The sequence below is a fragment of the Lactuca saligna genome, chromosome 3 (assembly GCF_052625555.1).
Source record: "Lactuca saligna cultivar CGN05327 chromosome 3, ASM5262555v1, whole genome shotgun sequence".
Taxonomy (NCBI): domain Eukaryota; kingdom Viridiplantae; phylum Streptophyta; class Magnoliopsida; order Asterales; family Asteraceae; genus Lactuca; species Lactuca saligna.
In genome coordinates, this window is record NC_136419.1 from 13,412,168 (window position 1) to 13,484,256 (window position 72,089).

The window sequence follows — 72,089 nt, forward strand, 5'->3', positions numbered from 1 at the left end:
ATCTGGTTCATGAAATTATGAACTCCGTCTCCCTTGATATTAAAATTCTTCTCCATTGCTCTTAAGGCTTCATCTGCTACATTTTCCGATTTTAAGGCTTCAAGCTGATTCTCTTTGATTTGTGTGGACAGATAGGAATGGATTGTCATGGTTAGTGCCTTCACCTTAGGACCAGAGTACTCCTTTCGACTATTGGCTTTACCGGGATGATAGCGAATTTCACATTCGTAACATTAAGTAGTTCTACCCATCGTCGTTGTCTCATATTAATTTCTTTTTGATCAAAGATATGTTGAAGGTTTTGTGGTCGGTGAAGATGGTGCACTTGGTATCGTAAAGATAATGCCCCAGATATTTAGTGCAAAACCACTGCTCCTAACTCAAGATCATGAGTAGTTTAATTGACTTCGTTTGACTTAAGCTGTCTCGAGGCATAAGTAATAACTTTTCCTCGTTGCATAAGTACACAACCTAGCCTCTGATAGGATGCATCGCAGTATACAACGAAATTCTCCGTCCCTTTTGGAAGAGACAAGATAGGTGCATTGCATAGGGCTCGCTTCAGCATCTGGAATGTAGTGTCTTGTTTTTCTCCCCAAATAAAAGTTACACCCTTCTGAGTTAGGGTATTAAGCGGTTTAGCGATTTTGGAGAAGTTTTGTATGAATTTGCGATAGTAGCCAGCAAAACCCAAGAATTGATGGATTTCTATGGGCGTTCTTGGTGCTATCCAATTCTCGATTGCCTTTTTTTGAAGGGTGCATGTGTATGCCATATTTTCTAACCACGTGACCAAGGAATGTTACCTTCCTAATCCAAAACTCACACTTTGAGAATTTCACGTATAGCTTCTTCTCCCGTAATGTTTCTAGAACTTGTCTCAAGTGCTGACTATGTTCATCATCACTTCATGAATATATAAGTATATCATCTATGAATACTAGCATGAATTTGTCTAGAAAAGGACGACACACTAGATTCATTAAGTCCATGAACACGACGGTTGCATTTGTCAGACTGAAGGGCATAACTACAAACTCGTAGTAACCATATCGAGTTCGAAATGCTGTCTTGGGAACATCACTCTCCTGAACTCGTAATTGATGGTACCCTGATCTCAGGTATATCTTCAAGAAGTAGCTCGCTCCTTGCAGTTGGTCGAACAGATCATCTATTCTAGGTAGAGGGTAGCGGTTCTTAATGGTAAGCTTGCTGAGTTCGCGGTAGTCTATGCACATTCGGAAATATCCATCCTTCTTTTTCACGAACAAGATCGGTGCTCCCCAGGGTGAGAAGCTTGGTCTAATGAATCCATTACTGAGAAGTTCGTTTAACTAGCTGGATGATTCTTGCATTTCTTCTGGTGCTAGACGATACGGGGATTTGGCTATGGGGGTAGCTCCAGGAAGAAAGTCGATTCGGAACTCGACTTGCCGTTCAGGAGGAACTCCTGGAAGATCTTCGAGGAAAATATAAGGAAAGTTGCAGACTTTGGGGATGATCTCGAGGTCTTTAACTTCTTGTTTTTTGTTAACTACATGAGCTAGGAATGTGTGACACTCCTTTCGCATATATTTTTGGGCTCTTATGCACGAAATGACGCAAAGGTTCGTGTTGAGTTTGTCGCTGTAGATTACGAGGGCTTCGCCATTTGGCAGATTAAGGAAAATGGATTTTTCATAGCAAAGGATATCGGCACGATAAGGACTTAGCCAGTCCATACCGATGATGACATCGAAGCTTTTTATGGAGACTGGCATAAGATTGATAGGAAATGAATAGTCGTTTAGAGTGAGGGTACAACCTATAAACACGTCATTAGTGCTCTCTTTTTTCCTGTTATCCATCTCAAAAGTGAACATTTTGTATAGTGGTTGGGGTTTGTGTTTGACTAAGTGCTTGAATTTATGACTAAACAAACTCCTCTTCGCACTACTATCAAAGAGAATGCATGCATAAGAATTGTCGAGGAGGAACGTACACGTGACTATGGTGGGATCTGCTACTGCCTCCTCCCGCCCATTTCTAGCACTCTCCCCGTGTTTCCATCATTTCTTAGCTTAGGGAAATCCCTCTTGTAATGCCCAGTTTTGTCCACACCCATAACAGGCATGGTGTAAGTCCCTAATTTGCTTGTGTATCAATCAGATCCGTTTGATGGTGCGGAATCTCAATCAAACGGATGATGCCAGATCAAATGAAGAAGAAGTAGTAGAAGAAGATGATGAATATTGTATGATTTGATTAGAATGTAGATCCAAATACAAGATTCACACACAACTTGCACACACTTAAGCTCCTCTCTTCTCTCTCTTAGCCATAAACTCTCACTGTCCATCCATCATTCCTCACCCACCTAACATCTATTTATATGTAAATAGAAAACATGGGTCGTAAATGGGTTTACGACCGTAAACCTGTTTGTGGCCGTAAACACAACCGTAAACATACATACAACCGTAAACACCAAGTTGTTTACGGTCCTAGACTGAAAAATTTATTTTCCTAGAAAAGTAAAGTATAAACCATATTTTTTGACCCAACAATCCCCCTTTGGTTTATAGCTTTGTTTTCTAATTGACCCAACACACCCCCCCCTAAAAAAAGTAGTTGGCTTTTCTTGTTAATCTTCATTTTGAGTTTGGCTTCAGCATTAATCTTCAAATTCTTTACAACTTCAAGATGAACTTGATGAATCTTCAATAAATGACTTCATCTCGAGCAGTTGGGCTTTTCTTCACACTTTATCTTTGAACGCACATTGGGTGAGGAGGCTTCATGTAGAGATTCTTGAAAAATGGCGCTTTCAGCTTGAGAATCTTCAGAGAGAATAATAGAGAGAACTAATCTTCTGGATCACTTTAGCAGGTTCATAGATAGCAGCAGACTGATTGAGGAGGCTTCAATGCAATCTGTCACATAATCTTCAAGAACAACTTCAACTTGCTTCTGGGGTTGAAAGATTGAATGTTGAAAGAATAATCTTTATTTCTTGATCCTTCGAATGAGAATTCTTCGATGCTCACGGATGAAGCCTTGGCTCAGAAATCTCGATGCAGTCTCTATGAGTCTCATCTACACTTGAATTCACTTTTCAAGACAAAACAAAACTAAAAGAAATCTTAGCACACAATATTTTTGGATTTTTTATATTTTCCAAAAAAGATAAAACATAAACAAAAATATTTTTGGATTTTTGATTTTTATGAACAAGAAATAAAACAGAAATAACACTATTTTTGGCTTTTAATTTTCTGATTTTTGTTTGATTTTTGAATTTTTTTTTTTAATTCTCCCCGTTAATTTGTGCATAGAGGAATACTATGAACAAATTTAATAAAAATAAAATACTTGGGATCAAAGTTATTAGGCAATCCGGTATCGTTTATCAGTACACGCCTGCATGTCTGTATCTGGTCAATCACCGATATTGTGATCTACTTAAGCACCAACGATGTTGACAATTTGGACAGATTATAAGTGACAAGTCATTGTGATCTATATTCTTAAATGGACATTTAGCTGACGATGACCAAGGATATTGTTGTCCACTTAAATTAAGCAGCGAGATCTACAGACAACCTATTAAATGGTTCAATTTTAGATGTACCAGAACATGTTTCCCAGTTCCCGACATACCCTGGTAATCAAGAACTTCCACAGAACTCCTTACATTAGGTGAGTATTCAATCATTAAGAAAGAAGTCAGATATAGAAGTGCATATGTTGTATCCCAGGTCGGATGTCTTCCAATCACACATAGCGAACACCATATGACTAACATAGACAGGGGTTAAAGAGGTACTAGAGTGCATATGTTGTGTCCTACGTCGGATCTTCCGATCACGCAGAGGGGAAAACATATGGCTAACAGATAGAAAGAACTTCATAGATATGGATATGTATAGAGATAGAGTTACATATGTTGCATTCTAGGTCGGATATATTCCAATCACGCAAAGGAAGCAACATATGACTGGCAGTTAGAAAGAAAAAAAATAATTTTCTACAGACCTATTTTATCAGAACCCCCAGTTGTCCTATCAATACTGGAATTAAGGACATGAGTCCATACATCAAGGAAATGTTGAGCCAGAGTTCTAGATAATTAAATTTTAGTGTATCTCGCAGGTTCCCATGTTTATCTCACTGCTCAATCTACCCAAGCGTCGTATTGTCAGTCCAAATGAAACTATCTAAGTCCATATTGTCTACTCCTTTCATTTGTCAATCTAAGTCTAGTCCTTTTGGTTCCTTTATGCCTACCAGCACATTGAACACAGTGTCTAAACAATTTGACTTTAGTGCATTACACGAATTTTATGTTGCCCTTTAGCAGTAGACTTCATATCACTTCCCAAATAATACCTACTAACAAAAAACTATAAGAAAATGAAAATTTGTCTTTGAAATGAATCAGTTTAAGATAAACTCGGGAGTAGGGGAAGAAAACTCAAACCGTAAGTCACCGATTGAATTTGCATCCAGAAGGTCTAAGAACAACACACATAATCTCATAATAGATCCGAAAATTCTTCACATCGTTAAGCACAAACCCCATGAGTGATCCCTTCATTTCTTCCTTTCCCATAAAGGACACATACTCTCGAACAAAGTTCTGAGTGTTGCACAGTTGAGAGATGTCCCTTATCAAGTGACCGCGCCATTCTTAAGTTCTGAGCTGTTTAGGGCTTGTATTTGATCATCCCAATCAAATGACTGCGCCACCACAACAAGATTTGCAGTTTGATTGATGGTTGAAGCTCCCTTGTTGTTGCCGACTGACATTATTGTTCTTTCATATTTTCTCTTTGATCTGGCTTTGGGCAGTCTCTGAAAAAATGACCAGGTTCATGACAGTTGTAACAACGGAGCTTAGACTTGCTGAATCCCACTTTCTTCTCTGCATTCATACCCCAGTTATTCTTGCCCGTCTTCTTGGAGAATTGTTTATCACGGAATACCGCCATAGCAATTTGCCAGGTGATATCTATTTCCTCTACATCTTTAGGATGAATTTGATCAAAATCAGCAAAAGACAACTGAGGTGGTAGTTCACTCACCACTAAAGCATTATAACAATTAACCGACCCAATTGCAAGAGCCAAGTTCTCTTCATTTTCTTTGGGGACCGGAACTTGAACAGGATCTGGAACATTTGTCTTTGAAGAAGCAGTTTGGAGGTATGGTTGTGGAGCAGCAAACGAAGGTTGAGCAGCGAGGGATGACTGAGAGTGAGCATAATATGATTGAGGAGCCGTAAAGGGTGGCACTTGAGGATTGGAAAAGGATGAAAAAGAATTATTTGATTGAATCCCAAGATTTGCAGTAGAGTAAGAGTTGATGTGATTGATCTCTCTCTGTTTGTCATCAAGATCACAGGCTTTAATGATGGCCATAATTTCAGCCAAACTAAGTCGATTGAGATCCTTAGTTTTCTTGATGACGACTACATTCATATCCCAAGTTTTTGGAAGAGAGTTGAGTAGCTTCTTGTTCACCTCAGACCTTGAAACGAACACACCAGCTGAGCTCATTTTAGTGGTAAGCGTGATGAAGCATTGAAGCTGAGCTTCTAGAGTTTCTCCCAAGATGTGATTAAACATGTTGAATTTTTGCCTCAGTGAGTCTTGACGGCTTTGTTTCATATCCTCATTTCCTTCATACACCTCTATCAAGGCCTCCTACAAAGCTTTAGTAGATTTGTACTCTCGAAAATACTGGGCAATTTTAGGAGAGAGTGACATAGTAAGGGTAGCTAGTGCTCTTTCTTGCTGTTCAATTTTATCAAACTCTTCATCTGTGTATTCTTCAATAGCTTTATCCACAATTGTTTTGTCCGGAAGTGTGGTGGTGATCCTGATGGGGCCTTTCAAAACACATCTCCAAATTTTAAAGTCTTTTATTTTGATGTATTTCTCCATATGATATTTCCATTCAGGAAACCCCTCAATAGACAGTAGACGGGGTATGCGAGTGGTAGTGCCCATGACAGAGTCAAGCTCATGATGAGAGTTTTGCAAATCCATTTTTTAATTTTTTGATTAATTAAATCAAATTGTGAAATTTAAGAACTAAACACGATCAAGGGTTTACAGTCAAGAGTTTATAGTCAGAAGATTACGGTTGGGAGTTTGTGGCCGGATACACAGTTTACGGCCGAACACTTGGTTTACGACTAGACACTTAATTTACGGTTCAAGTGAGTCTTAATGGACAAAATGGGATGTTGGGCTCCCATAAGGCATGCAAAGGCATAAAGTTGCCAACTTTATGCCCTAGAACCCCTTAAATGATCGAGATCTGGAATTTAGCGAAGTGACTGTAACTTTATGCCCTAGAACCCCTTAAATGACCGAGATCTGGAATTTAGCGAAGTGACTGTACGAATTAAGCACTTAATGGCTAAAAGTGCTTAACAATTTGGTATGCTATGCGTGCTCAGATGTACGTCGTGCGTACTGCCCGAAGACCGAGTATGCTAAGCATACTGATATTACGTTGCGCGTACGCCCAGTGGGTTGTTGGTCAATTTTTGGACTTTTGGGCCTTAGCTAGTTTTGGACCTTGGCCTATATAAGATAGGTGGGCCTAATTTTCTATTGTGGGCCTTACGTGTCATCGTTTGGGCCTTTTGGGCCATAGGGACTGTTATTATGGATGGGCTGAATATGGTTAGGCCCATTAGGGGAAAGGTGAATGGGACATACTCTAGGAGTTGGGCTTGGGGTTTTGGTCCATGTTTTGAGTCTGTGACCTAATTCTGATTAGGATAATTTGTGTTTATTCAATTTGTGATTATCGGATCGGTAGCCGTGCACTTAGCATTTACTAGTAGACCGATGTGAGTCTTCTCATTATATCAATGGGTCAAAGACACCAATGTCGATCCATTACTTGTCATGTGGAACGATCTGTTTATGTGGTTGCTTGTCTGAAAGACCTCGGGGGTAGCCCGTGGCACTTGTATAGAAGACCATGAGGGTAACACATGACATGGAAGACCATGGGGGTAGCCCATGGCATGGAAGACCATGGAGGTAGCCCATAACACTTGAATATCAGATCATGGCGGTAGCCTATGGTTTTTTAGGGAAAAAGACCATGGAGGTAGCCCGTGACAACTGTTTACATGTTATGTGATATTTTTGGAAACCTCACTAAAGCTGTTGCTTACAGTTTGTATTGTGCTTTCAAGTATTTCCGGTTTTAAGGGGAATGGTTCGGTTTGATGGCGCAACATTCACTCCCCATAATTTTGCACATTTATTGTTATAGTCACTCTGATGATTTTATATGATGATGATTATGTAACGGATTTCGGAATCAAACTTATGATTGTAAACATTAATTAAAAATTAAATTTTTTCTCTTGGTTTTGGGCTGTTACAACCACCATTTATAATTTTTATTATTTATATAATATATGTTTAAATATTAGTTATAAAATAAATAAGTTATAAAATAAAGTAAAATTCAAAAATAAAATAAAATAAAATAAAATAAGGACAGTATAATTATATAATAAAAATTAATCATACTTAGGATAATTAATAGTCCCGTCTTACTTTTCTTACAAAAATATTTGAGAAATTAAATATTTTCCTACCTTTTAATTCTACCAATCCTCCTACCCATTTAAATGATAACATGTATCATATTAGTATCCTAAAATATCATTAAATAAACATTAAATATTACCTATATCATAATTTTATATAAAACACAAAAAATAGAAGAATATATAAGAATAAAAAATAGAAGAATATTTTGTTTTTTAAACACGATAGTGATATCTTGTACATCATGTAAATCTAACACCACATACAAACTTATTGGACCGCTATATGGTCAAAGTGAAAGCACCAAACAAGCCTTGGAAATGACAGTAGATGCCATGCTCCATTTCCCCTCCCAACTATAATACTGCCAACTTGTTTACATTTTCTTTAATTTTGTATTTCTAAAAATTCTTTTGTAGTAGTTCTATCTTTTATAATAAAGTTTCTGCCACATCAGGTGGTTATAGTTTTATTTTATTTAATAAGAATAAAAAACAGGAAAATTCAATCTGCCAGCTACAACGATACTGTTTGTTCTATCGACATTTTCTCATCGTATTGGGATGTTATTTATCGCTTCAGGCAGATTCATTGTTATATAGAAACCAAATGCAAAACATATTTAATACAATCACTTTGTTTCACATTATTAATATATTTTCTTTCAATATTTTATAATATAGTTTACTTGTTTATTTATATTTATATATAAAATGACATAAAGAGTGATAATGAACCCATTCCATTTAGTAGGGAGATATTTCTATGGTTCAGCACAGACCAGATGTGTGAGGTAGGTCAATTTAAGACCACTTTGACATAACATTTAAACATTATATTCGAATTTCGTACAGAAAATTATCAATATTAATCAAGTAAAATTAAGTCAAATCGGAGACGAGCTTTTTCTCTTGTCTACGTGTCCCTGCTTTATGGGGGGTAATGCCTACACATGTTTGGTTTCAGGGACAAACTCTTGTCACATGCATGGATAATACAAAAAGTACTAATCACAAGAATTCAATAGAATGAATTTGAAAATATAATTATTTTTGTTTTAGAAACTATAAAATTATAAACATATATAAAACCAAATTTTCATATATAAGTTTACTATAGCTAAAATTATATATTTTTATACATAATGTATACGTGTTTAAAGAGGAAACTTTAATAGCTTAACTTTATATAATTCATTACTTGCAATCCATATTTTGTGTAATCTGTCATTTGTAATATTTTTATTTTGTAAAATGATATTTTTCATCCTTTTATTTTTTAAAATCACTTTCACCCGTTTCACTTTCAACGTTGTAAAATGTTATTTTTACCCTTTCATTTTTCAACTTTTTTGTTTTATTCCTGTCAAGTGGTAATGCATAATGTACAAGCATTTTAATGTGTATAATACAACTTTAATCTCTAAACTTTATATAATCTATCACTTTTAACCTTTCTATTCTTTAAAATGATTTTTTTATTCATTTACTTTTTAGAGTAAATTATTGAAATCGTCTCTGTGATACGGGCCTCGCCCACAGTCCACTCTCGGAGAGATACTGGCCTAGCACACACTCAGCCGCTAATCCATACCATACAAGTATCAAACAGACAACAAGTATAGACAACTCTATCATACTGACATATATCATAATCAATGCAACTAAGAGATACGGGCTCGGCCCACACTAATACTAACGTCTCATCTATACGGGCCGGCCTTGGTGCCTTAGACTTGTTACTACTGGAAGGAAACTCACCTCAAAGTAACTGCCGATCTGTGTGGAAATTGACTGTCTGCTACTACCGCTCCAGAAATCCTCCGGCTATAATTCCCACAAAATACTCAGTCAAATACTGCTAACCACTTTCAGGGTAAATTATCCATTTACCCTTAACAAGTCATGAGTTAAGTCACAGTCAACTGCCAGTTGACCAGACTCACCGAGTTGGCTTGCCAACTCACCGAGTCCCTTTCTCTATACCCAAGGCCAATAGTCCCTCATCCTACTCGCCGAGTTGTATGAACAACTCAACGAGTTGTATGAACAACTTAACGAGTTCACCTTCATCCGAAGAACACTCTAAGCTGTGACTCGCCGAGTTGTATGAACAACTCGCCAAGTTGTTCTTGTCTTAAGAAGATTTCCATGAACTCGCCGAGTCATGGCATTGACTCGCTGAGTGACTTCATGAGTGAGTCTAGCTTCCAACCCACTGAGTCCCACCCAATGACTCATTACTCCCAACCCGCCAATGCGAAAAAGGGGAAACTCGGGGACTCGCGACTCGACTCGCCGAGTCGGCCACATGCAAAAACTATACACGCGATTCTGCTTGGATCCAGCTCATGCCATTCATAGATTTGGGTTTCTAGGGCATGAATAACACGTAAAGTTTCCAACTTTACGTGTAAATAATCACCAATTAAAGGTTTTAGGGCTCAAAATGCACCAAAATCGTAGATCTAGGGCTTTCATGCAATATGGCCCCATAAAGACAAAAGATCTAAGCTCCTGAAGCTCAACCACACCTAGATCTAAAGGCTAACAACTTATTACAACCCATAAAGCACAACAAGCTTGGGGGGAAAAGCTCAAAAAGGACTTCTATGGAGCTAAAAGGGACTATAAGCATGAAAACAGGGGGAAATCGAGTTATACCTTAAGGAACACACTAAGATAGCTCAAAAATGCGTGGCCTCCTCTTTTTCTTCTTGATCTACGTTCCTTCCCACTCCAAATGTAACACCGTAAATTTCAAAACAATTTTTCATTTAAATATAATGGTTTAATTCTTAAAAACACTTTTCTTAAAATCTCATTCATAATCAAATTACAAAACATAACTCCATTTTCACTTGCATAATAAACCAGAATCCTCAAAACATGACTCTTTCGCTGGTGTGTACAATCAAGCCGGTGCCATCCCGTGATCCTGAGAGAAACCTGAAACACATAACACAAAACACTGTAAGCACGAAGCTTAGTGAGTTCCCCAAAATACCACATATAACACATATTAGCCACTTGAGGCTATAACTCTATCGGTCCGTGCACCCAAACTCTGTGAACCCTCAGGTTCTAACTCTGCAAGCATGCACAGCATAAATCACATAGAAGAATGCAGTACAACAAACAATATATATATATATATATATATATATATATATATATATATATATATATATATATATAAAGCACTGCATCACATAACTCTATTTACCTACTCAAGGTAAAGTATAGTGAGAAGACTCACCTCGCGTATCTCGGTAACTTGTAAATCCCTGAAATCACTAGTGCTCGATCTCCCGAGCTATAGTCCTCCTATAACACAATACATCTCTAATTAACACTTCCCAACTAAGGTTGACTAACCCTATCAAGTCAACACCGGTCAACTCTGGTCAATGGTCAACGGTCAACCCCAACTCGCCGAGTCTCTATGGGGACCCGATTCCTCTGAGTCCCTTCCGACTCACCTAGTCACTCACCCAACTCGGTTACTCAACCCCTGGTTCGAAATCCGTGAACAACCCACACCAACTCGTCGAGTCTGCTAATAGACTCGACGAGTGCATTCCATGCACAACCCCAAACGACCTTCTGAAATCAGATATGTTCCACTAACTCATAGATCCAGTCCTTCCAAGCTTATTTATCACATAAAGTTCATGTCTTGGCGCTCATATCACACCTAATGACTCATAAATGGTGTTTTGAAGTCAAGCACAAAGATCCCAAACCAAAACCTCCATGGATTCATTAAAAAAGCTTGGACAAAGGGACACTCTGGACCTCCAAGGGTCCAGATCCAGAACCTAACTCACTTAAGGGATGATGGGAGCACTAGATCTAGCCACAAAAGGGCTCAATAAACCCTAAATCAACATGAACATCACCTTAACAGAAAATGGCTCGAAAATAGTACCTCAAATGTGATGTTCTGGACCTCAAATCTTCAGGATGTTAACCCTCTTGCTTCCTCTTGGCTAAAGCTTCCTTTCCCTTGCTAGACAACACCTCCAAGGTTGATAATGGCTCCTTCTCTCACTCCAAACACTCAAGTGCACTAGGGTTTCGCTCTGGGGGCTGGTGAGCACAAATGACAGCCATAAGGCCCTTTAAATAAGCCCCAAACCCGAGAAATTAGGGTTTCATTAAACAGCGCGGACTCGCCGAGTCCACCAATGCAACTCGTCGAGTCCAGTCATTAATCCGGATGAGAAATCGCGTCTCTACTCGGCGAGTCTACGCACCAACTCGCCGAGTTCTTCCTCAAAACTCAAAATAAAATGAATAAATATAATTCCTGAAATTCTGGATGTTACAATTCTCCCCCACTTGAATCTGACTTCGCCCTCGAAGTCTCATCCGTGAAATAGCTCCGGATTGTAACGCCCGCGTTTCCAGGCTAGGCATTATCATTGATGTAATAGTCTAGGTTAACCCTTGTAACTCTTTTTGAAGTATTAATGATGAAATATTTGAGTATTATGTGAATTATGTGTTTATTTTCTTAATTATTATAATTTAATGAATTAAGAATAAAATAAGCATCAAATTTGAAGTGTGGGATAATCCCAATATCTTTGCATAAAGATTTATTGGTCGAAACAAGGATTCCAGAGATATAAGGAATGCCAAAATCCGAGTTATAACGAAGAAGTTATGACCTGTTGAAGTTTCGCGACAGAACCGACAACGCTGAATGATGTAAAAAGTGAAATTTACGTTAGAGCAATATTTAGCCTTAGTGATCTAAACGAAAGTCGTAGAGTTTGTTAAACCGAGAGCGTGCATAAAAAGAACGCCAAAATCTGACTTCGTATGAGGAAGTTATGATTTTTCGAAGTTTCGACTTAGCGGTATGCAGCCCGAATACTCGATTTGAGACCGAGTGGTTTTTAGCCGAAACAATCTAAATGAGAATCTAAGATCTCATTAATTGTAGTAAAACGATAAAAAGATAGGCGAAAACGAACGTCGGATGAAGAAGTTATGATTTTATAACAGAGTTTTCCTGTCCCGGCCTACTAAAAATAAATAATAAAAATAAAGTCAAAATTAGCCGACGGAGTCTAAACGAAAGTTGTAGACCGTAGTCTCACCTAGGGGTGTGCGCGGTGCGGTTTGGTGCGGTTTCGAGTCCAAACCGCAAACCACACCGTCAATGCGGTTTGAATATTTTAGAAACCGCAAACCGCACCATAGATGTTCAAAACCGCATGATGTGGTGCGGTTTGATGCGGGTGGTTTATGCGGTTTAGTTGCAGTTTGTGCGGTTTACTGAGTTGTTCAACATTAAATATATCAAAAAACCAAAAACCTGACCGGGTTAAAAAAAATTGATTGTTTTCATTTTATAAAAACAAATGCAATTTTCGAGTTAAATCGATTTTAATAAATTGTGACTCATGCTACTATAGTTTTGTAGTATCATTGTTATTGCTTTATATTGCCATTATAGTTGCTATATTCTTGTAAACCATGTGATCTTGATCTAATAGTGATTTAATGTTACGTTATAGATATTTGGTTATTGTAAGAAATATATTTATATACATCATTTCTAAATCGTGATTTGAAGTTATAACAAAGTAAAGAAAAAAAGTATATATATATATATATATATATATATATATATATATATATATATATATATATATATATATATATATATATATATAACATGCAGTGCGGTGCGGTTTCAACCGCAGTTTCATAACTACAAACCGCAAACCACACAACATAGTGCAGTTTAATAAAATGATGAACCGCAAACTGCCCCACGAAATTCTAAACCGCATTATGCGGTGTGGTTTGGTGTGGTGCGGGCGTTTGTGCGGTTTTTTGCACAACCCTCCTCCTGAATCGAATCACTCATTTCCAAGGAGATACCTTCAGGAGAACATAGTCACCGACCTGGAACTCAAGCTCGAATCGTCGTCTATTCGCATAACTCTTCAGGTGGCTCTAAGCGGTCAACAATCTCTGTCTGACCCGTTGTATCTACTCTGTCGTTTACAGCACAATCTCTGTACTTCCCATCACACGCTGCCCTACTTCTCCCCAGAAAATGGGGTCCGATATCTCCTCCCCTACAACACCTCAAAGGGTGGCATACTGATGCACTAATGATGGCTGTTGTTGTAGGAAAACTCTGCCAAGGGCAAATACGGGCCACAATCCCCCCCCCCCCCCCCCCCCCCGAAATCTAATACACATGCCCGAAGCATATCCTCAAGCGTCTGAATCGTTCGCTCCCTCCGAAGTGTCCACAGACGTCACCTATGGCAACTCTAGCTCATTTCTCATATTCATCTCCGATACTGAGCACCAGGTCAGCTTTTAGCCCCACAACTGAACCCCCAAAGGTCACTCATAACATAATCCAAAATGTCTCACTAACTTCCCTCCTGTGATCACTATCATGGCCCAGTGACACGCAAGTCATGAAATTCTCTTTCCCTCATAAAAATACAATCCAATAGAAGATCGACTCAGCTCCAACCTCTGGCATCTGCTGCGTCTATTCTCCCGCGCTCCTCGTTGATCCTCCCGACAGACACGGAGACCCCAGTCTCGCCCCAGTTTAACCACTAGCCTCCATAAACTCAACACTAGGGTACTCAAGCCTAGAACTCTTCTGCATCATGCACTTATCGAAGAACACTCCATCATCATACTCTCTTGCCGTCTAGTGGGTACTATGGCTTCCCGCATCATTACGACAACCTCTGACTAGTGATAATATGGCTCCCAGTAGTATCACAACGCCAACTAACTAGTGAGTACTACGGATCCCCGTAGTACCACGACTCCCTCCCTCTGACTTGTGAGTTCTACGGCTCCCCGTAGCATCACAACGCCCTATGACTGGTGAATACTACGGCTCCCCGTAGCATCACGACTCTCTCTCTCTCTCTCTCTCTCTCTCTCTGTCTCTCTCTCTCTCTGACTTGTGAGTACTACAGCTCCCCGTAACATCACAACTCCCTCTGACTGGTGAATACTACGGCTCCCCATAGCTTCACCCTATACTCTCATTCTCATTACAACGCCACACTATGTTCACTACTCCTGCACCGAAGACTATCATAGATAGTTACAACTTGTCGCACCGGTGGTATTCCCAGAAGGTCTTATGAGAATACATCGGGAAAGCTACAAGCTTCAGGAATATCCTTGATATACTTTACTTCCTTCTTCTTGTCAACAACATGTGCTAGGAGTGTGTGGCACTTCTTCCGCAGGTGGGTCTGAGCCTTAATGCAAGAGATGATTTTTATACTTGTGCTAGGTTTATCACCAAAGACGAAGTGGGTTTCGTTATTTGGTAAGTTGAGTCGGATGACTTTTTCATTACATAAGATATCGACGTGATGAGGACTTAACCAATCCATACCAACGATAACATCGAAATTCCTTATTGTAACCGCCATTAAATCGATTTTAAATGAATGATTGTTTAGAGTTAGAGTGCACCCTATATACACGTCTTTAGTGCTTTCAGTTTTACCATTTTCCATTTCTACTATGAATATTTCGTTGACTGATTGTAGTTTTTGGTTGAGTATGTGGTTAAACTTATGACTCACGAAACTTCTCTCCGCCCCACTATCGAAAAGTATGCATGCATATGATTTATTGAGAAGGAACGTACCATAATCACCGTGGGATCCTTCAGGGCTTCCTCGAGCCCTAATGTCAGAATCCTTCCTGTACCCCAACATTCTTGTTGTTGGCTTTTGGGCACTCCCTCTTGAAATCCCTCGTTTCCCCGCACTCGTAGCATGTTCGGCTTACTCTTGTATTTGTGGTTGGGATAGCCTGTTGGGCTGGCTCCTTACAGAAATAGACAGTGTGTCCTTTCTTATTGCAATTTGTGCAATGCATTTCCCAACAAGCTCCTACATGGTGGAAGTTTCACTTGTTGCATTTGGGTAGGGTTCTAGCATATTGTTTTGTTGGTGCTGGGACGGCCGGGACAGTGACAATGTGGGCTACCCTTACTCTTGTTCTAGAGTCTTCTTTTGTTGTCACTCCCTTTTTCTTGTTCGTGAATGGCTATCATAAAGCCCTGGCGGACTCCATGATCCAAAAGCGTTCGTGCCAAGCGTTTGGTACTATCAAAGGTGGAAGGGTTTGAAGATACCACGTTTCCTTGAATCTAGGGGATAGTCCCCAAATGTAACGCTCCACCTTTTTTCTTTCTGGGGTGACCATCCTGAGACAAAGCACCACCAAGTCACTGAACCTGGTGGTATATGTTGTTATATAAGAACCCTCCATTGTGAGGTTCAAGAGTTCTTTCTCCAGTTTTTGAACTTCGCCCCTTGGGCAATACTCTGCTAGCATCATGAAATTTAGTTCCTCTAAGCTCAAAGCATTGGTAACGGGGAGTGTTAATGATTTGACCTGGCTGTTCCACCAGGAGAGGTCCCCATCGGTGAAAGTACAGGTTGCGAATTTAACCATACTCTGTTCGGGGCAGGCACATATTTCAAACACTGACTCAGTCTTCTCGAACAACCTTGTCAGGGCAATGACGTATCCGTCGCCATCGAATATTTTGGGTTTGAAGTTCGAGAAGTCCTTGTAGGAGCATCCTCTTGATCGACCATGGATGTCTCCTTGGTTAGAACTATTAGTATCAATTCCAGCCCAATTGGTATTGTTGGAACTAATTTGTGCTATGGCAGTGGTTACAACGGCTGTCACCGCAGCTTGAAAGACTGCAGTATCCATTGGTGGTGGCGGCGGTGCTGCTGGTGTGTTGTTGTAACAGCTGTTAGATTTGTGAGGTGCCATTTTTCTTCCATAAAGTTTAAAGATGAAACAATGATGAGTTTTCAATAGTGGTTACAAGTCGGGTTTTATCGGACTAGATTATTTTAGTTCTTTGCGTTTTATGTTCTAACTTTACTGTATTTTGTAAGAGATTCATGATGGAAATATACTATATTTAATTAAACGATTACAATCAATTTATGAATTTTAATATTGGCAATCCAATAAAATAAAATGCATGCCAATTTCATTGATATATTTTAGTATATAGTATTGGGAAAATTTGACCTTTTAAGCAGGCCTACAATACATCAATGTAAGGCAGACTTTTGACAGCATATTGACTCCCTTGAATAGTGTAATCACTTATTTGTAGGGTCGAACCTACATACAGGAAAGAGTAGCACTGACGCTTACTCAAAATCACCTAATCTATAACAAAACATGAGTAGTATAGGAACTACTCATGGTACATGGTTTCTTGTAAGCACTGGAATGAAGTCATAAAGGTCTGCATCTCCTTCACTCGATGCCCAGCCTCAATAACACGCCTCTCCATTATGGCCTGGCGTTCCCGATATTCTCTCATCTACGCTAGAGTCATGGTAACCTCCTTCTGAAGGGCCTCAGTGTGATCCCGTGTTCAATCATGATCTTCGTCCAGACGACGAAGACGAACTGCAGTAACTTCGGTGGTAGCACTAACCTCCATGATCTGGTTAGTGGATGCTCTTGCTTGCTCACCATGTCGTGCGATGCGATGAACCATGACAGGGAGATCCCTGTCTTCTGAACCCCCTCTATCGAGGTTGTAGAAACCTCATCCTATACCAAAGGGTGGGCGTTGGCCATGCTCTTGGCTCCAACTCTTCAAATCTACTGCCTATCAGGGTGTCGGGCCCTGGAAGTTCCGTCTAGGATTTTGGGTGACGTGTGGTGGAATTTAAACTACGGGTTCTTAGTCTGTGTCTTCCTCGACTTCTTCTTCGTCCTCTTCTTCTTCTGAATTTTCTTTAGGGTCCTCCTCTAGATCCTCCTCTATCCAGCCGCAGTTTCCCTAGTTAGTGAAATAGGGATCTATGGGTAGGTGGAAGCCTGCCATAGAGTCTATTCTCATAGTTCACCACGACCATTCCTTGGCATACGTTAGTTACGTCCTGGATAAATATAGTTGATCAGGCTATATTCATCTCGTATCTGGTTACATATCCCGAGGCCTACTCGTAGTGTTCAACTTATCTTAATATATTTTTTTTATCTTGTTATCGTTATGACACTGAACTAGTAAGTATGAATGTACTTATACTTTTATACAAATATCATAATATTTTAAAGTATACTTGTATGAAAATGTTACATCAGAGAGTTTTAGTCCCATTGTATTTATATTTTTTATATCTCATGTGGTTTGATATACTTAGTTCACTATAAACAATACTCCGATACCAATCTGTCACAACCCCAAACCAACGTGGCGGAAACGTCCGGGGTGGATGACTTTCATGTACAATATCATAACAATCGAATATAAATGATCAAAGTGAACACAAACATCATAAATATAATTGATAAAGTTACATCATTTGTAAGTGTTACATGTTTCAAAAATCAATTACATTATAATGATAAAAGATTATGTGACGTCATAACGTCCCATCCATAAATGCTGGTAGTTACCTGTTTTAGTGATTCCATGAGAATACAAGTTGTTTCAAAAAGTGTCAACAATAAATCTGGTGAGTTCATAAGAGTTTGTATGAGTAATTGTAAACCTTTCCATGTAAAGTAATCGTGTTTGTTTCCAGAAAATTCGATATTTTCCATAAAAATGAGTTGTAGTCTTAAACGTTCCAAGACCAAAATGTACCAGTATTTTCTATACTTAAATTAGTAATATGTAGCTTTATTCATGTGTAAAACTGTTTGAAGAAATGTGATTTCGGGTAAAATAAACGTATTGTTGTTTCCCCCATGTGAGTTCTCATAACCGCGCTAAAGATGAAGTTGCCTATCGTGACGTTCTTCAGGCATTGAAATGTTTATGACATTTGTCACCCATAACATGCTGGTCTCTGTAGCTAACAATTAGGATGTGGGATCATCAGTCTTGTATAGATCTATACACAAGTATCACGCTCTCCTAACAGGATACGCTGGTCACAAAACATGACTTTCGAGTATACCTCGGTAGGTACGATGAAGACAATGTCTCACAAATTTATTCAACGAGTTGACGTGTTTTTATAATGAAAATGTTTGTATAAGTAATTATCCCCTTTTTCCAGGATAATAAAGAAAATGGCGTAAAATAATACTATATGTATCTTATATAATTATATCCTTTGCTCAATGGGTTACAAAGGTGGTAAAGTGTTGTACTATACTTATATAGTTTATTTTAGTAAGTAATTTGTATCCATATATATATATATATATATATATATATATATATATATATATATATATATATATATATATATATTGTAATAATAATGTAGCGTATTTTGTACTCGTTTTTCATAGCATTATGTTTTAATCAAAACTTTGCATGTAAAAGATCACGAGTTTGGTGGTAAAGGCATTTCATGTATCTAACACTTTTTCGCAAAATAGTAAGTAAATGTATTTAAACGCTTATATTTAAACGTAAGTTTTCTTGTGTTTACTTGTGTCCCCCCCCCCCCCTCCTCCCTAAAAACATGGAAAAATTCTTGAAAAATGTAGGATGGTATTATGTTAGTGACCTGGTTAAAGTCGGTATCCTGGTATATAGGGTAATGATATGTAGTGACCGGTTAGGTCGGTATCCTGGTTAGGATGTTGTTATGATGTATGATCTGATTGAACCGTTTGTTTGGCTGAGGATTGTTATGTGATTAACTGTTTTATGTCCACATGGTTGTTTGACTGGGGTTGGGTTGAGGCGGGTCCTGCTTTGTGCTGTAGGCTAACATACCCAGGACGGACCGGACAAACCGTAAGCCCAGTGAGCGGTCCGGATAGGCTGAAGGCCCCAAGAGGGCAGTTCAGACATGTCGAGGCTCGGAGAGTGGACCAGACCGACTGAGGGCCCGGTGCGGGCGGACCAGTCATACTGTAGACTCAGTGTAACGCCCGTAGATTCGGGCTAGTTAATTTAGAGGTAATAGGGGTCGAAAATGACTTTTTGACAAAAGGATTATTTAGAATAAATAATCTTAACCAAGTTGTAGAATATGTCACAAGGTTTCCGTACATATAAAGAGCGTCGAAATCGGAGTTATAACGAAGAAGTTATGACCCGTCGAAGTTTCTAGACGGAACCGACACGACACCGGGAAGCGTAAATAGTGATTTTACGATGGAGGAATTTTTAGCCTTAGTGATCTAAATGAAAGTCGTAGAATATGTTAAACCGAGAAAATCCATAAAAAGAACGCCCAAATCTGACTTCGTATGAAGAAGTTATGATTTTTCTAAGATTCGGCTTAGCAGTGCACGACCCGAAACTCGAATTTTAGTTCGAGCGGTTTTTGGCTTACGTGAATTAAATGAGAGTTGAAGATCTCATTAATAGGAACTTAACGTAAAACGACAGACGAAAATAGAGTCCGTATGAAGGAGTTACGAATTCTTCGCGGTCATTTAATAGTCTAAACGCCTCGTATTGTTAAATTTAAGATCAGTCGAGAATTAGCCAACAGAGTCAAAATGAAAGTTGTAGATATTATTTTTACCTACGCGTGGATATAAAGAACGTAAAAACGGAGGTCGTATGTGAAAGTTACGGATTTTAGAAGTCGGAAGTGTGTTGTACGAAAATGGGTGATGTGGCACAATCTTGGCCATTGCTTTCTCCCAAAGTCTTGCCACTAGATGGTGACATGTGACACCAATTTCAGCCATTTTCACCCTATAAATAGAACCTCTCCCACCCTCATTTTCTTCACACCTTTCCCATTCTTTCTTCTTTTTACTCTCTCTCTATCTCTCTAGAACCTCTCTCTAGCCCCGAAACCCCCCGAAAAGCCTAGGGAACCTCTCTAGCACGAGGCGGAAGCCCTGGAGTGCTCGACGGCTCCGAGAAGAAGAGCTTTTCGGCTCGTGAACGCTGCTCCAAGCAAGTCCTAGTTTTATGTAAAACCCATTGTAAGTGAGCTACGCCTACGCTATTTTTAATATAGCTTTTATTTAATTATAGTAACGTTATTAAGAACTTATAATAAATACTTGGGCTATTATTATGGGTTATATAAGTATTTTTTTAACGCTTATATAATAGTAATAATAGCTAGACTATTAATTAGTCTCAGCGAATAATAGACAAAACTCTAGTGGTAATAATACTAGGTTTCGTCGAAGGAAATTATTTTAAGAATCGAAGCGCTGTCTGGTTTCGGAATCACCACCTTTTCAGGTGAGTGCATAGTTACTTTCATCTTACACATAGATATGAAGTATTTTATATAAACTACGTGCTATGTGTGCATATTATCTGTATACTTGCTGTCTGTGTTGGATGAACGTTTTTATACATGTTTTAGATGATTTAAACTGTATACGTATTTTATATACACGAATATGTTGGGTATGATACGGGTAGATGAATGATGAGAGATAAAAGATGATGCGAGTAAACATTGGCAGCTATAGACTTAGTGCCTAACTAATAAACATTGGCAGCTATGGACTTAGTGCCTATTGGACAAACACCGGTAGCTATGGATTTAGTACCTGTTAAGGAATTGGTAGCTATGGACTTAGTACATATTAGATAAACACTGGTAGCTATGGACTTAGTACCCGGTGAATAGACTATAGCAGCTATGGAATTAGTGCTTTATGAACGAACATTGGCAGCTATAGATTTAGTGCCAGTGCTATAACCCTGGAAGTAAGGGACTTCGGAATAAACGAATGCAGAATAGATGACTCTTAGGATAAATCCTTAAGAGTAAAGAAGATAATGGGGATGTGTAATTGGGTTGATTGTTTGATTGTTTAAACATAATAATTATATTATTGTGGGTTGAAAACCCTATGTACTCACCAGGCTTCCCAACCTGACCCACTCAGTTTATTTATATCACAGGTGTTGATATGAAGTCACATTACACTGAGAGATTAAAGAGATGTAGATCACTAGTGTAAATAAATGTAATTTCCGTTTATGCTTATGTTCCTGTATTGACGATGACATCCCAAACGTTTTAAAATGAATAAAATACGTTTCTTCGAAAATGTTTTAATAACGTATTTATCGTGTTTTTTTGGGAACGAATTCCGCAACATTTTTATTAAAAGAAGAACTCTAATTTTTATAAAGCATAAACAAAATCGGTCTTTTCTGGCCGTGAAAATGGGGATGTCACAGTTGGTATCAGAGCATTAGTTTAAGCGAACTAGGAATATTGATTTATTTCTAGACTTAAACTTAGAATGATAAGCGATGATTGTGAGGTGTGAGTACTAGCTTAATTTAGGAATGATGCCTAAATTGCTTTTATGTGCTAAATGATTTGTTATGCTATAATTTGATCAGATCTATGGTCTGTTGCCGACCGGATCTGGAAACCTTATGTGTTTAGGATTCTAAACGTACGGATACGATATTAGAACTAGCATATAAACGTTTCGGAGTGATAAGGATGATTTAAACGTCAATCCTAAATAAATATCTAGATTCACCTTATTCGGTATATAGATCAAGATGGCAAGGACCCGTAGTGGAAACGTAAACGCAAATGGAAATAGGAACCAACCCCCTCAAACCCAAGTGGTTCAGCAAATACCTGTTGTAGAAGAAGTTGCACTTGAGCCAGTCACCATGGCTGGAGTTCAAGTCATGATTCGGGCTATGCTAGCTGAACAAAGGGAAGAAATGAGACAGATGTTCCATGAAAATAGGGACGAACCTACCATACATGTTGAGCCGACCAAGCCAATTCCCGAACAATCTGAGGAAGGGAACTACAACCGCGAAGCGAGTCAAGTGGGGACTCAAGGCGAACGAAGGGAAGGCCCGGAGGGGAGAAACGACAAGGATGGGCGAATGTACAAGCATTTCCTGGGTGTGAAACCACCGAGTCTCTCAGGAAGCCCAAAGCTGGTTAAGATTATGGATTGGATCTCCGAGATGGAGATGGTGTTTGAGAGCTGCGACTGTAGCGAGAAAAAGAAAACCGTCTTCGTTGTACGACAACTAAAAACTAGAGTCTTGAGTCGGTGGAAGCTATTGGCAGATACGATGCCACGAAGAGAAGCCTTAAGGATGTCATGGGAAGAGTTCTTGGAACAGTTGAAAATGCAGTACTGCTCGGAGATAGATCTGATAGACCTAAACAACGAGTTTCAGAACCTGAAGAAAGGGAAGACGAGTGTTGATGAGTATGCCACCGCATTCACCGAGAGGATGAAGCTATTCCCCTACTTGGTGCCTACTGAACTCTCCAAGATTGATAGGTTTGCTAATGGATTACCCACAGACTTTGGCCCAATGGTCAAAATGACAACTACCTTGAAAACAACTGTTAGGGCAGCTAAGAACGTAGAGGCCCAGATAAGAGAAAAGGGTCTAGAAAAAGATAAGGTAGGAGAGAAGCGGAAGTTTGAAGGACCTTTAAGGTCCAACAAGGAAACCAAATTCTCAAAGCTTGGAGGAGGAAATGGAGGTGAAGCAAAATGGTGTGATAAATGCAAGAAGAAGCATTATGGTAAGTGCAACGAAGAAGTGACTTGTTACAAGTGTGGAAGGACTGGTCACTATTCCAAGGATTGCACACATAATGATAAATTATGCTACGGATGTGGAGGCAAGGGGCACATGTCCAGAGATTGCCCGAGGAAAAATAAAGCAGCAAGACCAAAAACGCCACCAAGGCCAAGGGCATTCCACATGATCCTTGACGAAGCGGAAAACAACGCGAGAAACCAAGGATAAGGAATCTATACCCGAAGATCGAGTTACGAGGTATCCTAATAGATAAAACCACATGATGTTGCCTCTTAGAGGCATAGTCTAGGGTGAACTTGAACACCTATGTAATAGTTTCGAGAAATAATAAAGCCCTTGTTTTGTTATCTGATGTGTTAAACTGTTATGTGATTTTTCCTGTATGGTGACTTGGAAAACTGCGAGACAATACTTGGGACGAGTATGAGTAGGTGTGAAAGCTAGTAGATGCATATACTATCGGAAGCACATGACTCACGCTTGGATCAGGGAAAGTCACAAGGTTACCAAGAAGCCAATAATTGAGTCTGTTTTATTCAAGCATGTAGTTACCATCGTTTCGGTAATGACTAAGAAGATTGATGTTATTCTGACCCTAGTGGTCATATCAAATTGAGTCCGAATATGATGAGTATGTTACGTGGTTCAGAGAACCAAGTTCGATGTAGCATCTAACTTAAACCAAATGATTGAAATGAAAGCTAACTCAGGGCGATCAGTAGAAGTATCGCGATGATTGTTAAAGAAGTTGGTAGCTATAAATGCTACATATTAAAATGTGATTGTATCACATTAGAACATGAAGGAAGGTATACTTTGTTTTGGAGTTTGACTCTAAGAGACCTAAGTCTAAAGCGTTGCAACATACGATGATAGGTCATTAGAATATGACACATAGATCCATAGTAGCAATAAAAGAACTTATCTCAAGTTCGTATCCAGTAAGGATCGAGATTGTGACTTGAAGGTCATAATTTGGAGTCTAGCCTGAGGTAGACAGCAGGTGCACGATCGAGTACTGCTTACAGTCAATGAGTCTAAGAGATAGACTTGAAGGAATACAGAAGTTACAATTATTACCTAGTATGAAGAGATGACATATGGAGTCATTATATGAACCCTATTTCGTTGATGATTCCGGGACGTAATCATCCTAAAGGGGAGATAACTGTAACGCCCGTAGATCCGGTCTAGTCAATTTAGAGGTAATAAGGGTCGAAAATGACTTTTCAACAAAAGGATTATTTAGAATAAATAATCTTAACCAAGTTGTAGAATACATCACAAGGTTTCCGTACATATAAAGAGCGTCGAAATCAGAGTTATAATGAAGAAGTTATGACCCGTCGAAGTTTCGAGACGGAACCGACACGACACCCGGAAGCGTAAATAGTGATTTTATGATGGAGGACTTTTTAGCGTTATTTATCTAAACGAAAGTCGTAGAATATGTTAAACCGAGAAAATCCATAAAAAGAACGCCTAAATCGGACTTCGTATGAAGAAGTTATGATTTTTCTAAGATTCGGCTTAGCAGTGCACGACCCGAAACTTGAATTTTAGTTCAACCAAGAAAATCTCATTAATAGGAACTTAACAGTAAAAAGACAGACGAAAACAGAGTCCGTATGATGGAGTTACGAATTCTTCGCGGTCATTTAACAGTCTAAACGCCTCGTACTGTTAAATTTAAGATCGGTCGAGAATTAGCCGACGGAGTCAAAATGAAAGTTGTAGATATTATTTTTACCTACGCGTGGATATAAATAACGTCAAAAACGGAGGTCGTATGTGAAAGTTACAGATTTTAGAAGTCAGAAGTGTGCTGTTCGAAAATAGGTGATGTAGCACAATCTTGGCCATCGCTTTCTCCCAAAGTCTTGCCACTAGATGGTGACATGTGACACCAATTTCAACCATTTTCACCCTATAAATAGAACCTCTCCCACCCTCATTTTTTTCACACATTTCCCATTCTTTCTTCTTTTTACTCTCTCTCTAGAACCTCTCTCTAGCCCCGAAACCCCCCCCCCCCCCCGAATAGCCTAGGGAACCTCCCTAGCACGAGGCGGAAGCCCCGGAGTGCTCGACGGCTTCGAGAAGAAGAGCTTTTCGGCTCGTGAACGCTGCTCCAAGCAATCCTGGTTTTATATAAAACCCATTGTAAGTGAGCTACGCCTACGCTATTTTTAATATAGCTTTTATTTAATTATAGTAACGTTATTAAGAACTTATAATAAATACTTGGGCTATTATTATGGGTTATATAAGTATTTTTTTAACGCTTATATAATAGTAATAATAGCTAGACTATTAATTAGTCTCAGCGAATAATAGACAAAACTCTAGTGGTAATAATACTAGGTTTCGTCGAAGGAAATTATTTTAAGAATCGAAGCGCTATCTGATTTCGGAATCACCACCTTTTCAGGTGAGTGCATAGTTACTTTCATCTTACACATAGATATGAAGTATTTTATATAAACTACGTGCTATGTGTGCATATTATCTGTATACTTGCTGTCTGTGTTGGATGAACGTTTTTATACATGTTTTAGATGATTTAAACTGTATACGTATTTTATATACACGAATATGTTGGGTATGATACGGGTAGATGAATGATGAGAGATAAAAGATGATGCGAGTAAACATTGGCAGCTATAGACTTAGTGCCTAACTAATAAACATTGGCAGCTATGGACTTAGTGCCTATTGGACAAACACCGGTAGCTATGGATTTAGTACCTGTTAAGGAATTGGTAGCTATGGACTTAGTACATATTAGATAAACACTGGTAGCTATGGACTTAGTACCCGGTGAATAGACTATAGCAGCTATGGAATTAGTGCTTTATGAACGAACATTGGCAGCTATAGATTTAGTGCCAGTGCTATAACCCTGGAAGTAAGGGACTTCGGAATAAACGAATCCTTAAGAGTAAAGAAGATAATGGGGATGTGTAATTGGGTTGATTGTTTGATTGTTTAAACATAATAATTATATTATTGTGGGTTGAAAACCCTATGTACTCACCAGGCTTCCCAACCTGACCCACTCAGTTTATTTATATCACAGGTGTTGATATGAAGTCACATTACACTGAGAGATTAAAGAGATGTAGATCACTAGTGTAAATAAATGTAATTTCCGTTTATGCTTATGTTCCTGTATTGACGATGACATCCCAAACGTTTTAAAATGAATAAAATACGTTTCTTCGAACATGTTTTAATAACGTATTTATCGTGTTTTTCTGGGAACGAATTCCGCAACATTTTTATTAAAAGAAGAACTCTGATTTTTATAAAGCATAAACAAAATCGGTCTTTTCTGACCGTGAAAATGGGGATGTCACACTCAGAGAGTGGATCAGGTGGATTGAAGGCCCGGTGTGGGCTGACCAATCACACTGTAGACTCGATATGCATGGTTGATCTGTATTGTGATATGTTATGAGCATGGTTATATGTGGTTGGTATTTTGGGGGTAACTCACTAAGCTTCCGGGCTTACAGTTTTAGTGTTCTGTTTCAGGTACTTCAGGAGATCGTGGCAAGGTGAATGCGTGATCGTATTGCTCCTCATTTTTACAATGATATTTCTAGGGTACTCTGATAATAAACAAACTGAAAACCTTTTTGTAATAATTAATGGATTTGGGTTGTTTTTGAAAAGTTTAAATTGGTTGGAAAATCATAGTCGCTACGCCATTCATTGAATATACAAATTATAACTAAAAATCTACGTTTCTACAACTTTAACTAAAAAATGCAGGGTTTCAAAGAGGGGAAAGAGATGGTGGACTTACCTGAGTTCCATAGCCATATCCTAACGTGTCTCTGTTTACTTGCGGCAGCTTCTGCGATCGCCTCACCGCGTTGATCGATTTGGATTTCCAATTGATTCGAGATTTCTGTAGAAATCCGTTTCCTCCACAAAGCACCGATGTCGAATCCGCAAATCTGCTCCCTTTTCGTTTTTTTCCATGTAATTTTACAATCATACCCCTAAAACGTCATTCCTCACAAAAATTGTCCTTCCGCAGCGACTAAACGACTTCCACATAAAAGGTTTTTGCGGAAATCCTGATCATTAAATGAAAGTTAAATTTCTTTGGTATTTTTTTCAACCAAACCTCATTTTTAGGTTATTCATGAATTTTCCTATAAATTTATTAAATTTATTAGTATTTTTGTTTTTACTGTTTAGTTTATCAAGTGGGGCAGGCCACGCCTCCCCTTAAAGTTAAAACACACAGCCAAACATCAATTTTTTTTGAACCAAAGTTGCATGAGAATTGATAAAATTGGTTTTCTAAGATAGAAACTTTCCATAAAAGGAAAGTTCTTTAAAAGAAAAAGATTAAATATATATTTTGAAAATTCGAGGCATCTTTGTTTATTCATACTACATGAATTACGCAAGTTGTTGGCCAATTCATTATTAGATAGCGTTAGTGATTTATATTTATGTGTTATATTACTTATTGGAAAGGCCAAGGCCCGTCCAAGAAGTACAGTCTGAAAAGTGAAAATTCCATGTATTTTGTATTTTTGTTCTTTTTCATTCCAAAAAGCTTATGAAAAAAAAAAAAACCCTATTATAATAGTTTTGCTTTATAATTTACAAGCTATTGGCGTTTTATCAATAATTTGGTGGTGTGGTCCCATAACTATTTTACCGATTACAAATTAACAATTAGACAAATTAAGCTTTTATATTTTTAATTTGGAAATCCAAATGTCTTTTTTTCTGATAAGATATAAAGTTAGTGTGAAATAAAGTAAGTCCAGTCCAAATATTCAATTTTAGACAAGGTGGTATTTTTGAAAAGTTGGGATAAATTACCATTTATGATGGTAATTTCAAATTTGTGTGAATATTCCTTTTTCTTTTATTAAAACATTAACCAATTGAAAGATATATATATATATATATATATATATATATATATATATATATATATATATATATATATAGGGGAGGGTTCATGCGAAAATGCAAATAATTTGCGAAAACGTGAAAACAAGAAAAAACTATGATATTGTGTCACCTCAACTTTATATTTTGGACAATAATCCATCCAAACTTTGAACTACATGATGATAATCGATTATACATAAGAAATTGTTTCATATTAGCGAAGCATGATATTTGACATTTTTATTATAAAACATGAATTTAAAAGTGGTCAAGGATATGAAAAAACAAATAGTTGATAAAACCGTCTTTAAATCTATATTATCATAACACAATCAAATGTAAACTTATTATATTTAATTTATTGCTAATAAATTTAATTTTTATAGTACTTGTGTTTGGTTTTTATAAGATAAAATCTGTTTTCGCGTTTTCGCAAGATATTTATGTTTTTGCATGATCCTACTTGTATATATATATATATATATATATATATATATATATATATATATATATATATATATATATATATATATATATATCTTATCATAATTACCTTATAAAGCATTTTTGATCAAATGCTGAATTTTAAGTCGTACAAACATACGATGATTTTGTACAATCAATTTATGCATTACAAAAACAGTAGAATACATATAGTCAACAGTTGAAAATGTCAAATCTCTTATCCCCTATTCTTAGGTTATTTTGATCCGGTTCATTCCTTATCTCCGTATTTCCCCAAATCTTGCAATTTCTGTTCACAAATCTTGGATATATATCGTTGACGTTTCCATTTCTAGGGTTTAATTCATCTTTCAGCATTCAACCACCATTGTCACACCCGTCGCTTGACGCGAGTAAACGGCTAGTGTGTGTGTATATATATATATATATATATATATATATATATATATATAATAATAATAATAATAATAATAATAATAATAATAATAATAATAAATAGATATTATGAAGAAAAAAAAGTTCACAAGTAGCACATGGATCTGTTTCATGATTTCAATTCTAAACTTCGATGTTGTTATGTCGAGCACATCCATTTTCTTCTTGTGATTTTGCAACTCATAAACAAGAAACAATCTATAAGAAAAATACAAGACTTAACAGCTAATTAAAAAAAAAAAAAAAAAGATAAACACACGCAAACCAATAACTCTACTGGTGATTTGTTTGGAATTTGCGTGGGTACTCATGCGATAAAAATCACTACTATAGCATTACATTCGATAAACATGATTTCTCCGGATTACGTAGCTGATTTGGATGATATTTTGCTCTCTATATAATGATTTCATTGTGATTTTGATGGGTTAATTTTTTTTTTTAAACGGCAAATCTAATCTACTCATAAACTAACCTTAAATCCACTTATATCTCCAACGGGATTTGAACCCTTAACTTTAAGGAGGAAAGGTAACACCGGATACCGCTGAGCTAGAAGCCCTTTGATTTTGATGGTTTTAATGTAGGATAAAATAGATAGTTGTAATTCATTAAGGAAAGTAATAAAAAAGGAAAACTGATTCGTACACAACAAATTTTTGTTATCCAGAACAAATTATGCATTAAATTATTGTATTGTACAATCTATAAAGCATGCATTGTTGTGTATGGATAAAAATTATTGTGTACGAATCACTTAATATGATGTTGGCAAGAATGCGAAACCAAAGGTTTTAAAATAATGAGATCCCTTATTGTTAAATGTACCTTTCTATTCAATCATCAATTTTATTTTTATTTTTTTTATTTTTTTTTATTTTTATTTTTTTTGTTGTTGTTGTGATTATAGGCAAAAAAAAAAAAAAAAAAAATTGTAATTTTCCCTTAAAACAAGAGAATAAAAATTAATTAACTTATGTCTTTAAATATTAAATAACGTGAATCTACGTAAAACCGTGAATAGTCATTACTATTAATGATAATATAGTAATCTATTTACCCAAAATTCATATTATATGTTTTGCAAGATTTTATATTTTAATATCGAACATCAAATATATTAAAAGCCATACTAATCTATCGTTACCCAAAATTGGGATGAGTCATGAGTGTATACCCCCGAAACACAAAACACATGGAGACGACATTCGATTCTCTATATAAATCCATGGATAACCCCTGCGAATGCTTCGCATTACACATACAGAATCCTTTCCCTTCTGATCATCACGAGCTCTGAAAGTAAAACATAGGGTTCTGGATTCTACCAAATCTAATCGATTGCTCGCAGGTAAAGCCTACAATTCTCTATCTATTTTTTTTTTTCAGTATTCCATGGATTTAAGTTCATCTGTAACGACGTTTGGTTATTTTTATAACTCCATTCGTGATTCGAATATCCTTTCTTTGTTTTCTAATTGTATTATTGGGAGCCACACCTTTTGGAATCTTCGTACCTTACTTTTTGGACCATTGTTATCTCTTATTCCCATTATTGGTTTGTGCTGTTTAAAAGATTCATACCACATAGAATAATCGTCAACTGGCATACGCCTTCGTAAACTCCTTGTTCATAGACCCCGTTCTTCTGTACGTGTATGTGTGATCCTTCAAATGCCTGATTAATGGTCGTTTGTTTATATTTTTTCGTTTGTAAACTGATCTACCTTACATCAGGTCCTTAAGATGGTTTTTTTCTACTGTTTTTCTGCATTTAGCTTTGTCAGTCTATTTCTACTTTTTTTCTACATTAATTTTCAAAGTCTAACCCAATCTAAAGGTTCTTCTTCTTATAAATTCAAAAACCCGGTGTTAATGTGCTACAGATTTCCTTTGCTGTGTTTTGTTGTTACTTTTTTCAAGTTGATCTGATTTATTGTTAATCAATTGTTGACAAAATTGTACGAGCTAATGTAAACCCTAACTTGATTGGCAATGGCCAAATGTGTGATGTTTCTACCATTTGTCCTACATATACTGACAGTTTTATATATGTATTGATGATTTGATGTTATCTTATTACAGATGGAATCCGAGAACCATGAACATGGACACACTGTTGACATATCTGCAGCTCTTCCATCTGAAGAGAACAACAGGCAAACTGTAAGCAAGGTTTGTGGTGGAGCACCATGTGGATTCTCAGACTCAAAAACCACCTCCAGGGAGGCAAAAGAAAGATCAGCATCAATGTGGAAGCTCTGGTGCGGAGTGATCCTGTGTGTGATATTTATGAGTGTGGAAGTTGTAGGTGGAATCAAAGCAAACAGTCTTGCAATTCTTACAGATGCAGCCCATCTGTTATCAGATGTTGCAGCTTTTGCAATCTCTCTGTTCTCTGTTTGGGCTTCTGGATGGGAAGCCACACCCAGGCAATCTTACGGGTTTTTCAGGATTGAAATCCTTGGGACTTTAGTTTCGATCCAAATCATTTGGTTGTTAACTGGAATCCTTGTTTATGAAGCCATTGATCGTCTCCTTCATGGCACTGTTGATGTCGAAGGCAGTCTAATGTTTGGCATCGCGTCATTTGGCTTGATTGTCAACATTCTCATGATGTTCATACTAGGCCATGATCATGGCCATAGCCATGGACATGGACATAGCCATGGACATGGACATGATCATGATCATGATCATGGCGAAGATGATATACATATCCATGGAGTTAGTGTCACAACCCACGAACATCATGGTCATGGTCATGGTCATGGTCATGATCATGGTCATGGTCATGGTCATGGTCATGAACATGATCATGATGAAGGACATAATGAGCCTCTATTGAAAACCTACTCATCAAAAGAAACGAAGAAAAGGGGGAATATAAATGTGCAAGGTGCGTATCTTCATGTTTTAGGGGATTTAATACAGAGTATCGGGGTAATGATAGGGGCAGGGGTAATATGGTACAAACCAAGCTTAAAAGTAATAGATCCGATATGTACTTTGCTGTTTTCGGTGATTGTTCTGTATACAACAATCAATATGCTTCGGGACATATTGGAGGTGTTAATGGAGAGCACACCAAGAGAAATCGATGCAACAAGTCTTGAAAGAGGGCTTTGTGAAATAGAAGAAGTGGTTGCGATTCATGAGTTGCATATTTGGGCAATTACTGTTGGGAAAGTGTTGTTGGCATGCCACGTCAGGATTAGGCCTGAAGCTGATGCTGATATGGTTCTTGATAAGGTCGTGGATTATATCAAAAGAGAGTATAACATCAGCCATGTCACCATTCAGATTGAAAGAGAATAAATAAATCAGTTTTAAAAAATTTTGGGCGACTTGATTCTTTTAGGGTTTTTTAGTTGTGGGTCAGGTTTATGTGCAGGGATTATGGTTTTAAGATTTTTTTTTTTTTTTTTGTCATCGTATTTGGGTTTGTATCTTACTTATTGATGCCATAAAAAAATAAAAAAATAAAAAAATAAAAAAAAAACATTTGTGTGGGGAATCTTTATTTGTTAGAAATATGAATTTAGATTTTCCCACTTTATGGAATGTTTTTAATTATCTTATTATAACAGAGATTATTTATTGCTTTGTGTGTGTTGAAGTGGTCAGAAGAGTGTATAGGCTGGCTGGAAAAAGCGATTAAAAAACTTTAAATTTTTTGTTGTCTGGTTGTAACAAGTGTGAAAGCACGTTTGGTATCAACCATACACGTTCATATGATGTTACGTTTGGGAAATATTTAGCCATTTAGGTGGATTTTCTTTCCTTTTCTTCGAGACACAAAGAATCTTGCACGTTTTTAAATCATTACTACTTATAACTTAATTATATAATCTACAAATAAAATATGACAACGACACCGGCAGACTAAGCTCTATGAATCCACTACATCCAAACAAATATCTCCTTCATAGTAAGTGTTTTACAGCCGATAGTTTGTCAATAATTCCAAACTAAAGTGGTAGTTTCATCCACCATCCACATCCAACCAAATAACATCCGGAATCCATCCCGAAACATTCACAACAAAAATTATCACAAAAACTACCAAATTTTAGCCAAAATCAATACACAAACAATTAAATTTCAATGGTAAACAAATGAGCTACTACAATAAAATGTTAACTAAATCATCTTAATTTGTTCGATAACTCACCAAAGAGGGTGGAGATGTAAGCACATATTTCCACCGAAGATGGTTACCGTAGGATGTGATTAAATGCACACTAAAATCACGACACTAAACAACTAAACATTGCTTAATTAATTTATGCTCAAGAAATTTGGAACTGATAGCGAGTGATATCCCTTGTTCTTTAGCGGAAACAAACTAAACTAAACTAAACTTCTTAAGATTGTAAAAGAAACTTGGAGCTTATAGTGAGCTTTATTTCTTGTTTGCTCATATCTTTTCTCGCAAAGTTTATGTTGAGAGGGCCTTTAGACGAGCAAACTCACAATTGGAACCGAAACAGAACTTGAACCCACTTTCACAACCACTAAACCATTGAACCATTGAACAAGCAAAAAATTGAAAACTAACTTGTTTCCACATCTTGCCCATTTGCATTTTGAAGACAATCTAATCGAAAATTAACTAAAAGATAACCTTAAAGAAGGCCGATAAAGCTTATTAAATATTGTCTCTATCTGAGAGTACAACTGATCTCAAATTATCCCACTTGATGGATATCTTTAACACCAAAAAAACAAACAATTAATTTCATAAAAAAAACATTAGTAATGATAGTTATCAAGGTTGTAAAAGGCGTAAGGTGTGGTGTGACAAGGTCAAACATCAAGTTTTACTAGCAATGACAAGCCGTGACGTTTTTCAAGTCGTGATGTAAGGCGGCGATTTTGTATTAATTTATAATTATATTTGCCAGATGAATATAGATTCTTATCAGATATAACCAATTTTAAAAATGATATATCAACAACTATTAACAAAAAAACTCAATAGTTGTATGCCCGGTCAGAAAAGACATAAAAAAGAGCTAAAAACGTGTATCAAACAAAAAAAAATTGCATCATAACATGCCATGTGTCACGCCTAATAACAACGCCATGTGATTATTCTTAACGATAGAGTCATGCCTCACGTCATGATGTGCCTTTTATAACATTGATGATTATATATTAACTACATGATACCTGTTTAATATATCACATGTGGATACCAAAGCCAAATACTCGTCTTTCCAGGTTGACGTGCCACCTGACCATTGAAACCCTTCTCTAACAGATATCAAGAAAGACATGGGTCACATCCTCGTCTAATAACTGATGAAGCGATCTTTCAAACACATCAATGACATGTTGCAATTTTACGAACTCAGTCTTCTTAACGATAAGAAAGACACGTGATTGGAAGGTAGGACCGGGATCCAAGGCACCAAAATATTCACCAAACTGGAAGTCGATGACAAGAAAAAATTCCCTATTCTCGATTGTTAGCTTGTACTCCTCGATCTCAAACCATTTTCTCTACTTCGCTTTGATGGATTGTCATAACTTCTTTACAGAACATGTGATGTAAAAGTAAAGGACCCCCATTTATCCCAATAGAAATATCTAACCATCTACCAAAACATAACTTTCAGAACATAGCCTCGGTCGGTCTCTGAGTTTCGTAAGAATATCCGCTGCAATGGCGGGTTTGCAAGATAGTGTAATAAAAGCATCAAAAAAGTTTGTTGGGCACAAAAAAATATTTATAATTTAGGAGTCTAAATGGTGGTCCTGAACGAACTGTGATGAGCATTCTAGACTTGTTCTTTGCATTTTGGACATGCGTTTGTGTGTGTTAGAATACCAAAATTTGATGTACAATAACGTAAGACACTAAATAAACTATTTTTAGGTTGATCCTAACACCGAATTACTACCTACTCAAGAGATTATACGAACATGATCTTCACGTTCCGAACATGATCTTTGTGTTCCGGATTACCTATTTTACAATAATAATCATAAAATAAAAAAGTAAAACTCAAGGAGTCAAGAACTCACCTGTAAAACCTCCTCCAACTCATCGAAATTAGATGTCATATCTTTTTTGCCTTTTTAATCTGAAATATTTAGATATTCCAATGTGCATTCCTGAATTTCATTTTGAACATATTGGAATGGGTCGAGCTCGATCAACTAAGTCCGAAATGGTCTCCGGAATAGGTCATTTTGGACATGGTGGTTATTTTTCAAAATACATTATTTTTGTAAAACCAAGATTAATATTTGATATATTTTTTTAAATATAATATTTACTAACATTTTATTCATCAAATAATGATACTTAGAGTTAATTTTTATTTCAAAATCACTGTACAATGTGATAGTAATAAAAATCTTAGTATGTTCATGTTATAACTTCAATTTAAAAATCATTAGGATAAATACACGGGAAGGCGGAAAATGAAGGTAACCTTTTTATATGTATCTCATATTTTCATATTCAAGTTTTTATGTGCTTACTAATAAAATATTTATATGTTCGTATCTTGTTAAAAGATACACTAACACGATAAAGAAGCTTTGTTTGTGTTATCCTTAAGGCCATATCACAAGAGCCTTTTTCATGAAAAGGCTTTTGGGCTTGAGATGGGCACAAAATGATCGAGATTCTTCATTTACTTAAAATGGGCATGAAAATATTAGATCAAAATTAAAAGGACACTTTTTAGTTTTTACCTGCTAACTCTTGTAACGATCAAATGAGGAAAATGTTAGAAGCATATGTGAGTTGTTTGTTTTTTGAACATTCATATATGATTTTTTAGACATCCATATATGCGAGTTATTTTTCGTTTTCAGACATTCATTAATATCCCAATTCTAGCAAAGAAAAAAACATAATTGAGGCTGCAGAATTTTCGGCCTTCTTGACTTTTGACCTCTCTTCTCCCTTCATAAAAAATATCTTATCAGAAAGTTCAATTTGCACCGATGCTATATATCTTCTATCGTGTGCAGGACCCAATTCTTGCTCAATTCTGCCAGAAAAAAAAAACACTAAAATTAAACGGATTTTACAATTAATTCGGTTTCCATCTTCAATTAATCTCACATGATCTAGTTTAGTAATAAAAGCAAAATATTAACATACCTATAAGTCGCTTTTGGCCACCTTCTCCTGATACAAAGTTCATGTATTTTTCGTTTAGCACCTTTAATCTCAGTGACTTCACCAGAATTACCCTTCATTTGCAAACTTATTGCATCAGTAGTTCTTTTTAGCCTTGTTAACTTAGAAAGAGCAACCTCAGCCGCATGAAGCTTAGCATTCTCTTTGTTCTCTGAAGAACCAGAGGCAATAAACTTTCCATCTACATAAACGCTTGCAATGTTTCTTTCACCTGAAAAAAAAAAGGTATATAATATTAGTTTTAAATGTCAAGAATTCTGCATTTTAGAAATAAGTTCTAACCTTGCCTCGAGTTCTTTATCTCAACACATTTCCCCTCTTTTTGACATGCCTCGTATAGCATGGTAATAGGCTGTGGCCGTTTCTCAAGAACATTTAGCATAACCATCGGTTCAAGCAGCTCTCTAATTACCTGAAAAAAAAAGTCAAAAGAAATTGATCACTCCAATATCTAATTAGTCAAAAGTTATTTGCAATCATTATTCACAACCATTCACCTCCCATAGAATTTGGAAATTGAAATCACAATCTTGAAATACAGCTCCAGTAATCGATTCAACAATATCCGCAAGCACCTTCGGAGCTTTCATCTGTCCACCATGCACCACCATCTCATCTTCTTCTTCTTCTTCTTCAACCGAAATCACAAATTCCCTAACCTAATTACAAATAAACAATGGGTAACTACGTAAATGCATAAATATATGAATATTTTTTAAATAAAGAAACAGAGTGTGTACATAATTATAGATAGCAATACCTTGTCATTAAGAACTTTGGTTTTGTGGCGGACATATTTGTAAAGGCCGTTGCGGACCGCCACGCGTGCGAGTTTTTCAGTACTGATATTGGCGGCTCGGAGGAGCGAGATTTGACCAGGGTCAAGTTCAGGGTAAGCCAAGTAGACAAATTTAGTGATGAGGAATCCCAGAACAGAATCCCCCAGGATTTCCAGACGTTGGTAGGATTGAGACTCGGTGTAGGAAGAATGTGTTAAGGCTTCTTCTAACAGTTTTTTGTTCTTGAAAGTGTATTTCAATATGGATTCAACAGCTGAAATGGAATCATCCATGTTTCTAATGTATTGACTGGAACTGGATGATTGAGTTTCTTGTGGGGCCATGTCGATGTTGTATGTGTACACAATCTTCTCCTCCGATTCTACATCCGGGACCATTTTTCTCTTTTTTGATTGAGAATTTGAAATCGACATGTCTAGCTATAAACTAGGATGTTATAATAGGAACTTACAAAAAGAGAATTTTATATATAATAAAGAAAAATCTTGTTTTCTTGGAGTTTATATATACTTGTATGGCCTTACCTGATGTGCATGCAATCCAAGGAAGGCCGAGGTCCAATAGTGTAGCGCGAGAATCTATTATAGTTTTTGATCTAAATAAAAGTATTACCTATTTTGTGTGTATTCTATAATTCTCTTATGACATCACATACGTACTTGGCGGAATCTTTAGGAAATCTATGTGTTACATAATGGTAGATCCCCAAAAGATTATAAATGATATTATCAACTCCCCCTTTCTTTCTCATATGGAATTCCCAGTAAAAGACGTAGAAAATGGGTAATACAGTTATTTAGACTAAAATAGTTTCTCGTGGTACATTATTGGACCTCGGCATCCCATGGATACGACACATATATAATTGTGTCACCTATGAATATACTCCGGATGTTAATGTCATATTATGTAACTTAAGAAAGAATAATCATGTTAGTGTATGTATGAGAATAGTATAGGTGTAGTCTAGATCCAAGTTTCATTGGGTCCATGATCACTCTTCAGTACCCAACTAGACTTGATTTTAACTACAAAACTGAAAAATTATTTTATTGACTTCAAATTTTCATTTCAGTCAAGTCAAAAATAAAATATTTCAACTCTGTTAAGTCTTAATCAAAAGAACAAGTGTTCAATCACATAAAGCATACATGAAAAGGTTACCTTTAAATTCGAAAGTATAAAATCCCGGCTCACAGAAATCGATCAAAAAGAGTAAAAGTGTTAGATATACCAGAAAAATCACAATCTCAGTTTTGAATGATTTATAATGGGAAAAAAAAGTTTAATTTATTTCAACGTAGCTCAATATGGATCATTTTGTCATGAAAAGAATAAATGGCGGATGGTGAATAAAGAAACGAAGTTGAAGGACTAAGCTTGTAGAAATGGATAAAGCATTAGTTTTTTTTTTTTTCTAAATCTTTTTGCTCAAAAGTTTTTCCATCTCATCTAGCTTTTATTTTGATTGTAAAATAGCTTTATGAAATAGCGACAGTTTAAAGAAACGAATCAATTATGCTTCATTAAATATCATTCCTGAAGGTTTTCAATATATTTTGAGCTACAAAAAGTCATGAAATTGCACAAACTAGCAATTACTCAAGTTATCTTCAACAAAAAAAAAATGATAAACTATTCACATGGACAAAAACGTTTATAAAATCTCCAACGAACTAGTTATTCTAATCCGAATCCAACATTGTCTACAGAGCACACAATCAAAACGATGGATAAAGTGAAAATTAGGGTTACCTTGGAGCAAAGAATGCTGCGGCGACTGGAGAGTGAGGATTGAGGAAGGGATGAGGATAATGAGAAAAGAAGTTAGGGTTTCTGTTCTTATAGATACCCAGAATGCATTTCCTAGGAGTATAAATTCCAGCTTTATTTTTGCCATTTTGGTAAAGCATTTCAAAGTGTATTCAGGATCAATTGCAGCTTTATGAATTGCCATTTTGGTGATATGATTCGTACAACACCTTTAACGCATTTTCTCAGTACTCGTTATGCGAAACAAGAAATTAACTCACAGAAAGCTTCAACGACGACTGATAACTTTTCCGTTTAATCATAACGATCACAGAACACAAATCAATAAATAACTCAACGTATTCGTATATAAAAGTTTTTCTTCATAAGAGTTGTATAATATAATCTTTTAAACCATAAATGGTTGTATAATATAATATTTTAAACAATGGTTCCTATATAAAGAATTTCATTATGTTATTTTTCAACCTGTAAACTATTAGTATTTTGAGTAAATTAGGTACCTATGGTTTGTGGTAATTTTCACGTTTAGTTCCTAACTTATTTTTTTAACTCAAAAGATCTCTACTGTTTGTTTTTGTTACGCGTTTGGTCCTTACTATTTGTTTTTGTTACACGTTTGGTCTCTATCTTACCTAAAAAGACTATTATTTACATAGGAAAAAATAGTAGGGTAAATAAGGTAAGGTGAAGGAGGTGGGATTGAGGGTGTGTTAATTTAAATAAATCAAAAAATCAATGGCAAAATAGTATTTTTAGGTAAGTTAGGGACCAAGCGAGTAATAAAAACAAACAATAAGGATCTTCCGAGTTAAAAAAATAAGTTAGGGACCAAACGTGTAAATTACCCTAAACCATAGGGACTATTCGTGTAATTTACTCTAGTATTTTTTTTTTGTTATATTAATAGTTTATTGTTAGAAAAGTTTTATTATTTTGTCTTTGTTTATAATAAAATTTCAACTTTTATTTTTAAATAGAAAATTTGCGATTATCTAATATTTTGTTAAAATTAATGGAAGATTTCCAATGAAAATTATGTTTTTTCATAAATTATAACAAAATAATAAGATTTTTCTAACAATAATCCTATTAATATTTCACACTCCAACAACCTACATGAAATTATAAAGATTATATGTCATTGTTTATTTAAACTTATAAAGTAAAGAACAATTATAATTTCTACAAAAATAATAGTGTTACATATTAAAAAAATGATAGCAATTTATAGAATATCAATAATGTTTATGAAAATTAATAGCAGCACGTAATCAATTTAGTTCCTACGATCGGTTTTCTTAGATTAACGATTGCAAAACATTAATTTAATTAAAATAAAAAAAATATAATAGTTTGAATAAATACTATTTTTTGGCATGGTAATAACAACGGGAAACATTAACTATGGGTGTGTATGGTACGTTTCAACACTGAATATAATAATAAAACACAAATGTGGTTATTCCAACAACGAAATCAAATGATGCGATTATTTTAGAAGTGTGTTTTTGTGGTTTCATGCCTTCACTTTTTAACAATTTTTTGTGTGGTTTTAAACTACAATTAAACACATTAGATTTCAAATAACTTTGGGCATTTGAGAATTTTTTTCCCGCATTTTAAGAGTTCTTAGACTTAATTGTAATATAAAAAAACAATAAGATAGTAACTTAAAAAAACTACCAATTGATTTAATATTAACCATGAGACCATGAGAGATTGAGAGTTGAAGTGTGAGAATAAGGGGTTGCACGAAAGGCTAGAGCATAACTTTGAGTTATGGTGCGATGATCAATTGATTTAATACCTCGTTCAAAATTTCACTCTCGAATCCTCTTTTTAATACATAATATATTAATAATTAAGTAGCAAATAATTAAATAGTGTATAACGTTATGTAGTTTATTGTATATATCGATGCAATTCGTTTTTTTATTCGGTTTGTCGTTCGATTATTCTTTGCAAAACTAAAAACCTCATAGTACTTAAATTTTTTACTTTTTATATAACTCAAAACCATACCAATAGGTTTTTGTTTCGATTTTTTTCAGTTTTAGTTTGTGCGGTTTTTCCAGGGTTTTCTATTTGCGGGTTTGAGTTTTTTCACCAATTGTTGGTGATCTTAGTGTCACAATGTCATTTTAGTATAACATGATTTATAAATTACCAGTAGTAATTCAATTCTTGATTTTATTACAAGTTAAAAGGTATAAGGTGTACGCTTGTATAAAATGAGTTTGATATAAGTTCAACCAAATGACAGTGATCAAGGGGGTTGAGTTGCCCCCTTGCGGGGTCCTAGGGACAACGTTCCTCGCATGGTCCAAGGGGATGCTGCCCTAGTGGAGGTCCCTGAAAAATGTTGTGCAAAATCTTAATTTTGGAATATATTGTCTATAATTATTTTTGAAACCACATCCCTTATTTATGGGATAAAATCGACATTTAATGTTTATTGATAAATATCTTGGTAATCAAAAGAATTTGAATCCTATATAAACCCTAGTTTGTGACCTCATAATAATGCTTTGATTTTAGATTGTTCCTTGAAAGATTATCCCCAAAATCTAGATTTCGTGTAACCCAGACTATGGTCAAAATATAAGATTCAAAAAGTGTTTACATGATCTTTCAAGAAGATCCAAGTTGTCATCGATTTTATAAACCCTATTCTCCTCCCAACCCAACACCTGTACCATTAAGAACGACATTAATAGCTTCAATATACGTATTAGCAACGAAGCATTAGTATGAACATAATAGTAACGACATGTCGCCACTAAAGACAATACCATTGATTTCAGATAGTATTAGTAACGACATATCGCCTTTGTTGCTTTTAAATCTTGTAGTTTAATAGCATATTTCTTGATGCATTATAATTAATTTTGGTTCCTAATTTAGTAGAGCCACGTTGAACCATTGAGAAAGCTCAGTGTCACGTGGGAAGGGCCATATAAAGTCATAGAAGCACATAAAAATGGTGCTTATGTCCTAAAAGCTCAAGACAGGCGTGTCATTCCAAGAACGTGGAACGCGCAGAGCCTATGCCACTTTTACTCTTAAAACGGGTGTTATAGGTAGCACCAGTGATAGTTAATGCATTGTGTGTTCATTTTAGTATGTAAATATAATCAGCATAGATTACTTTACTATTTTCAGTCATATTTTGCTCTAAGTAAAGCTGGAGTAAATAAAAAAAGGGCAATTTAGATGCTCTTTATATCCAAATCTAAAGAGGTTGTGTCCATTTACTGTAACATCCCAAGCCCTAGGTATATTATTTAATTAATATTCTTTCATTTTGGCAGGGAAACTTGGGGGCACCAACTCGCCGAGTAGAGAGCGTAATGGTCATGGGATTTTAGAGTCTACTCGACGAGTCAGAGTACCCCGGCTCGACGAGTAGGAGCTGGGTGAGAAAACCCTAATTTTCAGGGTTTGTGTCCTATTTAAAGGACCTTAAGCCCTCATTTCTGCCTCCCTTATCATTCTAACCCTCTGTGAGAAACCCTAATCGTGTGTATCCATTTATAAGAGAGGGAGGAGATAACTTTGGGTGTTTTAGTGCACAATTGGAAGAAGAGTGAAGAGCATCAAGCTTTAGGTTGAGAAGAGGCTTGTGGATCAAGTGTTTCTCTGTGTTGGCTTCAGTTTGGAGGTAAAAAGCTAACTTTTTGAGCATTTCTCTTAATAGATCTCTTTCTATAGGGTTTTAGGGCTTTCCCCCCTTATCTTGTGGTTCCTGAGTTGCTGGAGCTTGTCATCGAGTTGAGACTCTAGATCTGGACAAATGGAGGTCCCATGAGCCCAAAGATCCAAGCTTTATCAAGCTTTGGGCAAGTCTCCGTGCATGAAACCCTTTATGGAGCTTATTTTGGCATTTTGAGCCCTAGATGCCATGCATGAACATAAAGCTTGCAGCTTTACACAATAAGTGAGCCTTAGAAGGCTAGATCCAGAGTATGAGACATCATTTCCACCAAAAAACGTTTGAATGAGAAAATGGTAGGGGTGAGCATAATAACCGAAAAACCGAACCATAACCAAATTAACCGATATAACCGAACCATAATAATCGAACTGTTTTAAAAACCGTTGGTTCGGTTTCTAATTTTTGTTAACCGATAACAAACGGTTCGATTATGGTTTTATAGGTTAGCCAAATCATTATTAACCGAACCGCTAACTTTATATTTTAATGCATAAAAGTTATGGATTATATATAAAATAATATAGTCAAATTTATTTAAGACCCATTAAATTTCCAAAATATAATTCATTAATCCTCACTTATCAGGAGATGAACATGCAATCAAAATCACGTAGATTATGCAAACACACACAATTTTCCAATCATGCATTGAGTTATATTATTGATTAATGTTGTAATTCCTAATCGGCGAATTCTATAATTTGTACACATTATTCACAATTAGTTTAATCTTGACACTCATAATCCTAATCGGAGGCTTCTCACACCGTTAATCCTAATCAAATATTGTTTTAACTTTATAGTTCTATTCGAAGGGTTTTTTTTTTTTAATTTATAATCAAAACTTCTAGGTAAGTTAAGTTAACTTATAATAAAAAATTTGTTTTTTTATTTACTGTTTTTACTTAATCACACTGAATATATAAGAGTGATTGTTTTTTTGTCCATATCACATAATATAAATGTTTATCTATTTTATTTTATACTTTTTGATTTAATCGCATTGAACATGTATGAGTGTTTGACTTTATTTTAATGTTAATATCAATAATCAATATATGAAGTTATTAATGTCATTTTTTTTAATTTTTTATACTTTTTATTGAATTTTTTTTATTTTAAATGTGACTATCTGTTATCTCACTCTGAGTATCAAATGTACACATTTTATTCTATTACTATAAGCTAGATTACAAACATTGGTGTCAAGGACTTTTTGTATTCTCTTTTCATTTTTTATGTCACTATACTTTCACCATTTATATTATTTTGAACATTATGGTTAACCAATATTAACCATTAACCAAAACCGTTAACCGACAAAAACCATTAACCATAACCAATATTAACCATATTCAATGGCTACCAAAATGCATTAACCAATCATAATGGTTATGGTTCGGTTTTGACCAATAACCGAACCAAACCGCCCCATACATACCCCTAGAAAATGGACTGAAGAGATTCAACGAGTCGATAAGCGGACTCGACGAGTCGATTAGGGTTTTCCCCGACGAGTCTGGACATGTTTAAATCGGGGAGTTGATGAGACAACTCGACGAGTTAAGTTGGATTTTTCATGACATTTCTGAGGAAACGAGGGAACTCGATGAGTTACATAGATGCACTCGATGAGTTGGGTCAACAGGGACTGTTGACTCCTGTTGACTTTTATGGTTTGGTCAAGACATGGATTAGAGACCATGGAGGGGTAAAATGGTATTTTACCCTTCCCAAGGGTTAGAGAAAGAGGTTAGCTTAACTTACATAGGTTGAGGTGATAAGTGTTAATTAGAGATGATTATGACGCGTAGGCGAGGATCAGACCGTTCGAGGGTTACGTGGATTACTTGCTTACTTACGAGGTAAGTCTTCTCACTATACTTACCATGAGTGGTATCATTATGTGACTGATGGGTCTTGTATGCTTATATTGATAAGTGTGATATCATGCATTATGTCTTTGTGATTTATGTTGTGTATTATCCTGAGCTTTATTGAGTTAGGACCAGAGGGTCCAACCCGAGTTGTAGGACTGGAGGGTTCCCACTGAGACACATTGACCTGAGGGTCTCTATCAAGATATAGTCATGAGAGGCTAATGTGATGTGTTTGGTATTTTAGGGAGCTCACTAAGGTTTGTGCTTACTGTTGGATTAGTTTCTAAGTCCATAACTATATTTGGTATGTACTTGACCCGGTTGTAGCATGGTCCTTTTGGTTGCCTTCATCGGAGCAACTTGATTGGATGATTAGTGGAGAAAGAGGATATTATGGTTTATTAATATATTATATGAATAATATATTAAAATAGAAATCATATTGGTTAATTAATATTGGTCAAGAATTAATTAAGAGATTAATTTTGTGATCAAAAGATGTTAATTAAACCTAAGGGGCTAGAACTGCAATTATAAGATAATTGGATTTTAGGCTGAGGATCCCTTAGAAGGAGGTGAACGAAATCAAGGTGGAAGCCCACATAGATTTCATCCAGGCCTTGTTTTGGACCGCTTAAGGCTTAATCTATCCAATTAAGGTTTTGACTGAAACCCTAGCAGCTCCATTATATAAAGACCCTTAGGGCTTCAAAAATCGGCAACCAGAAACCCTAAGAAGTATTAGAGCCAATTTCAAGTCTTCCCTCTCTCATGATTATCTTCCAACTTGCTTTGGTGTTTGTGATCTATTAGAGGCACAACATTTGAGGTGCAAAGGTTCTCAAAAGCTCAATATCTTCAATCTACAATCAAGGTAATCATAAAACTTGTTTTATTTGATATTTACGGATTTTGTATGCTAGATCTAGGGTTTGTAAGCTTTGGATAATTTACATGTATGGATAGGAAATCAAGTGTAAGTATGCTCGAACGATTCTATGATGATTTTCGTTTTGTGTTTCAGAGACATCATGGTGGGTACACGCCACGACCCTGAGAGCAGCAGTGTCAGTGACGAGGAGATCCACAGGATCATTCATGAGGATGTGGCCGCAGCTATCCGAGAGGCCATAACAGAGAGATTCGGGTCTATTAAGACCATGATGATTGAGACATTCGACGAGCAATACGATGCCATTACGGTGGTTGCTGCTGCAGCCACCGTAGCCGTAGCTGCTGCTAGGCCACAGGGAGGTGACTTGTTGTTTTTCCAAGAGTTCAGCAACACGAAGCCACCGGAGTTTGATGGGATATAGGATCCGATTGCTGCCATGAGATGGATCTATGACATTGAGGGATGTTTCTGTTGGATTAATGTCTAAGTCCGTAACTATATTTGGTATGTACTTGACCCGACCCGACATGGTCCATTTGGGTTGCACTTCGCCAACACAATTTATATGGATAGTCTTTTGAGAATAATATATTTATGATTAATATTAATATATTATAAGTTCTAATATATTAATATGGAATCATATTATTTAATTAGTATTGATCAACAATTAATTTAGAATTAATTAAGTGATCAAAACGAACTAATTAAATATGGACTCTTATATATATGGAATGGGCCAAGTTCATTTGGTTTGGGCTAAGATTTCATGGATAGTCCATGGAGTGTTTAACCCATGGATCATATGAAATGAAAGGTCATGGGTTTAACCCTAGTCTCCATACTATATAAAGATGTCATTGGTTGGTGAAATTGGCACTAGTGTGGTACACTAAGAAGGGATAGCCGATTTCACTAGAGAGAACCAAGTATCCATATTCTCTAAAGTCTTCCAAGGTGTTTTTGGTGATTTGTGATTCCACTTGAGGCTTCCAAACTATTGGGGCTAAGCTCTTAAAGCTTGAAGACATCAAGCTACATCAAAAGGTATGTCATCTAACTAGTACTTTGTAGTATAAGAACTTCATAATATGCTAGTTAGGATTAAAGCCTTAGAAAGTTCTTATTTGCATGTATAATAGATAAAACATAGATCCAAGGTTTATAGGGTTGCATGTACACCATGAGAGTGTTAGAATGCTCAAAACCCAACAGTTTCTACACGTGTTCATGCCCAGATCACCTGGGAGTTCGGTTTGCGCTGAACCAGCTTCGCTTGGGAGTGAAGGACTGGTGGAAGTTCGTGACTACTAGTTTTACTCCTGCAGACCATGCTGCAGTGACATAGGAGAGGTTTACATAGTTCTTCCGAGACGAGTATGTTCCCCCGGTAGAGAAGGAACGGCTAGCCTAGAAGTTTCTATCTCTCAAGCAGAACACAGAAGTTGTGATTGAGATCACGAGGATGCTCCATGAGAGGGTGTTGTTTTGCGCTGAGCATACTGAGGAGGGATATACGGGAGTTCGTGGCGAAATCGTTATACCGGACATTGGCTGAGCTTCAGACCAATGCCAGGAGGAGGGAGATTGAGCTAGCATTGCATACTAGAGAGGAGGAGGAGTCTTAAGGTAGAGTCAGGAGACTAGTACAGTCACAGTCGGTGACGAAGTGGGCAAAGCCTGCTGATATGAGAGTTGGAGGCTAGAAGGGCCGCACTTGTGGCAAGTGTGACAAGAGTCATGAGGGATCATGTCGGGCAGATATTTGCAACAAATGTGGCAAAGAGGGACATATGGCGAAGGACTGTCCTAAGGGATTCACAGTTTGCTTTTACTCAACCAGACCGACCATTAGAAGGCCAAGTGCACTCAGCTCACCTAGTGATCAGCCTAGACTTCTACTCCTGCTGTCTTGCACGGTACTGATAGTTGGTCGGTAAAGGCCGAGGCTCCGAGGGCTCGTCAGAGAGGTTTCCAGTTAACAACGGAGGAGGTCCACGTAACACCTGATGTCGTGGCTAGTGTGTATTCTCTTATTCATGTTATTTTAAGATTTGTTTATGCTTATACTGGGTTGTATATATGTACTTTTCTTGTGAGCTCTGTGCCTGCTTTGGTGTTATTTGACTCAGGTGCGAGTCGATTTTTTGTGTCCTTATCCTTTAGCCGTCACATTAGTATCAGACGTGAGCTTTGAGTCGACCAGTAAGGGTTTCTATAGCCGATGAGCATGCGGTTTTTGCCACCGAGGTATTCTAGGGGCGTGTATTAGATATTTTTGGTGTTGATTTCCCAATAGATCTGGTACCGATAATGATGGGTGATGTTTGTGTCATAGTGGGCATGTACTTGTTGAGTCGGTTTGGAGCTTTGATTGATTATGAGTATCAGATGGTGGCCATATGAGACCCTAGTGGAGGAGTGCTTACTGTGTATAGTGAGGGGACCAGATCAGGATCAACTTTTTGTTCTGCTTCTAGGGCGAGACAGAGTTTACAACAAAGATGTATGGGTTATCTAGCATATGTGATGGATGTGAGGGTTGCCACTGAAAGGCCAAATTCTATCTCTGATGTTCCGATTATGTGTGAGTTCCCTAATGTTTCCCCTGATGATTTACCGGGTGTGCCTCCCGAGAGGCAGGTGGAGTTTTGGATCGATTTGGTTTCAGGTGCGGCGCCTATTGCTAAGGCACCTTATCACCTTGTGCCACCCTAGATGCATGAGTTATCCTCCCAGCTCTAGGAGCTACTGGGGAAGGGTTTTATTAGACCGAGTAGCTTACCGTGGGGAGCACCGATCCTTTTTGTCAAGAAGAAGGATGGTTCACACCGGATGTGTATTGACTATCGGTAGTTGAACAAACTGACGGTCAAGAACCGTTATCCACTACCGAGGATCGACGATTTATTCGATCAATTGTAGGGAGCGTCTTGGTTTTTCAACATTGATTTGAGATCTAGATATCATCAGACGAGAGTTTGTGAGGAGGATATCCCGAAGGCGGCCTTTAGGATTCGTTATGGGCACTACAAGTTTGTGGTGATGCCTTTCGGACTCACCAACGCACCGATAACGTTCATGGATCTCATGAACCGGGTGTACAGGCCCATGTTGGATAGGTCGGTGATCGTTTTCATCGACGACATCTTGGTGTACTCGAGGTCTAGAGAGCAGCACGAGAAGCATCTTCGGGAGATTCTTGGGGTATTGAGGGCGTAGAGGCTTTATGCCAAATTCTCCAAGTGTGATTTTTGGTTATGAGAGGTCCAGTTCCTAGGGCACCTCGTTAATTAGAATGAGATTTTGGTCGACCCGGCCATATTTGAGGCAGTTATGCGATGAGAGGTGCCAAGGTCCCCATCTGAGATCAGGATTTTCCTTGGCCTGGTAGGCTACCACCGGAGATGTATCAGAGATTTCTCCAAGATTGCGGTTCCTCTTACCAGATTAACCAGGAAGGGTGTTACTTTTAACTGGGGGCCCGAGCAACAGGCCTCATTCGAGACTCTTCGCCAGAGATTGTACGAAGCTCCAATGTTAGCCCTTCCCGAGGGAGTGGAGAACTTCGTAGTTTATTGTGATGCATCTATATATCAGGGATGGGTGCGGTGTTAATGCAGAGGGGGCATGTGATAGCATATGCATCAAGGCAGTTGAAGCCTCACGAGACGAGGTATCCCACCCACAATTTGGAGTTGGGGACGGTGGTGTTCGCCCTCAAGATCTTGCGCCACTATCTCTATGGTGTCCGGTGTACCATATATATGAACCATAAGAGCCTGAATTACCTTACGGACTACAACTGTTGTGTAGTGTAGTGAAAGACTACAACTGTAAGATCTTGTATCACCCTGGCTAGGCTAATGTGGTAACCGATGCCCTGAGTCGTAAAGCGGTGAGTGCTTCGATCCGAGACGTATGCATGAGGATGAAGGTGATGGATCTAGTCTTAGATACTATCCGAGAGGCCCAGATGGTGGCAATGAAACCAGAGAACCGTAAGAGAGAGAAGGTGATCAGACAGATTTCCGAGTTTGGAATGGATAGTCAGGGGCTTATGGCTGTCCATGGGCGGATTTGGGTTCCTTATACAGGCAAAGCTCGACATATTTTGATGGAGGAGGCTCATTGGTCGAGATTCTCGATCCATCCGGGGGACACCAATATGTATTTGGATTTGAAGAGGGATTATTGGTGCCCCTGCATGAAGAGAGATATGGCGTGGGTAGTTGAGAGGTGCTTGACTTGTCATCAGGTTAAGGCGGAGCATCAATGTCCACATGGCCCATTGCAGCTTTTAGAGATTCCTGAATGGAAGTGGGAACAGGTTTCCATGGATTGTATCACCAAATTAACGAGGACTACGTGAGGTGTCGACACGATATGGGTGATTGTGGACCGGTTGACGAAGAGTGCTCACTTTTTGGCTATCAATGATAGCTCTTTCGCAAAGAAATTGGCCGAGATTTATGTGAGAGAGGTGGTGGCACGACATCGGGTGCTGATATCGATAGTTTCAGATCGAGATGTGCGCTTTACTTCTAGGTTCTGGAAGAAGCTTCATGAGGAGTTGGGTACCCGGTTACACTTTAGTACCGCATATCACCCACAGACAGATGGCCAGATCGAGCTGACGATTCAGACGCTCGAGGACATGCTACGTGCATGTGTTATGGACTTCGGTGGGAGTTGGGACACTTATTTGCCCTTGGATGAGTTTTCATACAACAACATCCATCATTTTAGTATTGGTATGCCTCCCTTTGAGCTCTTATATGGGAGGAGGTGTCGGACTCCCATCTGTTGGGGAGAGATAGGGCAGAGAGTGATAGGGGGCACTGAGATAGTGCTCAAGGTGACAGAGCAGATCCAACAGGTCAAACAAAGGTTACTGACGGCCCAGAGTCGTCAAAAGAGTAACGCCAACCGGTGTTTTAGGTCGGAGATTTTGTCCTCCTAAAGGTATCCCCATGGAAGGGGTGATTCGATTAAGGAAACGGGGCAAGCTGGGCCCTAGATATATTGGTCATTTCAGAGTGATAACTTGAGTGTATCACAAACCTGCTCTAATACCAAATGAAGGTTTGTGATGATCGGATAAACTTCAATTATAAATAAGAAACATAAAACTAATCTAAGAAAAATAATCAACAGAAAGTAAATAACATAGAAGCTCTCCAAATTGTTCATTTCACTAAAAAAAGAGGTTTTTTTCTTCACCAAGAAGATAGGTTTGTCACAAAGACGATTGACACAAATCTGTGTTCCACAACATTTAGGATTTTCCCTAATGTTGTATATATACTAATTTATACATGTATATCCCATGATTGACGGGATTGTATCTAATCTATACTAAGAACCAGTCTTATCATAAAGATACCAGATCTGTGATCTATTCTATACTTATCTATATCATTAACTAATGTACAAAGATTACACAGAATAACTATAATAAGTGTTGACGCTGGTAAACTTGATACGTTGGCATTGTCGACGTGTAGAAGCTTATGCTGATAGATCAGTGTGTCATGTGTTTGACTCATCAGATCATAATGTGTGACCTTACAATTTTCTTTACAACTAAGAACTCACTAAGCCATATGCTTACTCAGTTGTTAGAACTTTAAAGGTGCACTAACATACTTTAAATGATTGATTTATATGCTATTATGTGCTAGCTGGTTGATTATATTTTCTTACGTGATATATATTAAGAGTTTTTGCATTAGTATTAGTACATTAGGGGTAATAATTGCTGACAGTTTACCAAAGAATGCCATAAGTGGTTTGTGTTGGACCGGCCCCCTGCAACCCCTGGACAAAATAAAAAGGACAACAACGAAGTGTTCCCTGTTGTTGTTGCACACGAGAAGAAAAGGAGAAAGCAGATGGAGATGTTACTTTAATATTGACTCAACTGCACTATATTAATCAAAAGCAAGTGGCTATAAATAGCCAACAAAAAACTAACGGGAATAAACAACCTAAAGCCTAAAAACTAGCCATTACTCTTAAAGAAAAGCACCCTACAGTGACCAAGTATACATCACATTTTCTCTACTTGAACTTGGTCAAAGTCCTTTATTCAAATATTAAATAAACAATCAAATACTACCCATACCCATAACTTCAATAAACCTATGACCCATGTTAAGATTACCCAACAATGAATCCCTTAATCTTGACATGAATTTGATTCTTCAAAGTAGTGCTGGCTCATCATCATCTTGAATCATATTAGCTTCTTCTTCTTTTATTTCTTTCTTAGGACACTCAGCTGCATAATGTCCATATTCTTGACAATTATAGCATTTAATATGTCTCTTGTCTCGATACATACCTTGTTCCCTTCGATCTTCATAACTTTGGAACCGACCATCTCGACCTTTACCACGACCTCTTCCTTGTCCAGATTGATCTTGATTGAAGTTACCACGTTTGGTTCTCTCTTCCCATTCCTCTTTTGACAGTAAAAGTTTGTTTTGATTTTGATCACTCTCATCTTCATCAAGAACCTTGATTCACTTTTCATATGCTTTCAACCTCCCCACAGCTTCCTCAAGTGACATGTCCTCTATCTCTGAATATTGCTCGATAGATGCAACAATCTGTAAAAATTTCTTAGGAACTGAATTTAGAAGTTTTCTTACCATTATCTCATCCTTCAAGCTAGACCCAAGACTCTTGAATTTGGATGCAATCTTCTTAAGTTTTCCCAAAAATTCATCAATCGTGTCACCCTCTTTCATCTTCAACATCTCTAGCTCGGTTCTAAGTGTTTGTAGTCTCGCTTTTTGAACTCTTTCGGCTCCCAAATACCGCACACGAAGTGCTTCCCACACATCTTTTGCATCCTTATGCTTAGCCACTTGAAGCAATATATCTTCAGGTAGAGTTTGAAACACAAATGCTCTTGCCATCAAGTTTTTCTTTGCCTCAATCGCTTTTCCAGTTTCCGGATTAACCGCTTCCCATAAGTCGTACGCTTGTAAGATCGACTCCACCATAATTGACCAACTTGTATAATTTGTAGTTGTTAACTTGGGGCATTGCAGTGGGATACTTTGGCTGGTCACGGGTACAACCTAACTTGATCCTCCCGGGTTTTGTTGCTGGCATCTTCCCTAACTTGACCTTTCTTCTTGTACAGAACCAACCAATTCAGATCACACACACAGATCACACATATCTGATTTATTTTCGATCCTTTTTCTTTCTTCAAACCACCCACACACACTTGCAGGTGCACCGGAAATATTGTTTTCTGATCTTCTTTCTCACTTTGACTAGCTTCTTCACATAGATTGGTGTCACCGCACAGGTTCCTGTCTTCTTTGTTCACCCAGAACTTGAATTGAGCACACAACACTTTCTCAATACACACTACTTTCTTGGCACACAGCTTTTTCTTCACACGGGTCAAAAGAAAAACCAATCACACAGATTTTGTTTTGGAACTCAACTCACACAACCTTTTGGCTCACACAGAACTACAAAAGCAACAGGTTCACATAGAACCTCTTCAAAGATCCCACATGTTGAGCCTAGGGCTCTAATACCAAATGTTGGACCAGCCCCCTGCTGCCCCTGGACAAAATAAAAAGGACAACAAGGAAGTGTTCCATGTTGTTGTTGCACACGAGAAGAAAAGGAGAAAGCAGATGGAGATGTTACTTTAATCTTGACTCAACTGCACTATATTAATCAAAAGCAAGTGGCTATAAATAGCCTACAAAAAACTAACGGGAATAAACAACCTAAAGCCTAAAAACTATTCATTACTCCTAAAGAAAAGCACCCTACAGTGACCAAGTATACATCACGTTTTCTCTACTTGAACTTGGTCAAAGTCCTTTATTCAAATATTAAATAAACAATCAAATACTACCCATACCCATAACTTCAATAAACCCATGACCCATGTCAAGATTACCCAACAACTTGAGGTAACAAGAGTGGAGCGAATGCTCCCAACTTCAACTACTGATTTAGATCTCTGAAACAATGATATTACATGAACAACTTTAAACAAGTTGGATGGTCCAATGTGAAAAAATGAAAATTGGCTAGATGAGAACAGAACTAATAGTTCATTATCCTCCCAAGTGATTGTCTTTGCCGCATATACACCAAGTAAGTTGTAATTTTCTACATTCGATCATAATGACTGTATGTGAACAACCCCAATAAGTTTTTTTTGCCTATATGTGTACAAAAAAGAAGTTACCCGAATGTAAACACTTCTAATAAGTTATATATACGCAACACGTGGAAGTTCGCCTAGTGAGGAGCTAAAAGCAATAGTGTAAAACTTGGGATGGAAAGAGTTTTATTTCTGGGACCAAAACGGCCGTTATGGAAAACTGTAGGGGCTAGACTGTAAAATCCGAGAACACTCCATATCATTGACGGGAACATGTATGGGTTTTTTTTCTTGCTGCCTACTCGTCCTTTTTAATACATATATAAGCCTTTAGTTAACCCTAATCCTCCCCTATTGTGATACTTGCGAAGTAATTGAACCACCGATCGAGAGAGATAGAAAGAGAACGACGGGAAGAAAGGGAGACGAGGAGAACGATTGCCGAATTCTACTGCCGGAGTAAGAAGAGGAGGAAGACGGTGGAGACTATTTTATACGATCATTCTGTTGTAAGTATTCATCTCCCTCTTCATCTTCTTTTCCTTCTCTTTCTACCACCGAACACCATCTTGCACCATTATCACCGGTGTATGCCACTCCTGCCACCACAGACCACCGTGCAAGGATGGATGTGTGCTGTGATTTAAGCAGCCCCTTTGATCACCGATTTTGTTGTGTTGTGCGTGCGTGTTGTATTAAAAATGATCACCACCTCGTCACCGCCGGTGTTCCTCCCAGGCTCACCAGAGGCCACCGTGCAACAGCGGCTGTGGGATGTGTTGCTGCAACCTCTTCAGAGTAAGGGTTAAGGTTGTCAAGATCACCACCATGTGACATGGTGGTTGTCAAGATGTTTCTTTTTAAAAGCCTTTTTATAGCATTAAACTTTTCTTGGTGGTTTAACCACCATGTCACCACCGTGGACCTCCAACATCACCACCGAACCACCATGAGGTGGGTGGTTCTGATTATTCCTTATTCCAGACTTAATGATTAGATTTAGAGCTTAATGGGTTAAGTTGCACACTTAACCCTAAGTGATGGTTATGATTTTATATATGTAATAAAAGTCCTTAGTTTTAAGCCCTCAAGCTCTTAATCCATTAAGCTACTCTCGTTAGGCTATAAAAGTACCCACTTAGGAGAAAAGGCTACAATGATTATGCAACATGAAACGTTCGGTGAATGAACTCAAACAATAACTACTAATGTATTAAACGCTTCTTTGTTTCTGGAATTTTTTGGAGCATGTAAGGGTATTTTGGAATATGCTTTGGGAAACTTTCTTACTGAATATATATATATATATATATATATATATATATATATATATATATATATATATATATATATATATATATATATATATATATATATATATATATATATATATTCGAACAAGATTGAAAGTGATATTGGAATGTTTTGGAGCATAAGGGTATTTTGGTCCAACATAAAAAGGTTATAATCTTTTTTTTGAAACTTTTTTTTAATAAATGAGTAACATATGATTGTTTGTTTGTTTTTGTTTTTGTTTTTGTATTTTTTTTTCGAAAATTGAACTCTTACATTGCTGATGTATGTATGTTGTGTTAATGTATATTTGGTCATTTACTAAAATTTGTTATTTTTTTGATATTTTTTTAAATGAAAGCTTTACTCACATCAGTGACATATTTCTATGCGGGTCTTAGCAAAAAAAGATTAGGTTATTTGGGTAAATATATTCAACCAACTCCAATTCTTTTACCTATTAACATCTTAGAAGATTTCACAAAGCCTCTATCACTTAGTTTTCGACATTTTGGAAATATATTAGCTGATGGATTAGTAGTTGTTTTTGTTTCTTTAGTACCTTCAGTGGTTCCTATCCCTGTCATGTTCCTTGGATTATTTACAAGTGATATTCAAGCTCTTATTTTTGCAACTTTAGCTGCAATTATATAGGTGAATCCATGGAGGACCAACATTGACTAGTTTTCTAAATAGTTTTTTTTTTTTAGTTTAACCTGAGGCAATGTTGTGTGGCTAAAAAAAATTGATTTAGGGAATGAAATACCCAACTACACTATATATGATCTAGTGTAACAAGGATGGTTCCTTTATTTTTTTTCCATGTAATTTTAATTTTTAAAACTTTTTTTTTCATTAAAAGAGTAACAGTAGTTATAAAAGGCATGGTGTTCCTATCGTCGATGGCATCCAAGAAGTCCAAAAGTGAAGAATATCCTGCATTCACGGTTAGTTCCTTCTAAAATATATATCGAAAGTGCCTCTTGTGTGTGTGTAAAGCCAATCATATATGATATATATGATCTTGAAATCTGTTTTGTTACTATTATTGCATATACAGAACTTCACCATTAAAGTGGACGTTGAAGGTTCCTGGGCCAAGACAGTCAAAAAGGTATTGAACAGTGTTCAAGGTATGTATGTTGTTTTCTACTTCTTCATTCTAGAACACAATTAGTTATTAATTAATCATGTTTTTCTCCTTAAAGATTGTTGATTGATAGTTTGTTGTTGGTGGTTGTGAAATTAAGGGGTAACTAATTTCAGAATGGAGAACAACGGGAAGGTTAACATTTCAGGATACATCGATCCAGTCTTACTTCTGAAATGTCTGGAGAAAGCAGGAAAAACGGCAGAGATAGTACATTGGCAATATGGAGAATGTTCAAAGAACCTGTTTGAGAAGACAAAATCGCCCTCCCCCTCGGTTAATAACAACAACTTATATCCACCAGGTTACGAAGGCTATAATAACAATGGGTATTATGGTTATAATTATAATAACGGGTATGGGTATGGGTGTGGGTATGGGTATGGGTATGGGTATGGGTATGGGTATGGTTATCCCCCCAATTACAGGAGGAGCAACTATGTCTTCAACCATCTAGAATGTTCAGGGAATGCTTCTGATTGTTCTGGACATCATTTACGAAAGCCAAACACTCCCAATAAATCATCATCTTCTTCTAAAACTCAGTTCCAAAAGCTTGCAAACCATGATCCCACATGCTGCAGTTTGATGTGAAGAATTTATTGAATATATGTTTGTGTACTTAATATTTGAATGTGATTAGGGTTTGGTGTGGTGTAGTGGGGTTATATTTTTTTTACCGAAATTTTCATTTTCAACTGTTGACAACAGGAGGAAATGTTTTAAGGTGGATGTTTGCAAATTGGTTTTTAAGGTAAACGACCTGTGAGTATTTGTGGTCTTGGAATATATTTTGAGGACGTTGCCAAGCTTTGTGAGGTGAAAGCTTTCTTTTTTCCGGATTTTTTAAAAGGAATAATGTGATCAAGAACTTCATATGTATATGATAACCAAAATGAAAATGATTACCTACAGTTTAGTCGGAATTTGAAGAGATTAATCCATTTGAATTCATTTTCTTTATTTCTTCACTTTAAAACATAAAAATATTTAACCACCTTCATGATAATATACAATAAAATAAGAACAAACACCCACCAAAAAGCATGTCAATTACTTTGTCCACCTGTGTTTTCCTTCAACACCCACCTATAAAGCATGTCAATCAAAAATAAGTTACTCAAGAATTAATGTTGTAATGGGAAATTTGTAAGCAAACAGGTTCATTTGCATACCTCTAAGACACGAATAAAGCTTCTTATCACGGTGTATTCTCCTCTATGAAGAACCTCTTGTGTGTTTAACATGCTATCAATAGCATTCGAGCCACAGATAGAAATGATTCCAATTCAATTTGTTGCTGGGATACCTAATAATCAGATATTTTAAAAGAATGCAATGATAAAATAAAGTTGACAAAAAATATATAAATATATCAAATACTTAGAAAAATAGTTAATAAAGATATAATGATAATATAAAAAATTATAAAATATGAAATACTTTAATAAAAAATATTCGATACAGAAAATGATGAGACATTCGTAAAGATTTGGTAAAATCAATGACAATAAATGTTGGCAAACTCTACGTTTTTGTTACATCTTAGAAGGAAAAAGTCAAAAAACTCGAGTTGTTGCAATAACAAGTGTATGGATTTGAGCGAGGATAAGCACAAATGTGGAGAATGCAAGCACACATGCAAGTTTACGAGCTCCTGTTGTAAAGGGGAGTGAGTGAATTGGGTTTATGACAAGCGGCATTGTGGTTATTACATATACGAGCTTAATTTGCAATTATGCCTAATAATCAAAATGCATTATTTAATTAATCGTATGTAACTCATCATGTGTTTGAGAGGTTCTTCGGTGCTCGATCGACGAAACACGAATTAATTGCTCATAGGCAGGCATGACCGTGTTCAGCCTAGTTACATATATACACATTTATAATCTAAATTTTATGTTGTAGTATAAGCTAATTAATTTCCCCAACATTAATTTCTCAACGTTGACAAAAATTTTTAGCTTAACAAATTATTCGTGAAAACTAAGAACATGCGGTGTGGGCGACGAGAGGAGTCGTCAACACACATATAACATGGGTAACAATGCCCCCTTTCTCGTTAAGGGGTGTAAGATTGGTTTTTGATTTTTTTTTAACTACCGAATGATTTTATAAAAAAAATTAATTAGTGGGTGATAACATGAAACCATTTCCTAGAATGATGCTATAACATCATGGGTCCCATGATGTCACACCTCTTTGATCTTTGATGTTATAATATGTTGTCTTTAAAAATAATAGGAGTTCTCAAGTTGTTGTCTAGATCATTAAAAGATATGTTTCAAGTAATATTGTAACCTCATGTAATTTCGAGGTATATATACATTGTCCGGGTAAGTTAACAAAAGTCCATTGTTACATGCACTAACGGGTTTAAGTTCATTCTTGCTGATGATATTGTTCACAAAATCCGGTTCTCATGTTTCATCGATTTAGATTATGCTCGGACAAAGGTTCGTTTAATTTCATTTGGTAAAAGTAATATTCGATCTACATCTTTTTAATAAGCCAAAATCGTGGCCTTCAAACTTGTTGATCATCGTGGCAGTCATAAATATGATGTCGGTTATTAGGTTCTCGAATAACAAACACAAAATTAAAGATGTGAACAAAACTAAAGATGATTGAATGGAGTTACATTTATATCAAGATTCTATATATAGAGTTAGAAATGTGATTTTGACCCTAAAACTGTCAAGCATTTGAATTCAACTCTAAAACTGCATATAAAGCCAAGTTCGATAAATATGAGTCAAGTCCAAAACATACTCAACAATCTTCGACTTTGAGACTAAAAGTCGAAAAACAATTAGTCTCTACATCTTAACAAGTTGATCTAATGTTTTCACACATACACACACAAAAAAAACATATTTACACAGTAATATAATTTTTAAAGGCAAATCTATACTTGAAACCTCAACTTTAATTAAGAAGTGAAAGACACTTTGAGCTAAAAGTTCTTTGGTACACAAGAATCTATGAACATATAAATGATGATTACATGCAATTAGTTAAATATCCATCAAAATGACATAATGTTTTTATTAGGCGTAATTGCAGAGTCCATATATGCAATAACCACCCGGCATGCACTTGTTACCACACGACCCACAATTCCGCTTGTCATAAGCCAAATTCACGCACTCTCCTCCGCAACACGAGCTGGTAAACTTGCACTTATTCTTGCATGCTCCACAGTTGTGTTTGTCCTCGCTCATGTCCATACACTTGTTGTTGCAGCAAGTCGAGTTTTTGCCTTCTAAGATGTAGCAAATCTCATCATCTTTCTTGCAGTGGTCTGCAGCTCTAGGGTTGTTTTCAGCTAGGAAGCGACTTACCCTTTTCGGAAACGGTTTCACGTGCATTGATTTGCTGGGAAGTGAGGTTTTGTGGTTGTCACCGACAGAGGCAATAGTGATGAGGACGATGGTTATGGCGATGGAAACGACCACCATGAAGAGTACTCTGACGATTTTCGACATTGTTGTGAATGTTATAATAGGAGACTGGAATCCGTTTTAGATTTCTGTAAGAATTAACATGGAGCTTTTGGACGTTATATAGGGTGCATCTCTGTGTGTATGTGTTGCGGGGGAGGGGGTTGACCCATGGAATCAGGTGCGATCATGCACTCTTTCAAAAAGTTAGCTTAATTCCGCGGGTGCATGCATGTGTGTGTTGATTACTGCACACTCTAATCTAGCTAGTCGTCGATGACCTACGCGGTGGTGAATTCTTTTGGCTTAAAAAGTCAACTTATATTTTCTGCTTTAAGAGACGTCATATACATAACTTCAACATAAGGTTTTCTTTGATTAACAAAATGATATTTAAACTCATAATTTTAAAGGTTTGTTCAGGAATAATTATATGGGATTTGAAAAAGAAGAATCAAATAAAATGTCGCTATTAAATCTAGAACATAATAGTGTTTTGATATAATTTTGTTTGATTAAAGTGACAACTTACATTTCGTTTCACCTAAAACACTACAAACATAACGACGTATTTGGGATGAGAAATCAAATTTTACGTGACATGAGCCAAACAATTGTTTATATGAATAACAAAATCTCATAATAATATTAAATAATAAGGAAATATGAGGAATTTTACCATGTCGATAATTAAGGGCGCATACAACCGAGTTTAGTAGAATTGGAAAAGATGGTGATTATGATTGAATATGAATTGAATGAAGTATCGGTGACAGGGCCGGCTCGGAGATTTTAAGTGCTCTGTGCTAAAAAGAAAAATAGGGCTCTAAATAAAACTTTTTAATACATAAGGAAAACAAACTTAAGACGATGAATTGTCGTTACGGAAAACTTAAAAGTAAATAAATTAATTAAAAAGGGACATATGGAATTTTATAAAAAGTTCAAGGGTTAATTATGTAACGTCTGAAAACTTATTTGTTAAATATAATGGGAAGAAGGGGTCGATTATGAAAGATTTAGTATAAAGTAATGGTCAAATCACCCACACTTAGATTCAAAATAGAGGATCACACTTAGATTCAAAATAAAGGATCACACTTAGATTCAAAATAGAGGATCACACTTAGATTCAAAATAGAGGATCAGAGGCTACCTATCACTACAAGAAAAATCCTTATTAGTGACTATTTTTTAGTGACGATCTAAAATTTGGTCACTGAAAGCATCTATTAGTCACTAGAAATTAAGTGGTCACTAAATTTTGGTAATCCTACAAATTTAATGACGAATTATATGTGGTGGTCACTAACTCAGTCACTAAAATGCAAAAAAATTAAATTGTTTTTGCTTCATATCATAACAATTATTTAGTGACTAAAAATAATGGTCACTATGTTAACTAATAGTGATTAAGAACAATGGTCAATATGTTAGAAATTTAGTGACAAAAAAGTGATCACTGTATTGAAGTTTTAGTGACCAAAAATAATGGTCACTGCTACTCTTGTTCAAAACTATACGCTGCTCTTTAAAGTAAATGTAATGTAGAAAAATAATTAATGACCACTCAATAGTGGTCACTGATGAATTATAAGAAAAAAACAATTAGTGACCAATAAGTAGTCGTTACTGACTATATATATTTGAAAAAAAATTAAAAACAAAAAACACATTAGAAAAAGTACTAGTTGTATTTATATTTTGATTAAATAAGGAGACTACCGCACTACGAAAACGTCAATAACATATACTGTATGTCACAATCTAAAAAAACAGAACAAAATTGGTATTCTTGCAATAAATGGTTTCTAGATTAATTGGTAAATGAAATTACAATTAAAATGAAAATCAAAAGAATATTATCGTAAATTGATGATAAAATTGCTAAGGCTTCTCAAAGCCATGATATGGAACTTCAAAATCAGGTCCAAAATTGAATCATCAAAATATATATAATAAAAAAATTGTATGCTGGAAATTGTCGGGAGCTTACCTCAAAATGAAGAAAAAATAATACCATATCGACTAAAATACCTGATTTAGAAAAAATTGTCTAATTTTGTCGGAAGTTTACCTTAACAGTTAGAAAAAATTGTATGTTGAAAAATAAGTTTACAAATTGACTTGACTAATTTTGACTGACTAATTTGACCAAATTAGTTATACATATAAAGAGGATAAACAAGCTGACTAATTTTGACTACCGATAAAGGGTACTTTGCCCTAAATCGACTCAACACATTTTTTTTGCCCGGAATCGATACACATCTTCAGTCCATCGCTGCCAATCCATCGTCGCCGATCCATCGCCTCCATTCCATTGTCGCTCCACACCATCCCATTGATGCACCTCTGTTCTCCACTCGAAGCCAAACAGGTACTCCATACTCGCATGATCAGATAAATCAATCGATTGAGTGACTATCAACTTCTTTTTCTAGGTCGGCGGTCCATCGTCCTCCACGCCCTCCCATTGACTCACCTCTGTTCTCTACTCGGAGTCAAAGTCGAAGCCAAACAGGTACTCCATACTCGCATGATTAGATAAGTCAATCGATTGAGTGACTATCAACTTCTTTTTGTAGGCTTAACTGAGTTTTACAATCACATTGAATCAAATTGAATCACCTTCTCATATATACACTTGTATGCCATGATTTGTGCTATTTGACTAAGTTACTAACCTTCCTTTCCCATGAATTTTCCACCAGCCCTACAATATGATGTGATGCCATATTTTTCCTACTATTTCTTGTTCTTGTGTTACATTTTTGGATATTATAATAATATGGAATCAATTCGGTTTTCTTGATAAATTGAGATTTTCTGCTTTTGGACCATATTAGTGAAGGCTTTGGCTTTTGTTTCTCCCTTTCTATTAGAGCTTCCCTCTTGTTAAGCTCTTTACTCAATGATTTAAACAGTTTATATTTTGTTTCTTTTTCAAATTTTCACTCTGAGCTTGAAATGAATCTTTCACATTTGTAAGACCCTTTATGCTAAACTCTCCTCCTAAAACATTCAACTCTTGTAACTCGCTTACTTGGACTCCCTAGCCCATAAGAAACGTGTTGAGTCTTCTTAGGTGGCTTAACTGTCCCATGCCAAGTGGCATATGATAAAAAGAGCAACACCTATGGATATTCAAATGTCTAAGATTTCTCATGTACCTGATTTCTTCAGGTAACTCAAACAGATATCTCATGTACCTGATTCCTAAATGCAAAACTCTGAGATACCTCTGTTCGATTATGTAATCAGGGGTAGGAATTCTTGAAAAGCCTTCAAATGTAATGAGTGAATGTAAGGATTTTGCTTTTGCCATTACTTCATTTGATAGATATATGATGCCATTAGAAGATAAATGAAGAACTTCTTCAGCGAATTTTAGTATTTCACCAGACATTATGCTTGAACATTCGTACTTCATAACAAAAAGTGTAGTTTTTCTATTATCTTCATACTTTGAGCTTAAGTAACTACATAACAATCCAACAAAAGGGTCTAACAATGACAACACTTCCTCTTCGTTTTCTTTAAGTTTCATTTTCTTGATTCGTTTTCTTTAAGTTTCATTTCCTTTTTTGGTTTTCAAGTTGTTGGGGGTCCGATTTTTCATCCTGGTGGAGTGCTTTTAGAATTGTGTCTGCACAACGGTTTTAGAATTGTGCCATAATCTGTGTAGGCTCTGTAGTTGTACCCTTTGTTCCCTGGCCGTGTGATTTGGATGTTTGTCTGTCTTTTCCACACATCCACTTGTTTTGTAGGGTATATATCACATGGAATATAACAAACTTTAAACCATTCTTGATGAAATTTATTTTTTGAAATCTATGGGTAAAATAGTCATTTAGTTGCATTAGAAAAGAAACATATGTATTGTGACTTGTATATATCACAGGGAATAGAACAAACTTTAAACCATTCTCTATGAAATTCTATAAGTGAACTGTTTGATGTAGACAGGAGGTCTTGATATTTTTCCCGCAACCAAAATTAGAAATATTTTTAAAAAAAAAAAACAAGAAACTAAGGACCAGAGGAGCATAAAAGGGAAGTAATAATAACAAATGATAAAAAAAATTCAAACCTGATCAGTTGGTGGGATTATCCTTCACATATAATGTTTAATAGCATTCTTCTTTGATTCTCTTTGATTCAAGTTTAGTAAATGTTGGAATTCGGTTTCCTGCATTCTTCTTTAAAACTTAAATCTTTCATTGCATTGTCAAAATTTTCTTCCTCTAGTTCAACTTTGTTATATATATATATATATATATATATATATATATATATATATATATATATATATATATATATATATATATATATATATATATATATTGACAAACTTATGGTAAGCAACCTTTTGAAAACAGAAAAAGAAAGAAGGAGAAGAAGTATCATTCATTGAACGTTACAAGATTGGACATTTTTCGAAAAAAAAAATCAAATGATCAATGAGAAGGCCGGAGAAATTTGGGTACTTTTAATATCTAGACATATTTATGAATAATTTTTGTTTTACTTTTAATCTAAATTGTTTTATTATGCATAATGAATTGCTAAATGAGGAAGCTTCTTCTTCTTGTTCGCCGGAAATATGTATGAAAAAACTACATCGTATACCGGGATATATAAAAGGGCGTTCTATTTCGACAAAACAAGTTTTAGGCACAGAAAAGTTACAAATGGAACTGGAAAAGTTACAAATGGAACTGGAATTGGAAAAGGAAAAATCAAGAGCCTTGGATGAGGAAATTTGTGTAATTAAAGAAGCGCAACTACAATTTCAAGAAGATCAGATCAAATATCGAGAGGAGCAAAATAAGAAAATGGAATTTATGATGAGTGAGCTTTCACGTTTATCTCAATTGCATTGATCAATTGAACTTCCTTTTCTTATTAAATGAGCTTTATATGTTCGTTGTTTGAAATATTGGATAAAATGTATAGATTTTTTTTAATTGACATTTAATTTTCATATTATAAATGTGAAAGATTATTTGGTTATTGTTGTATTTTAAAAAAATTTAGGATTGCTTTTTCATTTGTCTAATTGGATAATGTTATATTTCATATTAAAAATGATATTTAATATTGAAATAATTTCTTAATTATTGACCCCTTTTTGTGTCTAATAGGATAAATCAGTGATAACCTGGTATAGTCATTAATCAGATTAAACAGTGACCACTTTTTATGGTCACTAATCGGATTATAAACAGTGACCACTTTCTATGGTCACTAATCAGATTAAACAGTGATCATTTTCTATGGTCACTAATCGGATTAAATAGTGACGACTTTTATTGGTCACTAAGTAGATAAAATAGTGACAACTTTAATTGATTAGTGACAATATTTAGTGACGAAATGGGTTGTCATAGATTTAGTGACAAGTATATTTTAGTCACTATTTAGTGACCGTATTTATATTTGGTCACTAAATCGGTTTTGTGACGGACCTATAGTGACGAAAAGTGATGACCGGAATTTTCGTCACTAAATCATTTAGTGACGATTCATTCTATTGTTAGTGACCATATCGTTTTGGTCACTAATTGACATTTTTTTTGTAGTGTATACTTTATGCAAACCCTTGAATAAATTTGTATATATTTAATTATTAAATATATAATTTAATTACAACTTGGACCCTATCAAAATGTGTGTTTTAAATTTCATAATTCTTAATTATTATACTTTAGTATTGTATTTTTATAACTATTGTATCTTTTATTTTAAATTAACAAAATTTCATTATTAATTAATCAAGAAAAAAATAAAAGCGATTTTTAAATTACTTAGATGATTACAAAATTATCTCCCTGATTGGATCAAACGCCATTGATCGCCGCTCATTATCTCTAATGATCTCACATGGTTGGCCTTCTTCTTCTTCGTTGACCGTGGATATAAGGTATGGCTTGGAATCAAGACGAGTTCCAATTGATGAAGATGGATGAATCAAGAATCGGAAACCACACATTAAAGCTAAGGTCCCAAGGATTGATTCTAAACAATTTCTTGTCAAACTAAGTTCTTATATTCAATCTTTTTACGTCACTAATTTCCCAAAATCAGTTAGAAGAACTGAGGGTTTGTGGAGAGTATATGCTCGGCTAGGAAAAGTTGTTATGTCTTTATATCGAACAAGAAGTCTCGTATGGATAAATGATTTGGGTTTGTTAGGTTCTTGGGAGTTTGTAACGTCGATCATATGGTTAAACAACTATGTGATGTGTTGTGACATCCCCATTTTCACGGCCAGAAAAAACCGAATTGTTTATGTTTCGTTTGAAAGTTAGAGTAGCCTTTTAAAGAAAAGTGTTGCGTAATTTGTTCCCAAAAGATAAATGTGATAAAGATTTATCAAAACATTTCTGAAGAAATGTATTTCATTATATTAAAACCTCGGGTTGTCATGTTCAATACAGATCAGAGCATAAACAGAACAACATAGACCTTAGAACATTTATTTATATCTACTGACATATAATCTATAATCCCTCGTCAAGTCATCCAACTATACTCTTGTGCCACGACCTTAAATACAAGAAACAGAGTGGGTCAGGCTTAGGAGCCTGGTGAGAACATAGGGTTTTCAACCCACGATAAATAAATTATTAATTTCATCAATCAACAACCCGATTACCATTCTCGTTATCCTCACTTTATGTCCCTAAAATATCTATCTTAAGGGACGTATCCTAAGGATTTTCATCGTGATGGACACTGTTAAAGGGTTTCCTCAACAATAATTATCCGCAAGGCAACCATGAGGGGGATGGAGTACACCGGTGAACACATCGTTCACAAACACCTACAACTTGCGTGCCTGCTAGCGTTCCACTAGACTGTCTAGAATAGTTTGTGGGCGTCGTCTATACTCCGCTATATGGCTGGATCATCGTCAACATCGAAGTCTCTCATCATTTTATCATACATAATCTATTTCTTCTACCCATGTTTACCCAAATATTTTTGTAGATATAAAATACAGATACAGTATAAATCATTTAAAACCTGTATAAAAATGTTCATCCAACATAAATATCAAGTAAACAGATAATATGCACACATAACACGTCATTTCTATAAAATACTTCATATCTACGTGTAAAATGAAAGTAATTATGCACTCACTTGTGAAAGTGATGACTCGAAATTCGAGCAGCGCTTCGCTTTTGAACAATATGATATCCTTCGACAAAACCTAGTATTATTACCACTAGATTTTAGTCTAATATTTATTACGACTAATTATTAGTCTAGATTCATCATTAACTCAGAGTCTACTTCATGATGTATCAAGTAAGGAACAACCAGGTATGATCATATCATAGATAGGGTTCGTTTGGTATACGAATTATACTGTTTTGAAATCCCACTTTAAACACCTCACTAAATCACAGCCTAGAGTTCATCCCCATCAATAAGTATAACAGCTTTGAATCACTGATAAATTATTTATAGGTTCATAATAACGATATTATAAGCTATATTTAAAGTAGGGTAGCATAACTTACTTAGCTAGGAGTCGGGCTCTGCAGGAGCAGAACTTTGTCGTTAAATCTTTCTAAGAAGGATTCTTATAACGCTTCAGCACTCATCTTACTATAGTAAAAACTACAGAAAGAGAAGTTGAATCATGAGGGACTGAAATGCTAGGGGATAAGAAGTGAAAGACTCTTGAATCAAGAGAATGATGCAAGAAATATGAGAGCTTTGATGCTTTTATTTATAGTAATTAAATTTTCAAAAATCACCCTCTATATTTACTTAAATGACTAAACACCTCTTTATAATATTATTTTAAAAAGATTTAATGATATTTTTACTAAACTAATCTAGAAGTACTCAACACTAGTCTTATAGCGACTGTATCGTCAATACCTTTCTAATGATATATATATATATATATATATATATATATATATATATATATATATATATATATATATATATATATATATATAATTTATACTTTATTTTAATACGTAAATGTGTTATTAAAAATTATAAATCGTTCATACGAATTCCATTTTTGACATTCTTTATATACATACATAGCTATCGACAAGATCTACAACTTTCGTTTAGACTCCGTCGGCTAATTTTGAATTTATATTTTTGTCCATTTTTTATAAAATTAAATGATTTTGCTAAAATCATAACTCTCTGGTATGGATTCCGTTTTTGGCATTCTTTTTCTCAAAATTTCTATTTTAAGGAGCACTACAATTTTCTTTTTGGTCGCATTAACTAAAAGTCAATCATTCTCTTTGTAGCTTTTTACGTCACAAATTCCTTATGCGCGACTAACTTTTATATCTTATAAAAATCATATCTAATTCATACGGATTCGTATTTTGACGAAATTTATATTTTCGGGATCGGGACGATGTTCACTTTCTAAATATATAATTATATATACTTCTTTTGGCGCACTTATTTTTACGGTTTGCGGACGATTCGACAAATTTTTCTTATTTATTATATTATAATAATCATGAAACACATAATATTCACATAATTCTTCTTTATTATGTCAAATATGTTACAATTTTTTACCCTAACTATTACATCATCATAATAATGTTTAGCTAGAAACGCAGGCGTTACAATTCTCTCCCCCTTAGGATGATTCCGTTCCGGAATCATGCATCAGTAAAAATATTTTTATAGCGACTCATCATGTCACTCTCTGTTTTCCAGGTGCGGTTCGGCCCATTCATATGCTTCCATTGCACAAGCACCCAGTCGACCATCTTTCGTCGCAACTACTTTGGCTTACGGTCAACAATTGTTTCAGGCTCTTCAATTAACCTATTATTTTCATCCATCCTTAACTCCAAAATTGGAATTATATTGGGAACTTCTCCCATGAACTTCCTGAAATAACACACATGAAAGGTGTTATGAATACCATCTAGTTCTTCTGGTAGTTCCAGCTTGTAAGATTGGTTCCCAATCATTTGAAGAACTCTGAATGGTCCAATAAACCTTGAACTTAGCTTTCCTCTCTTTCCAAATCTTATAAGCCCTTCCAAGGTGGTACTTTAAGCAAAAATGAATCTCCAACTTCGAATGTAATCGGTCGTCTCTTTTTGTCAGCAGAGCGCTTTTGACGATTCTTAGCTGCTAACATCCTTTCCCTGATCACTTTAAGCTTTTCAGCAGTCTGATGGACTATATCGGGGCCCATAAACTGGTTATTTGCATCCTCAAGCCAATAAGACGGGGTATGAAACTTTTATCCGTACAAATCTTGATAAGGTGCCAACTTGATGCTCGAGTGGAAACTATTATTGTAGGAAAACTCTACCAAAGGTAAGTGCTCATCCCAGTTACCTTGGAATTCAAGGTACATGCTCTTAGCATATCTTCTAGTGCTTGAATCGTTCTTTTTCTCTAACCGTCAGTCTGTGGATGGTAAGTTGTGTTGGATTTGGTGTCTAATCCCATAACTATAACTAGGATGTACTTGACCCGATTGTAGCATGGTCCTTTTGGGTTGCCTTCACCAGTGCAATTTGATATGATGGACTTTTGAGAATAAGTTTATTTATGACTTATTAATGTATTACAAGTATAATATATTAATATGAAATCATATTATTTAATTAGTATTGATCAAGAATTAACTTGGAATTAATTTTGTGGTAAAAAAAGACTAATTAAATATATGGTGATTGATTATGTAAATCAGTGATTCCTATAGTGGTCAATGATCCATGATTATTTAGATGGGCTAAACCAATAAGATAATCCATGGATAGTCCATGGAGGTTAAGCCCATGGAGGATACGAATGTGAAAAGTCATGGAGCATTAGGGTTTGCATGGATGTAACCCTAGCTTAGCAACACTATAAAAGCATACCCCTAGACCCAAAATCGACCACCCCATTCATTATAAGAGAGTGAAGTTGATTTTATGCTAATAAACCTATTCTCTCAAGCCTCCTCTTGCATATTAGTGTTTATGAACCATTACAGGCATCACACTTGGGGTGCTCAAGCTTCAAAGGTCAAGAACTACAAGTCTTTCTAAGAGGTATGTCATCTAACTAGTTATATTGTTCACTTAAAAATTGTATGCTACTTAGGAGAATGCTTTGGAAAAATTGAAAATGCATGTATAATTAGTAAAATTGATCTAAATGAATTTTAATGACCTCCATAACTTGTCCTCAAGTTATGGAAAATGAAAGGTCTCAACCATTAAAATCCAATTAAACTCATAAGTTATGAATATGAATAGCTTTGACAAGTTTCAAAACTTGCCCTCAAATTCTGGAATTTGTAAAGCCTCACTAATGAAACTTTAATTCCAAGCCCTAGAGTTTTTAAAGTTAAAATTCAACCCTTATACTTTGTAATATTATAAGTTTAACAATATATATATATATATATATATATATATATGTATATATATATATATATATATATATATATATGTATATATATATATATATATATATCTATATATATGTGTGTGTGTATATATATATGTATGTATAAGACAAGTCAGTTTTACCATTAGTAGACCTCAATCACGAAGTCGGTCTATAAGAGGGTATAATGTTACTACCTATAAAAGGGTGGTTTAATGGGTGTCCATTCTCACCCACCGCTTCCTTGACTGGTGGAAGGTCGTTAGCCGAATAGGTAGGTTAGGACACTAATTATCCCTCATTAAAAGTATAATGATAAATATAAAGTAACTAAAATTTTATTAAATTCTCAATCTTAGTTAATTTAGGAAAAAAGTGAAAATGTTGCTAATCCATGAAATTACACTTTGCACATTGTTATGTCGTTAGTGGAGCGTGTATGGTTAACCGGCATACTAATCTGGGACTGACAATGTGTGGCAAAGGGTAGCCTTGTGTTAATCATAGATCAATGGAGTAAGTGTGGTTAATCGACAAATTGATTAGGTGATTTTTAACATTGGGTGTACCAAGTTAATTTGCATGGTTATTTACACCTTGTTTGTGATCCTCGGCATCCCAGTCACAAACTTGAAGGGCACAATTGTAACGCCTGTGTTTCTGGGCTTGTCATTAATGTTGATATAATAGTCTAGGTTAACCTTTGTAACCCATTTTGAAATAATAGAAGTGTATTATTTGAGTATTATGTGTTTTGTGCTTAATTGTTTAATTATATGGTTTGATTAATTAAGAATAAAAATAAGCGTCAAAATTTAAGTGTAAAATAAACTCGTTATCTTTGGATAATGTTGTAGTAGTTGAAACTAGGTTTCCAAATATATATAGAACGCCCAAATCTGACTTCGTATGAGGAAGTTATGATTTATTGAAGTTTCGACTTAGTGGTATGCAGTCTGAAATACTCGATTTGAGATCGAGCGGTTTTTAGCCGAAACAATCTAAACGAGAATCGAAGATCTCGTTGTTGCTATCAAAGCGATGAAAAGTTAGGCGAGAACGGACTTCAAACGAAGAGGTTATGAATTTATAACGAAGTTTTTCTGTCCCGGCCTACTAAAAATAGTTAATAAAAATAAAGTCAAAATAAGCCGACGGAGTCTAAATGAAAGTTGTAGAGCGTAGTCTCACCTACACGTGGATATAAAGAACGTCAAAAACGGAGTTCGTATGAAGAAGATATGAATTTTCAAAGTTTATTAAATAATTAATATTTAAATTTAATTATGAAATCCGACATTATCCGAAGGGGAGTCACCGAGTATATCCGAAGTACGCCCAGCGTACAGCGAAGCGTGAAGTCCCTCGCACTCGAGTTCTTCGGATGACGCATGCCATGACGATTCGGACGCGTACGCCCAGCGTACGTGCGAGGCTCAGCCTCTTATAAATAGGATGCGAGGGAAGCCGGCTCATTTGCTCTTTTTCTCTCTTCTGTCTCCCGTTTTACCTTGATTTGCGTGCCAGAAGTACCCCGAAGCCCCGGTATCATTCCCGAGCCCCGAAGCAAGTTTCGAAGCCCCGAAGATCCCGAGAAGTGCGATTCCCGAGCCGAAGCTCTGTCCGCGAGAAGTTCAATTTTTGTGGAGATCTTCCAGATCTGCTGAAGAATACTAGTTCTGCAAGCCGTAGTGCTGTCCGATCATCTTCTGATCAAGTGAGCGTGTAGTTACTTTCTTCTCACGCATAATTATGAAGTATTTTATACGAAATACGTGTTATGTGTATAATATTGTTGTTATATGTGTGAATGTATATTCATTCTCTTCTATCTCATAGATCTGATTTATTTTCTATGAAATACGTGTTATGTGGGTGTGCCTCATCTGTTATGTGGAATATGCATTGAATGAAAATGCTATACAGGTTTTATACTATGTATAAAAATATATATTTTTATCTACTAATATGTTGGGTAGAACATGGGTAGATAGTTGGTGTGTAATAAACAGATGAGAGGCCTCGATGTTGTTGTTGTTGATCTAGTTATTCAGTGGAGTATGGATAACGACCACAGACTCCTTCTAGACAGTCTTGCGGAACGCTAGCAGGTTCATAACCTGTAGGTGTTGTGAACGATGTGTTCACTGGTGTACTCTATCCCCTTCATGGTTGCCTTTAGGATATTTATTGTTGAGGAAACCCCTTAGCAGTAATGTCCGCCCTGATGAAAATCCTAGATTAGGTCCCTTGAGATAGATGTTGTTTTAGGGACGTAAAGTGAGGATAACGGGAATGGGTAATCGGGATAGTGATTGGTTGGTGAAATTAACTATAATTTATTTATTGTGGGTTGAAAACCCTATATGCTCACCGAGCTCCCAAGCCTGACCCACTCAGTTTTATTTGTATTACAGGAAGTGGCGCAAGGGCGTAAGATGGATGAATCCTCGAGTTGTTTTGTTTACAAGTCTGTATATATATATATTTGTTGAATGACTTGTAATGTTATCGTTTATGCTTT

General features: G+C 36.2%; 3 protein-coding genes and 1 long non-coding RNA gene across 8 annotated transcripts; 2 read left to right on the forward strand and 2 right to left on the reverse strand.

Moving 5' to 3' along the window:
- Nucleotides 1-30,048: 30,048 nt before the first annotated feature.
- On the forward strand, nt 30,049-32,329 carry LOC145034518 (metal tolerance protein A2-like). 4 transcript variants are annotated; one of them, XM_078982947.1, is made up of 2 exons: nt 30,049-30,243; nt 30,978-32,329. In XM_078982947.1, the coding sequence occupies exon 2, from the start codon at nt 30,978-30,980 to the stop codon at nt 32,208-32,210; it is 1,233 nt and encodes a 410-aa protein (XP_078839073.1). In that variant the 5' UTR covers nt 30,049-30,243; the 3' UTR covers nt 32,211-32,329. The 4 variants fall into 4 exon arrangements, with proteins under 4 accessions (XP_078839073.1, XP_078839072.1, XP_078839076.1 ...); XM_078982946.1 differs by lacking the exon at nt 30,049-30,243 and adding an exon at nt 30,415-30,548; XM_078982950.1 differs by lacking the exon at nt 30,049-30,243 and adding an exon at nt 30,445-30,542.
- A 3,320-nt stretch (nt 32,330-35,649) lies between these two features.
- LOC145034519 (ribonuclease 3-like protein 2) lies at nt 35,650-38,939 on the reverse strand. 2 transcript variants are annotated; one of them, XM_078982951.1, is made up of 6 exons: nt 38,613-38,939; nt 36,818-37,272; nt 36,555-36,716; nt 36,340-36,469; nt 36,019-36,268; nt 35,650-35,905 (listed from the first exon to the last, which is right to left on the reverse strand). In XM_078982951.1, exons 1-6 carry the CDS (start codon nt 38,812-38,814, stop codon nt 35,734-35,736), a joined length of 1,371 nt encoding a protein of 456 aa, XP_078839077.1. In that variant the 5' UTR covers nt 38,815-38,939; the 3' UTR covers nt 35,650-35,733. The 2 variants fall into 2 exon arrangements, with proteins under 2 accessions (XP_078839077.1, XP_078839078.1); XM_078982952.1 differs by having other exon boundaries at nt 36,818-37,276; nt 38,613-38,703.
- Nucleotides 38,940-58,768: 19,829 nt separating this feature from the next.
- LOC145035201 (stigma-specific STIG1-like protein 1) lies at nt 58,769-59,206 on the reverse strand. Its single transcript, XM_078983787.1, has one exon. It carries the CDS (start codon nt 59,204-59,206, stop codon nt 58,769-58,771), a length of 438 nt encoding a protein of 145 aa, XP_078839913.1.
- Nucleotides 59,207-61,421: 2,215 nt separating this feature from the next.
- On the forward strand, nt 61,422-61,685 carry LOC145033409 (uncharacterized). The gene is made up of 2 exons (XR_013677528.1): nt 61,422-61,541; nt 61,606-61,685. It is a non-coding gene; the product is annotated as an uncharacterized LOC145033409 (long non-coding RNA).
- Nucleotides 61,686-72,089: the final 10,404 nt, after the last annotated feature.

What these genes read in the sequence shown, in the direction of transcription:
- LOC145035201 (XM_078983787.1), bottom strand. Translation starts at nt 59,206, where the DNA reads ATGTCGAAAATCGTCAGAGTACTCTTCATGGTGGTCGTTTCCATCGCC.
- LOC145034518 (XM_078982947.1), top strand. Translation starts at nt 30,978, where the DNA reads ATGGAATCCGAGAACCATGAACATGGACACACTGTTGACATATCTGCA.
- LOC145034519 (XM_078982951.1), bottom strand. Translation starts at nt 38,814, where the DNA reads ATGGCAATTCATAAAGCTGCAATTGATCCTGAATACACTTTGAAATGC. An exon ending in GATAAAGAACTCGAGGCAAG is followed by an intron (nt 36,269 to 36,339) that starts GTTAGAACTTAT and finishes TTTTTTTTTCAG; the next exon opens with GTGAAAGAAACATTGCAAGC. An exon ending in TGGCCAAAAGCGACTTATAG is followed by an intron (nt 35,906 to 36,018) that starts GTATGTTAATAT and finishes TTTTTCTGGCAG; the next exon opens with AATTGAGCAAGAATTGGGTC.